The sequence below is a fragment of the Brachionichthys hirsutus genome, unplaced genomic scaffold, assembly GCF_040956055.1.
Source record: "Brachionichthys hirsutus isolate HB-005 unplaced genomic scaffold, CSIRO-AGI_Bhir_v1 contig_992, whole genome shotgun sequence".
In the NCBI taxonomy this organism is placed as follows: Eukaryota; Metazoa; Chordata; class Actinopteri; order Lophiiformes; family Brachionichthyidae; genus Brachionichthys; species Brachionichthys hirsutus.
The window spans coordinates 6584-78672 of record NW_027180484.1 but is presented as its reverse complement, the minus strand read 5'-3'; the positions used below and the strand labels follow the sequence as shown (position 1 = coordinate 78672).

General features: G+C 43.3%; 2 protein-coding genes across 2 annotated transcripts; both read right to left on the bottom strand.

Annotated features, from left to right (window-relative positions):
• Window positions 1-13550: 13550 nt before the first annotated feature.
• Window positions 13551-26915, bottom strand: LOC137915382 (rho GTPase-activating protein 32-like). The gene is made up of 21 exons (XM_068758719.1): window positions 26827-26915; window positions 25909-26002; window positions 25295-25377; window positions 24993-25077; window positions 22540-22626; window positions 22305-22442; window positions 22087-22179; window positions 21590-21712; window positions 21428-21505; window positions 20601-20682; window positions 20324-20473; window positions 19562-19664; window positions 19092-19236; window positions 18683-18765; window positions 18398-18505; window positions 18079-18224; window positions 17777-17990; window positions 17065-17210; window positions 16827-16901; window positions 16086-16742; window positions 13551-15916 (listed from the first exon to the last, which is right to left on the bottom strand). The coding sequence occupies exons 1-21, from the start codon at window positions 26913-26915 to the stop codon at window positions 13719-13721; spliced, it is 4977 nt and encodes a 1658-aa protein (XP_068614820.1). The 3' UTR covers window positions 13551-13718.
• A 9720-nt stretch (window positions 26916-36635) lies between these two features.
• Window positions 36636-70358, bottom strand: LOC137915383 (protein turtle homolog B-like). Its single transcript, XM_068758721.1, has 21 exons — window positions 70274-70358; window positions 69719-69916; window positions 65599-65745; window positions 60300-60451; window positions 56676-56793; window positions 53733-53874; window positions 52476-52621; window positions 51336-51478; window positions 50666-50806; window positions 50466-50585; window positions 50229-50379; window positions 49305-49428; window positions 47880-48055; window positions 46454-46680; window positions 46008-46092; window positions 45733-45894; window positions 44938-44983; window positions 43235-43321; window positions 40927-42546; window positions 36933-37075; window positions 36636-36844 (listed from the first exon to the last, which is right to left on the bottom strand). The coding sequence occupies exons 1-21, from the start codon at window positions 70356-70358 to the stop codon at window positions 36636-36638; spliced, it is 4422 nt and encodes a 1473-aa protein (XP_068614822.1).
• Window positions 70359-72089: the final 1731 nt, after the last annotated feature.

Below are 72089 nucleotides of genomic sequence, written 5' to 3'. Positions count from 1 at the left end.
CGTTGCCAAGTCCAGAGAGGAGTTGTTGCTCAGTCTCCTGTCCAACCCTTCCTGGACTGCTGGTGCCGACTCTGTACAGTTTATTTTACAGACTATGTTGTGCCTTGTCCTTTATTTTATTTTTTTGTTTTTTTCCCTTTTCACATTTATTGAATTGGATTTTTATTTTTTAAGTACCCCACTGAATCCTTTGTTGCTTTTTTGCCTTTCTGAGGAGATTAAATAAGTGTGGTGTTTTTCTATGTTCGTCACAGCAAGCTTTTTAGCTCAATCTATGGAGCCCGGTCACCCACATTTTTTGAGTAATCTATAGTGTTTGGTAACTGGAACGCAGTGTCAACACATTTCTGCCTGCTGGGTCCAGCAAATTCGTCACATTTCTCACAAGCGCCAGAGGTCTGATTGGTTTCGATATTTTTAAGTGCATATTTCACTCATTCCCTTCGAGGTCAGGTTCACTGTGTTGATTGCTAAAGTAACGGTCGTTGAGTAATCTTGCTTATCATAGGGCGCTCTTGTTCTTGAAGTGAAGTAGCAGGTAACAATCATTTCACAACAAACTGTAAAGTACAACTGGTCCTTTTTTTGTGTCAAGAAAGCTGCTTTGATTAGTAGACGTGAGGTCGGTTTGGTATTTAATTAGGGTGTTGTCTAGTCCCAGCCATTCTGAGAGCTGTAATATTCCATTACTCAGAGAAAATCAGAACCTCGTGTTCTCTTTTTTTTTTATTTCCAACCCACTGCTGTCTGCAGCCTGATGATCATTCAACAGAAGTCGTTAATCACTAATCAGTGTATCTCCTAAAATATATCAAACAATGATTTTAGCAACTATTTTTGTAAGGAGCTTTCTTTTATCATCCCTGAGATGGATGGAACAAAAGCATGGCAGAAACATTGGCCTGACAACTATGAAGGCTAAAGACTTCCTATATGGTGGTAATTGGGACTGACTTTACTTTGACTACCCTGCTGTGGAACAGACAGATAAATATTTTCATCTTTTATTCACAAATACTGTACAAACTGTTATATTTACAATATAATATTTGCTTCATCAGTCTCCTTATTTTCTGCTTTGTTTCCAGATAATGAACCATCAAAACCGGTAGAAATTTCCAAGGCTCTCCATTAATTACTTTATTTGCGGCGTTCAGCCACAATATCAGCAGTGCCGTGTACTAGGTTTTATTTGTTTGTGCGTTTGTTTGTTTTTAGCTGGAATAATGTAAAAAAAAAAAACAGCATACAAAAAATAAAAACCAAAATGTATTTTAGAAAACAGATTCCAACGCATCCAGATGAGAGTTGATCTTCACCCCAAAGCACATGATGGAGTTCGTTGACTGAAGGAAGGTTTTATATTGTCTTCAATATTGTGTGGGTGCTGCACAGTCATGCCAGGCCCTTTAATGATAAAGGTCAATAATCATTCAATTGTTTTTCCCCATTAAGGTTTTGCATTATTGACCTCTGCTGTAGTCCTCATGTCTACTCGTCTAGAACAGCAACACTTCTGCATAGCATTCTGCACTCACGCGCCAACCCTCCACATTTTTGTAAATCAAAAGGTAAATCAGTGTTTTTAAAAAATGTAAAGAGTTGATGTGTATGCATCATTTGAGGACAGGAAATAAAGAGGAAAAAATGATATGATATAAAATTTAACCTGTCTGTATAGTACCTGAAGATATAATTTTTCATGCTCTTATTCCACCCACATGGTTAACAAAAGACCTAATATAATCACATATAGTTATTATACTATAGTGATATAATATGAGTTTCCAAAAATACAGCGAATACTCCTCACATATAGCAAAATAAAATGCTCCTCTCCAAGTACATGTTTTTAATCTGATATTAAAATGTATCAACCATTTCATTAAAAAGTTACAAGGACATTTGGTTTATTTTATGTCACAAGTTTTTTTACAGTGTGTTTATTTATTTGTACTATTTATACTTTATAGGGACAAATCTCATGGTTTCAAAGGCAAAGTTTGAATTGGATACACAAAAAAACGTAGAGCACCAGTAGAAAACATTACTATTTTGTTCAGGAGTAAAGGGACATTCAAACCGCTTCATCGGTTATATTTCCTCACCGTTGGTGACGATGTTTTACCTTTGTGCTGTCTTTGATAAACTTGCAAAGGCTCTCGGCCTTCAAAGCTATTAAATATTTGCTTCAGACTTGGTTTGGGAGCGATCGCTTTCTTCCCATCGTGCTTCTGAAGGAGTCCTCTCTTCTTCTGAATTATTCTCTTTTTCACTAACATTAATCAGGAGATGCTTCACTCAGACGGGAGCTTGCAGATTGTGCACGCTTCATGCCTCTTAATCTGTCACGGCAAAAGAGTGAAACCTAGTCGCTAATTAATGAGGGATTTCATTGTATTGCCTGAATGAGAAAAAAAATATCTCTAAATATATTATGAAAACGTTAACCACTGCCTTAAACCCATGTCTCATCATGAAGGAAAAGACTGAAGGACATAATTTAGTGCCTTCTTTGATTTTTGAGGCATATGGTTAGTATCATACAATATCCTCATGTACACTCTAATCGTATATCTTGTATATTTCTGTTCTTTCTGACTTACAGGGCCAATACTGATACACATTGTCTGTATTCACAAACCATAGACGTGCGCCACAGTTACAACCTGGATAATTGAAAAAACCTTGAGTGAGTTCGATGTTATAAAAAGAAGATTGTGCTCCTTTGTTATTCCGGTTGCTGCGGTGGCTTCCACTGACGACAGTGTCGTTTGCCAGGATGTAGTATTTATTGTATTGTTTACTGATCTCAAAATAATTGTAATTTGATCTTTATTATTGCTCTGCTTCATTTTTTATTATTTATTTTGATATCTTCAAGGACAAGGCTCATGTAATACAGAGGAATGACAAAAGAAGCGATAAATAGTACCATAATAAGTGTCTGTTTCTGGATATGATAGTTTTGCAATCATGAAAATGGTCACATGCATGACAGTTTCTAGTTTAAGGATTAATATCTGTCTTAAATGGTTATGAATTAGCCGCTGCTTTTAAACAGAGGGGGTCGGGGGGGGTTATTAATGGAAGAATAGTTTGGATCAAATTTCAGATTTGTTTTCAATACATTACTTTTCTATTATGTGTTCACTCTCTCAGGTTCATGAGTGTCAATGGTTGCTTTTTTGATAGAATGCAAATTTAAGGCCCCTGTTATATACCACAGTAATTCCAGAAGTGAGGAAATCGCAAGATGTACATGTTTCTTCTTATTTGTACATGTTTATGTGTTCTTAATATGGTGCACTGTTACAGTAAATGTTCACTATTATTTTCGCATAGACCTAGATCACAAAGAAAACTAGATTTGTTAAGCAGACTAAAACGATGTGCAGTCAGTGTCAACATGACCACAACTATATTGATGGAACGTCTCCTTCTTCCTGTAACACTTTGCTTATACAGTATTGGTTATTTAGTAATTATAGAATGTGGCAACACACCGTCAGTCAGGCAAATGATCATTCAATCCATTCAAGCATACGTTTTCATAGATGAAATGATGGTGTATTTACTGTGACATTTTATGAATGGTGTGTAACATGTCTTGGGTATTTGGACGAAGCCCATGTTTAAAGGGTTGGGATTAGGGTTGCTCGCTTTATCTGCCTGAAGTGGTTGTTTTTTTGTTTTTGTTTTGTTTAATCTTAAATTTTTCTGCGTACCCAGGTGACATTCTTTCTTTTGTGTAGTGAACATATGTTTCTCATATATGGCCATGCATATTTTGTATTGGTTCAATCAACATTTTTACAAAAGAAAAAAAAATATCAGAAGAGTACTTGTCTTAATAAAAATATCTTAATGTTTAAAGTGCTGTTGTGATTTGGTGGTAAACATTTTTCTTTTTTTTTTTCGCTCCTGCTCAGAGACAGCAGGATTATAACTGATATTTGTTGTTGCGTTCGCTCCGAATGTGCAACATGCTGAATACATTAGCCGGCTTGAACGTTTCATCCTGAGCTGTTGATACTTGTCAAATGCCTAAAGAAGAAGCATTCAGCAAAACACTGCATCAACATGTGTTTAATGTGGATCAGAAGCAGCAGCAGCAGCAGCAGCATCAGTCTGAGCTCCCGTCAGTGACTGACACGTCCTGAGGTACGGATGTGACTGACATCGGCAGGCACTATGGCGCCTGGTGAGGCATTTGGGGAGCAAGACCTAGTTCATAGCATAAGAACTGCTGTCATTTGATTAAATACATTTGTCAGTGCCATCAATCCCCATTGCTTAATCCCAGGTAAAGGTCAATAACATTATTCAAACTTTAATAGGAATAATGTAACCTTAGAAACCAGCCACTTTTCTCTCTTACTCAATCTATAATTAAACTACAATGTCTCCCTCCAGAAACATTAAAAACCTCCCTGTAGACCTTTTTTTTCCTCAACTTAAAATGATGTACAGACATTTTCTGTACCAGCTGCCAAGACGTTGTGAGAGCATGAAGGTAACAGGGTGATGTGTCAGTTAGTGCTACTAATCCTATTTAAAAATGTTCAATTTTAATTTGGAATGACATGGTTAAGTGTAATTAACACAATGGGGAAATTGAGAGTGAGTGAATGTCTGAGCATGGCTTGTTTAGTTGGCTAATTGATTGATTGAGATTGATGGCATGCAGCACTTGGCTTGGCTGAGGTGTAATTAAATGATGTGGGAATAAACAGTGAGCGAACAAAGGCAAACGCAACAGGGTTTGTCTGCATCTTTGTCACTCCTATAAAGCGCAAGCGCTACAGGAATTGTTTTTTTTGTACTTTCACTGCAAACACAAATTAATCCCTCTAATAGAGTGCCTTTACAACTGCAATTTTACTCCTTGTAGCTAAGCAGCGTTTTGTTATGCAGCATGATTCAACTCATCAATTAGATAATTTTAGATAAAAGCTAAAGACACCTCTACCTAAAGCCTAAAATGCACAACAACATCTTCTGGAAAAGTTGATTTCTACAGCATCTTTTTTGGCTCAATGTCCCTATGATTCTCTCTTTGACCGCAACAAATGAAAAAATGGTGATTAAATCATATCCTGCTCTGCAAAAGTAATTAGTCATTAGAGTCAATCTAGTGTACTATGTACTATAGTGCAAGCATTTGATTTGATTTAATTTAATTTAATTTAAAATCTTAGATCCAGTAAGCACCTCCGGCTATTCCTCTCGTCACTGTTTTTTCAGTAGTTGTATGTAAAATGGTTTTGAAATGCCGTGAGAGGAATTCAACATACGATATGATCATATGTGAAAGCTTTTCAATAATATTCAGGGGATCTTATTATTAGTACAAAAACACATTTCCTGTTTTGAGGGTGTGACATTCCCTCTGCTCTCCATATGTGTACTACATGTACTACATGAAAAATACACAGCCGAGAGAAAAACTAAAGAGCAAGCCCTACTAACAAGGGGCAACTGGCTGGTGCCGTAAAGAAAACGGAAACATAAGATCCAGCCACACGTGAACAATCTGATCAAAACAAAAAAACTACACACAGCCTGGCTGCGATCAACACGGGCGAAACGAGAACAGAGACGGGAAACGGCCAGCATAACCAGACAGAAACCACACAACAATCCGACGGGGAACTGCGGGCGGGGCAGAGGTTATGAGGGCTGGTGGTGATTGTGAAAATCCGTCTCAGGTGCGTCTGGAGTGACCGCAGCCAATCCGTACGCCGTAGGTCCTGGATCGATAAACAGAACAGGTGTGAGTGATCAGGACAAAGCACAACAACATAACATGACCCTCACATAAGTATTTATATTTTGAACTTATCATTTCATATATTTGGACTTGAACTCACCACAAGTTGAGTGTATGAAGCATTTTAAAAGTCTGATCATTTCAACTGTTGGTCCATTGTTTAAAGCTATTTCCCATGTATTTACTACATCGAGCGACTATTTCAAACCCCCAAACCTGTTTCGATGATGTTTACAATTTGGCAGCTGCAGAAATAAATACCCTGAAAGGTAAGCAAAAACACTTCCATTTCCATTTTGTGTACAATTATGGCTCCACAGTAAACCTTTCCTATCCATGACTGGCATACAAATACATTGCAATGATGCCCGACCTGGTAACATACAGTGTGTTAAATCCAGGGGAAATGCTTGCAAACACATGTTATGTCCACTTGGCAATGACATTAATACGTGTGCTAAAATGAGGTAAATGATGCAAAAGGACTTTGTGTGTGTGGAGACAGCAGTTTATGTTTAAAGGTGAGAACAGTATGTGAAGGAACTAATCAAAACTGACTCAAAAACTCAAGGGAGGAACAAAAAATACTTTCCATAAATTCAAGCCATGCAGAGTTAGAGAAAACATCATCTGACTTCTATCGAATGTTCAAAGTCTCTTCCATATAACTATTCATGTTGCGAGGAAAATGCCAAGTGATTATCCATGAAATAATATGAGCTAGTTTTCTCAGACAATGATGACGGACACACCTGAAGCCTGTGAGAACCACAACACAATTATCGCAGCACACTACAGCATGACCCAGAGAATTCAGCATGAATGAAAGCACACACACACACACAAGCAGTCTGCTAATCCTAATGTGAACATTTCAGGGAGAGGAGACGTGTGTTTCTGAGGTGATTAACTCTAAACTGCGATATGCTGTGAGCAACACTATAGGCTGGAATTTCAGTGATGTTGCTGCACGACGTTTAATACCTAATCAGAGATTTCTATTTAGCTGATGGAGGTTAATAGGCTCCATTTTAATGTTGGAACCTTTAGGGGTGATTCATTAGAAATACTAATGAATGAAAATATGTTTATCCTACATTTCTCCACCCCCCCCCCCCCAAAAAGAAATGACGTCTTTCACACAGGAAATGTGCAACTATCTTGAAACAGCATCCTCTGAAGTTCCCTCGACCACATCTAAAGGTGAATCCGTCCTGCAGGAGTGAAAGACAGGTTTTGCTAAATTCACATGAATGTTCCGCTTCATCGCCACCACCCACCGTCTGTTCCCCTCTTAGCTTTTATGCTGCTGCGCTGGCGTCTAATCGCCCAATCAAATTTAGCATTGTTGATACATGATTCATGTAAGTAGATTTTTTTATTTGAAACACTTTGTGATTATCTTCTGTGAGACAACTGCAAAAATGCTATTGTTGCTTCAGGAGTCTATTTAGTCGCCCATCTCAGTTCTGATACACTGGAAAGCCTTGATGGATGTTTCCTTCCACGTGTTCTGTGACTACGTTTCTGTTTTTTGCAAATGAAAGCCGTCTATTTTTGTGGGGGGGAAAAAACAACCTGTACACAAGCTGGAAGTCACAGGGAGCATTATTGAGTCCATGAGTTGCTGCAGGAACATTGCCACCTCAACGATTTATCACAGTGAGTCTATTTTCACTCATTAAATTAATCAGTTAGGTAATTAAAAGTTACATGTTTTAATTAAATTGGCACTGAATTCAAACACTAGGAAAGAAGGCATCATGGGATGAAGTTTGTCAGCTTGAATGAGCTTGAACTTAATTTCAATTAAATTTAGAAGATGTGCATGAGTTAGGAGCATTATCTTTGTCAAGCACTTTAACCGTTACGTTTGAAATAAAGCTGCCGATAGAAAGACAATGCATTTCCTTACAGAAAAAGCAACGGCTAATGAGACAGACAGGCGATTAAAGAAAAAAAGATCAGACATCTATTTGGCAGGTGTATAACTGCTGCATTTGAATTTGATCAGACCCAAAATATGTCTCTGTATACTGACAATGAATGCTAACCCTTCCCAGGATTAAGGATTTGCTCAAAGTGAAGGGATGAAACAAGAATCATTAAAATATATATATATTTAAAATAAATATGCATCCCAAAGCCAATCAGAAGCAGAATGAAGAATGAACTGTTGAGGCAACAACCCAAAGGAGAGGTTTGTTAGATCAGAAGGTAAATGAGGAGTCTGGCTAATTGTGAAGTTTCAGAGCATCAAATGTGTTATCTTTAATTCTATGAGGCAATATAACATGTAAACATGGCTAAATAAAGTTTAGCTCTATCTGTCTTGGCAATGCTGTGGTTGCAGGCTATTGTTTATTCAAGGCCCAGTTGCTGTATTTCAGCTTTATATGCCAGCACAGATGAAGAACTGTTGGATATAGAGGGCTTCAGACAAATATGAAGAACAACTTTGGTATTAAATTCATTTGCTCAGCTGTGCAAAGGATTCCGTTTCTTGCTTGGTAAAACAATGCTGAGCAGAGCTCTTCGTTTGTCAGTTAGTCTGAGTGATCCCCGCTCCACATCCACTCTGACATTTACACATCCACACAGCACAGATTGTACAAGAAGCCACACCAAGACGAGAAAGGTTGTCATCGAAAAATGATTATCACCGGTTATTAGTTTTAATACATTAATACATAATACATTGCCAGGTCATTGTGATGTGAACAAAAGAAGGCTGAGCAGCATGAGACGAGAAAAATGCGTACAAAAATGAACAAAAGAGACACGTTAAGGGCAACGAGATGGAACACACGTTCCCTACATGGTTAATTAATGTCGAGGAGCGGAAGGAGTACCAAGAGAATATCGTGTTTCTCATAGAATTTTATTTTTGACTTGAGTGCTTACAACAAATGTGAATAACTTTCTGCAAGCAACATTGAAAATCACTTTTTAAACGCATCATTTACAACAGTCACATCTTTTTTTCTGTAGGAATAGGAATGAACGTTATATTGAGTTCTATTAGACTGCATTGTTAAAAAAAGTATGTTCAAGAACATTCCCACCTCCACCTGGTGGTCTATTTGATTTTTTTTTCCAATTTAAAAAGGGGCATTTCAGAAAGATAAATGATATCTCAGCCAGTTTGTTTCTTAATGCAGAAATTAAATTGTAGTCTTAGATATATAAATTAAAAAACATGAAATTACAGAAAGCGGCGCCTTAAGCAAGAACGGCTTTCTGTTGTGGCCAGTTAAATGAGTGCATGGATTTAATTGCTTTTCTGCTACATTAAACGTGTCTCCTTTAACATATAATTTACACACGCAGACAGTCTCAGAGCTGCTTTCGTTCCAGTCTGACCAACCATATTTCTGTGCATCATGTCCACCTGTAGGCGGTGACACAACAAAATCACCCTGCGAGTCCTTACAGCAACGAACTGTGAGCTTATTAAACTCATCCCATTGCTCATGCTAGGTGACATCAAGCACGCAGTGATCCAGATAGGAGTGTTAAAACCTGCACTCTGTTCCTATTTCTTACATTAGTAATGACACATAGTTTTAAATCATTGAACTGCATTCAGTCGTGCCCCCCAAAAAAACAGATTCACACGGTGAGATTATTCAACCGGCGGCGACCCTTTGAACCAACCTGATCCCTCGGTTGATTACATTCTTGTTCTCAAGCTATTATTCATCACTTGAATGTCAACAGAATTATTTACAACAAAAGCTGGATCTTGCATTGCATGGGCCAGCAGGATGCAGCCATCTAATTCCTCTGGCACTTTGATGTGCATGTGAATGTTAAATTAAAAACATTTCTACATGAGGAGCTTGTGTCTAAAGCTGCAGCCTAATCACCTATTCAATCACTCAGCAGTGCGTTCCAGCTCTCTTCCACTGCTTCCTCTAGCAGATGTTTTTTTTTAATATATTGCAAAAGACATGGATGCACTTGAATAAAATATATTTCATGCCAATGGGCAGGGCCTCGTTATTTGTCTGAAATACTAACAAGGTTCTCTTGGATGTTGTAATTAAATCAGAACCCATTGTCATGTTAACTAGGTAATTAAGTGAGCCACAGATGATCTCTCGCTGTCTCTTATCAGAAGCAACAGCGCATCTTACAAACATGTATTGGAAAGATTAAAAAAAAACAAATCTGGAGCACACTGGTGACTGTGGCAGCGAAGGCAGCAGCTTCTAGCTCCATAATCAGAGAGGCGATGAAAAGATAACTGATAACATGTGAAGCCCGCTAGCCATCAGCATGGAGGACGATGTAGCGCGATAACAGCAGCGTCCAGACAAAACTTTACCTTTGTGACCTGGACCCCAAAAAAAAGATGCTCACTGGCAACACGGAATAAAGTCACAACAGCAAAATCCAAGAGGAAAGAAAAATAAATCAATTAGCTCCTATTAGACCCTTATCTTTTTAATGGGGGCATGTTGAAGTGGATTAATAAAATATCTATCTATCTATCTATCTATCCTTCACAGTCATGATTGATCGGGTTCGTGGAGAAAGGTTTATATTATCTAAACCTGAAGGTTCCATTAATGCATTTTAATGGAGCATTAGGCAAATAATGAACAACCAAAAATGAAGACAGAAGAGAAACACAGCTCCAAATATGCAGTAAGGTTGTTACTCCCTGAGAGTTCAATCAACAATCAACTTTGTTCTTTGGTTTAAATATTAGATATACCTTGGACGGCAGCTACAAAGGTATTCTGACAGTGAACACAATGTAAACAGTTCTAAACTCCATGTGTGCAGGGCAGCTATCATCCAGCAGATCACCTGTCCCTGGGGAGGTGGCAGTGCTTTCACCTTGCAGCTGCTTGGGGTTGGCAGCCCACAACTCACACATCTCATCTGTGGCTCCATACTGCACCAGATGCTCTTCAATAATTTCTCAGACAGGTGAAAGCTACCTGCAAGTCTGAACCTCAAACAGAGCTGCCAGTTCAGAGAAATCAAGCAATTCCAGCTTACTCAAGTCATTTTTTAAATATTTGCCACAGCGAGGCTGTGGCAAATAGCCACGCGAGTGAGACATTTACCCAGTCATTTTCACCCCCCCCGATTGAATAATAAGAATTTAACCCGATCTTGAAAGGCAGCTTGTCTAAAATGTATCACAATGTCCAAAAAAAAAAAGCAGATGGCTGTCGAGCAAGGCAACAATTCTTTCTCTGAAATTCTGAATAATACATGCACGTCTTGCTCTGATCCAGCAAATTCAATAGCCTATAGAAAAAGATTGCTCTCAACGTAAACCATTTGGCCAGAGGCCGTTGTTTTTCCCCAGGTTTCAGTCTCCTATAAATAATTTGGCTTCAACCTTCAAATGCATAAAATTGCAACTTGTTGGTTATGAAAGAGAACAGTGAGGATGCGCTTTGAATGCCAATATGGCGATGAATAAACAATAGCTCGCTGCCTCAGAAGCAATGCAGAGCTGCCAGGAGACATCGCTTTGAGTTCACAGCCTCTCTTAATGGGTTTTGCTACAGACCGAGCCTTTCAGTCAGCTGTGAATGGGAGGTTGTTTTTATCTGAGCTCCAACACTAATAATGTCAAAAAAGCAACAATCGCCAAGACAACCTCCGTTTCCTTCTGATTGTCATCCAGCTCCCTAACGTACTTTAAGCTACGATCAGGCCTGCGTCCATAATGACCAAACATTATCTGCAGAATGATCTGATCAACTGGGAGTATTTGAATCATCGTTCACGTTAGTTGCTATAGTAACCACCACTAAGAACAGAATGCAAATCAATATTTAGGATGCTCTACATTGCTATTAACAGATGCTGGTATATGAGAAGCACAGCAGGGGTCCCTCAACCCCTCTGAGCCCTAACATTTCTTCAGTGCTACAGCGCCACCCGATGGTGGATGGCGTTCTCCATTGAGCTGCAGGCAGCTGCCAACGAGTGGGGAGAGCTCAGAAGAAGTCCAGCTGGAAAATAGAGAGAGGAAAAACACTTTATTCGCTATTCATTCTTTTTTTCATGTTTCATTTTTATTTGTCATAGCGCTCTTTTTCATTTCCCCGAATGTTTTTTCTATCCACTAGAACTGCCAGAATGACCAAGTTGGAAACTATTGTCAGCTCTTGTTGTTGGGCTGTGTGTGTGTGTGTGTGTGTGTGTGTGGGGGGGGGGGGGGACGGGGACCAGTTACTCTGAAAAGAAAACGTGTCAGTGGTTCTGACATTTGAATGCTGTTCTTTGAAGAGGACGTTTCTCCTCTTCCAAAGGCTTGTTTGCTCTTCTTGTGCCTCCTGGTGCTGTAGCACAAGCTACCGGCGCTCTGCCGTTCTCAGGACTCGCCTCCGCGCGTTGGAGATGCCTCGCTGCACAGACACGAGATGCTGCATTGAAGTGTTCAAGGATCAGTGAAAGAAGGATGCAAATGACCTCCAACCAACACCCACCACCGAGTCCCAGAAGTAAAGGTTCACTGTGTTATTTTATCGACTTTTGCCAGAAATCAATAATCTAATGATCGTTGTAACGCTGATATTTGTTTTTCATATATTTGACATTTATTCGGATTACAGGGCTTGGAGTGTTAAAAGATTTGTAGAGTTGGATTCTGCTCACATGAAATGAGCTAAGGCAGACTCTTTTCCTCTAATGGCTAATGGGTTTTTTGGTTTTTGTAACACATAACAAAAATGGCAAACACCGGTTCTGCTTAGCTGTGCTTACAGGGCGAAGAGATGTGCAACAATTTAAGGGAAAAGCATGAGTAGAGCAGGGTCAGTAGCGATACCTCTTGACATGCAATCTCCAATTATCTTCCGTAAAAAAAAAAAAAGCAAGCACAAAATTATTCGACAAACTTCAATTATTGATATATCTTTATTTTTTTTAAAGGCTCACTAAAATAACTCATTTAACATATCTTAACCAAACAGCCTGGCCTACATATTTGTATTTGAAACACCTTTAATATGCGTAAAACATAATTTATGTAAAACACAACATTGTTAAAAGTTCCCTAAAAGAGGAAAAGCATCTCAATTTTGTGACAAAACCACGACGGCGTACAAAATACACTGTTTCACCTAACTCAATGAGCTCGTTTGCATTGACTGCACGGCCAGCATAGTTTGCCATGGTAGCTTTGACCTTAGAAATTATTATGTCAAGATTGAATTATACAATGTGCGATAAAGAAAATCAAGGATAAAGACAAAGACAAAAAGCAAAATTAGAAAGCATGACGTTACCGTTCACCCCCCCCCCCCCCCCCCCCCCATTTGAAAGTGCCGATATAGCATTTACTGTAAGCGATGACTCAAAGCAAGCAGCTTGTCACGGAAAAAAAATAATTGTGTATCGTCAATCACGAGGTTTCATGTACGCCATGTTAAGACAAACGGGCTTCAGACACAGTTATTCTCAAAAGTGCTTGTGGACGTCTGAACAGACCAGAATAGACATCAAATGCACAGTGCGAGTTAGCTGCGTTGTTTAGACGGACAGAACACATTAACATCAAAGCTATGTTATATACATTCCTAAACTTCATTCATAGTCATAAATCAACCTATGTTAGCTTTTAATCTCTTGCTGTTTAGGCATTAAATAAAATATAGAAGCAATATTTTTTATCAAGCATGTCTCGTACCATTACCTTTATTATTTGTTTTATATTTATTTTAACATCTGCAATCAACTCAAATTTGTTCCCTTTGAACTCCATCAAAAGCCATTAGAGAACGTGAGACTTGCAGCGATGGGTGGGGGCGCGTTGCCCAGCAGCAGCCTCACTTCTCTCTCTCTTTTTTTTAGCAGCTTCTGAAGGGTAAACTATAATCTTTCAACACAACAGTCAGTTGGTCTGGCAGAGGATAAAGTGCTGTTTCCCTTTGGCCCCGGTGTGGAATCAGATAAAAACCCGTTGCTGGAATCACTCGTAGACCCCAGCCTCAGATCTCAGTGGAGTGTGATAAAAAACCTCCTGGCCCAGAGCATTGGACAGAAGTCTGTGCCCGTGGGGAGACATACAGCCCTGGCTAGGCAAATACCCACCCCCGGCTTTGCTGGATCTTGTGGATTTAGGTTTGGGGGTTGCATAATGCCCCTCCGTGTGATCGTATAGTGTGGGCTTGACTTTAGTGCTCTGTGTCCTTCTGGTGGGCTGAGTGGAGAAATATCCCAGCTGCTCAGGCTCCAGAGAGGATTTGATGTGTTGATAATGGTGGTGGCGGTTTTCTCTGGTGCTCTGCGACCTCCCCGGCCTCCTGAGGATGCCGGGTTTCACGGCACCCGAGTAGCTGCTGCCGCTCTTGGCCGTCGTTAACCCCTCCTGGTTGTGACCTCGTGTATGGCTTCTGTTATTGTGCTCGACGTTCTTGAGGCTCGGGCAGCCTCTTTCGGGAAGTGAGGGAACTTTTCGAAGTGGTGGCTGCCGCTTGATCTGCATCTCCCCGTGTGGTCCTGGTTCGGCGCTTGACCGCTGGCCGTATTGCTGATCGGTGACCTCCAGGTCGGCTTGTTGGGACCTCGGGGAAGTCGGTGATGTAGCTAATACAGAATCTTGATTTTCCGCCCTGCTGATGGAAAGGAGGCAGGCATTTCCAGGATCTGACCTGCTCCTCGTGTGCATTACGTCTGTGCCCCTTGAGTCAACAGGTGAGCTCGGACTCTCAGTAGGTGATATGGGCAGACATGTTTTTTTAGGTCTGGATTTACCCTCGTGCTTGACTGGCCGATAAGCAAATCTTTCAAACATTTCTGCATCCCTGCTTTCCACGTGAAACTCCCTGTTCATGGGTGGGAGGCGTTTAGGAGAGTAGTTATAGTAATCGGATTGCCTGCTTTCCCTTTTGGAACGCATTGTGTTGGGCTGGCCGTGTTGGACGCCGCGTTGCTGGCCAGCCTCCACGTAATAGCAGGCGCCATCGATTGGGTTAATGTCAAAATAGGGGCTGTAACGATAGTCGGCGCGGCTGTTCTCAAACTGTGGCTGAACCGAGCTGATGCCAGTCTGAATCAGCCTCTGATAGGGCACCTCCTGGCTGGACATGTGCTCGGTATAAAACAGCGAATCAGGCGGCAGGACGTCTGCCCTCTCTGCCAGCTCATAGCGACTAAGCTGAGGAGCATGGAAGGAGCGAGCCCTCCGGATGGCCGGCTGCCAAAGCATCCTATCTTCTGATCTCTGCCATGGGCTGAGGTGGCCACTGATAAGGTGCTCATCGCAGCGTTGATGTCCGTAATGAGGCGGCCATGGGTGTCTGAACCCTAAAGTGCTGCAGTGACCCTCAGAGGACTGCCTGTACACGCCCTTTTGCCCAAACTGGTAGCGCGGTAGAGCTCCTGGCCGAAGGCAGCGACGTGCAGGCAGTCGTCCTGCTTGAATCGGCCGATGATGCTGATGGCGATGAATACTGTAGACATCCTCAGAAGGGCCTAGAGGTGGCTCCTCTGGGTTGTAGAGATGCGATGGGGGGGGCTGCAGCGAGCGCGGGAGGACCTCCTCGATGGAGGCAGGCATGGAGGTCTCTGCCAGAACTGCACGGAAATTAAATATATTGATCGAGTCGGTGTTCACGTACACAGGCGACGTTGACTGGCTGTGAGTGGAGCATGCGGGCTGAGTGGGCGTTGAAACGCCGACGCTCTGACAGGTGGGTTCTCCTCGTGTGACATCTCTGAGCTCTTTTTCCGCTCTGGAGTCGCTCCTCTCCGCGCTGCAATCCTCCAAACTCCCCCAGCCGAGCGGGCTGACATTAGGTGTTAAATTACTTATACTTTCCTGTCCGTCGGTGACCTGCAGCGGCTCAGAGTCGAGGTGAGCAGGAAGGAAATGAACGGGATGACGGCAGCAGTGGCTTCCCATGGGGTTGCGCGCTGACGTTTGCCACTGGGAGTCATTTTGGGAGGGGTCTCTCAGATTGAGGACGGAGGGCCGGGGTGGTTTTTCCTGGACGTGAGGAGCTTCCGCTCTCCGAAAACGGTGGGATGGGATGTCGCCTGTTCTCTGGGCGCCGCTGCTGGCCATATGGGCCGACTCAGCCAGAGCCAAAGCCAACTTGCGTGCGGCACTCGTCGAGGGAGGGTGAGGAAGGAGAACAGACACTGAACTCATAAGTCCAGCTGCTCCTGGGGAGGGATAAGACAAACAACGCTACAGTATGACAGGACAAACAGAGCTATGGTAAGACATGATGGGACAAAACACAAAAGCTTTCATAAGAAACTATAGAATGAGCTATGTGTGCTAAGTATAAAGAGTATAGCATGTGTAATGTTAAAGAGGAGGTGTACTGACCTGGATCAGGCAGGTTCTGTGCAGACTGACTGAGGTCCGTCAGCGCTGACGCTGGGCTGCGGTGTTGGTAGGACGGTCTCCCCACCTTTCCTTCAGCCAGCTGGCCTTCACGCTTCTCCCCTGGGGGAGGCACCGACAGGAGGAGTGGAGAAGAATCAGATGCTCGCTGAACATCTGCTTGTGTCTTAAAAGATTTCTTCCTGAGTTTAGGGGAGAGCGACTTCGGGGTAGCCTCCCTTCCTCCATTGCCGAGAATCGGGCTAATATCTGGCGACTGAGAGCTGCTGATGTTGTTGTTAGGAGAGGAGATCGGCTCCGACTCGCTGGAGCATCCCACACTCTTGCTCCCTTTGTTTCCACCTTTGGTGTGTTGCAGTCCAGGAATAGCTGAGGGTGGGCTGCACTGAAAAGACATGGGGTCAAAGTCCAAACTGGAGATGCCTGCAGCAGGTGGACAAAGATCGAGATCGTCCTCCTGTTGTGGAGGTGAAACGCACGCTGTGCTGTGGCCCCGATCAGAACCAGCGTTCCTATCAGTCAGTGGGTGTGTTCTGTGGTCGCCTTTACTTCTGGTGTGAGACTGGTCATCTCTACGGACGACAGAAATGGCCTGGCTAGTCGAACGAGGTCTGCGAGGGCGGTAATTCCGAGGGTCCCCTGAGATGGAGACAAACACGCACATCAACGCCAACAAAGCAGGGCATTGCCGTGTAGAACGTGTTTGATGTAGTGACCACGCACCTTCTACGTTATGCAAAGAGGTGAGGGACTCCTCGCTTTTGGTAGAGCGCAACGTGCCGCTATCCCCTCTTCCACCTGCAAATAATGTTTCACAATTTATTGCATTCTCACTGATTAAGAGACGGAAAATATTTGAATGCATCTAACATCTAGAGTAGTTAATTTAAAACGTGCAAAAGGAAAGGTTCTCGTGTTGGAAAAAACAACGTTGCTTGTGTAACAGTGGAAGTGGGCTGACCTGGCAGTGCAATGCTCTTTATCTCATTAGGCTCGCTGGGGTGTCGCTTCAGTTTACGTTTCGACACAGACTGGGATTTGCCCAGATGGAAAAAGGAGAGCCAGTTTCCCACAGGCGACTTCTTAGCTTTAGCAGGAGGCCGCTTGCTGCAATAGAAACAGATCAACCTCTGGATCCCTGTTTCATATGTCGTTTCCAAAGTTTCTAGTGACCTCACACAAGCATTAAAAAGATGGGGAGGGGGGGGGGGGGATGGCCAGGAAAAAAACATCCTGGTTTCAAGGTTACAGCTTCAAATGCAGTGAATTAGTACAAAAAACCATTAAAAAAAACCGAACTAATAGATTTCTGATTCAAGAAAAGCTGCAAATTGTCACACAGAAACAGATGCAACCAGAAAATAGTTGTTGTTATTTGTCAATATTCACAGAACAAATGAATGAAATGAAATTACAGTGGAACCTCGGTTCTCGAACAAAAAATGCAGTTTAAAATGCCTCGGAAGTCAAAGATTTTCGGAGTTTGAACTGACGAGTGGAGCCGAGCCGTTTTTTTTTGCAGAAGGAATTATGTTAGAGACCCGAGGTTCCTCTGTAGTTAACAGCTTTTTACAGTAATGTGTGAACTACACTGTACAGCACTACAAAATATGACCAAACACATTCCGAAGCATTGTGACGTACTCAAACAAATTAGGGTTTGAGAAATCTACCTCTCCACTGGAAGCTCGATGACTGTGTGGAACTTGCCAAGAAGAGCTCCGGGTCCCTCCCCAACCTCAATGTAGTCACTGTGGCTGACGCAGGGGGGGGTGGCCGGGGAGCCCAGCTGGGCCTGGGTGCGAGCCTGGGCCTCTTCCAGAGACAGCAACTTTGTGGATGGGGAGCAGACCAGCAGGGACTTGGGTCTGGATAAGTTGTTGTTCCCTGCGAGTAGGTGTTTGGAGATGTGTGAGAGACATAATAGAACCTCAGATTGGGCACAACACTTCACGCTGTATCCCATTTCAGCTACCTGTGCTTTCCCGTATGATGGCACTGAGTTTAGGGCTGAAGAGAGCCTCAGTGTTGTTGAGTATGAACTCCACCACCACCGACTGGATGCGCACTTCCATGAAGGCAGCCGTTCCACTAAAACAGGCCGACTCGATCTGTCTGGACCTGAAACGCAGTTAGGGGACAGCGCAGCCTATTTCAGGGCTCTGGACCGTTGAGACATGCCCCACTTCACTGTCCCTGGGACATCTGAAGCAATGAGTGACTTTGGCCTTACAGCGTCAGCTTGGCTGTTTGCATGGAGCTGCACAGAATAGGATGAATAATGTAGGAGTCACCTGAGGAGGTTAGGCGCCCAGACAATAGCCAGGTTCTTAGTGTGCATGTTAGTGACGGAGCTGAAGGTGGCCAGATGGGAGAGGTGTCTCATGAGGTGCTCCAACGTCCTGTGGATAAAGAAGGGTCAATGTTTATTATATATTTCAATTGAAAATTTAAAAAAAGACATACAAAAGGTGAATAAAAAGATAACCCCCTATTTACATAGAAATACAACAATGTAAATGTAGCAGAGGGCACACAGTACCACTTCTGGCCACCAGGGTGCAACACGGAGCTCTAACCTGTAATGTGGAGGGGGCAGCTGCTGGATGACATTGTGGATCTTGACCAGCCTCTCCTCATCTGTGGCTGCAGAAACAGCCTCCTGTTAGCACAGAGAATGAAGCAGTGCATCAACGCTGGGCTGATGCTCCCAGCAGAGTAGCCTCAGCCTTCCTGCTCTCTTCATCTGCTTTTCTTTTTGGGCTTTGTTTTTCAGAGCAGCCAGTCTCACTTAATCTGCTATTCTGTTTTAGTGTGCTCGTCCCCCCTGCTGTGCAATGACCCCTTTTTTTAGTACTTAGCCATGGGCTGAAATTTTACATTCCGTATCTAGTTCTTTGATTACCGCCAAGCAAAAGGATGTTACCCTTAAAAGGCTTTACTGGTCTAACAGCCGCACCGATTTCCATTCCCCACCATGGCCCTTACTGAGAATCTGTCATAGAGCTGGTAGGTCAGCAGAGGGTTGGGCAGCTCCCTGAAGTACAGCTTGCACAGGGAACCCACGGAGTGAATGTCCTGTCTGAAGATGTCTCTGGTCAGGTCTGGGATTTGCTCAGAGTCAAACTCGTGTCTGGATGACAGAAATGAAGAGGAAAATATAGAAGCGAGTGGGAGTCGTCCTGCTGCCCATCTGTCATGATGAAAACACAAAAACTAGGAGGACACTGTAACGCCATACGCGGCTTCTGCTGAACGAAACTGAACTGAAACAAATCCAAACATCGCTGCAACCATAAAATATACAAGAAAAATAATAGAGAAGAATGGATTCTATCTATTTGTATTTTTAAAAACAATAAATAACATACAGCGCTGCACCTGTGAGGTTCCCGTCATACAACAAACCATTTCAGGTTAAAGCTTTAATCCGTTTAATTACTGATATGGGTCCAAACCTCAGTTTCTGGATGTTGGAGGAAATCCCAGACAGTCTGTAAATTCCATCCACAACCCCGTGTTTCTCGATGAAGTCTGCGCAGCTCTTCACGACCTGAGGGACTAGAAGACACAGGCGACAGTGAGAGGCTGGAGTTTCTCTTCAGTCGGATGAAGGGGGGTGAATTGGATTCTGCAATTTTGCAAAATAAATAATTACATAAATACAAATAATAATAATAATAATTTAAGAATGCATTTATCATTTTTGCTAATACCTTCATCTTCATATGAGATATTACTTTTGTAGGGGGGTTGCAAGAACCTATTTAAAGTTTTCTAGGAGTCCATGGCATAAAAAAGGTTGGAAATCCCTTATGGGCTTATCACAGGTGTGGTTGGAGCCTATCCCAGGTGACTATGAGGCGGGGTACACCCCGGACACGTCGCCAGCGCATCGCGGGGCCACTCCCCACGTGGCTATACGAGAAACTGACACAGACTGATCTCTCCTTAAAAAATGAAGGGTAAAAAAAAACCCAGCTTTCAACAATCTGAAGATCTATGCTGTTGCTCATCCGGCTGATAAACAGGAAGTAGCCATTCACACCAACAACTCCGTTCACATCAAACAATGAACCACAAATCCGCCGCACAGGCATTGGCTTCACCGTGTTATCCCTTCTTGGGGTATTTCGAGTTTGAAACGTTCCAGTGTAACTTGCCAGCAGGTAAGAATTGCATAACAGAAACTAAAAGAGGAAATAAAAGCAATGATTTACCCTCGTGTCCCGAGTTGTGAAGATGCTCCCCGAGGTCGCAGCCAAACACGCGTTCTCTGAGGATACCTCGCTGCCGCAGCTTCTGGGGCGGCGGTCGAGACTTCATGAAAGTCCTCAGGAACGTTACCAGCTTTCCATGCTTCTTACACACTGATTAAGATGATGCACACACACACTCAGGGACTCACGTAATGCACACATGTAATCAATGCGTCTCACATCACTGCAGCAAGGATTCAATAAATCACGAGGCGGCAGCACAAACAGCGAGAAATACCTGGTTTCGGCACGGAGCTCTGAACGCTGGGAGGGATCTTGTCATTTATCAGCTCGACACAGTCGCAGGGAAAGAAACCGACCTGCACGATGACAGAAGCGTTAATAACACATCTAACGGTGTCACTGACGCACAGTGAGAGACTTAAGAAGGAAATGGTTCAGTCTGTAGAGCGGGTCGTCCAGCGGCCGGTAGGTAAGCGGTTTGAATCCCAGCTCTGTCTGTCCACGTGTCAAAGTGTCCTTGGGCAAGGACGGTGAGCGGGTGAATGCGAGGCTTAATGGTAAAGCGCTTTGGACACCGTGAAGGTGTTTAAGTGCAGTCCATTTACCATTTTAAAGTGTCGTTACACTTCCTGTTGCACCCATTGATATCCAGTCAGGTGGGATTTGTCGTAATACAATAGCAAACCTCAAATCGCACACGACTTAATTAGCTCTCAGTTAGATGAGATGTCAGCAGGTGTTTGCATTTCAGCCACCAAAAACTGTGTCCAGGTGCATTTGATCCACGTATATCATTTAAGGTTCGTGGATTTGCAACAGCCAAGCTTTTAAATCTAGTCAATCTGGATTTTAATTTGAACATGAACCAAATTGCACACACTCGTAGAAGCCAATCCACTAAAACCACCAGACTCAAATGTTCGAGCAGAAGAACCATGCATCCGCATCAAAATTAATTTGGGTCTTTCCCATCACACCAAATTTCATGGAAATCTATTTGGTAGTTTACACAGAATCCTGTTGAAAACCTAAACAAACAAACAAAAAGGCATGAAAACAACCTCCATGGAAGCATTAATGAAGTAGTTTCAGGCGCGTCACCTGAAAACCGTGTTTCCCTCGCCACCACCCTGTGTCTTCTTTTGGAGGCATGTCTATGACCGACACAATGTCTCCCACCTGGATCACAGAGGAAGAGACAGTGAGGACCAAGTCCGACACGGCTGAGCACAAGAAACGACGCTGGGCTCCGTCAGAGGTCACCTCAAAGGTCAGCTCGTCGGTGGCCTGGGCTGTGTAACGTTTGGTGACGTGGGCAGCCGCAATAGCAGGGACGTTGATGGAGGCCTCCTCAGACACCAGCAGATGGTTCCCCTTGTTGTCAATCTGGAAAGAAAATAATGAACTCATCATCGTCCAAGACTGGCACTTAAATCAATGAATATGTTAATGAGGGTGGTTTAATTAAGATAACCAATCAGTAGTTTCCTGATATTTCCTATGGTGTAGTTTAGCTGATACCAATTTAATAATTGGTGAACCAAGAATCCATTATCTCTTGTGGATCATCACCAAAATGTTGTAAACTGTTCCCAACATTTCCTGATAATTTCATCCAGATTCAGAACGTTTTGAGTTATCTTGCTAAAAGAACAAATGGACAAACAGACAGACTAACAAACCAACGCAGACGAACACATAACCTCCTCGGCGGAGGTAATAAATCGATTAAATATCTTCTCTGTTTGTTGTATTGATACCTCCATCCATGTCAGCACTGGACCACAGTTGATCTTGTTGTCAGCGATGGCTGAGAAGCGGGACAGGTAGCTGGCCAGCATCTTTGTTACTGACTGAATGGAAACAAATTGTTGTGAACATTTCCTCTAGTCTGATATTTCCCACTCAACACTGACTAAACGGACTAAATACATCATCAGATAGACCCGTGTCTAAACACGATGCTGCTCGGTGGTACCTCAGCAGTGTCCTTTAACGTGTCGTTTCTCGGCAGCTCGACGAGCTCTGAGTAACGGCGGTCATAAATGCACAAGTGCAGGTGTTTGTCGAGAACGCGGAAGTCTTCGTACGATCTCTTGACCAGCCAGCTTCGGCCCTGACACAGAGAAGTGAGGGGGGGGGGGGGGTTACAAAGTAATTTAAGATATTATTCTACTTCATATTTTCTGGATGTGATGAATGAGTGATGTTACCTGGCAACCAATCTGGATCAGAAAGACCAGCTCTTTGGAGTCTAGACCAGTCTTGGGTCCTTCGTTCTGGCCCTCTGCAAACGTCAGCTATTAAAGAAAAAGACAAGGATTCCCTGAAAAAGAAATCTGTCAAAATGTTTTCTAAGGATTTTCAATGCAAAAAAAAAAACCACACTTCTTTAAAAAATCTGCGTCAGAATCCGTTTATTCGCCGGAGAAACCTGCAGAAACAAGATCTAAAAATCTGAGATTAAGATTTCTCTGAAATAAAAGTACATTTTAGGAAAGCTTCACTATAATTCCCACAATATGGATGAATAATACATAAACTGGTACGATATTAGGGCTCGTAGTTTTAGCATATATCCGGTTTCATTCTTTCCCCACAACAGAGGAAAATCAAAGCTGGAGTTTAGGAGTACCTTGACAGACAAAGGCCCAGAAGGGAAGTTCTGGTTATTTATAACTGTAAGCAACTCATCCACATTATACTGCTGCACAAGACAACGACCTAGTTTCTGAAGGCGCAATGAAAGATTGTTCTTCAATAAGTCATGGAGGAGGATCTGCTTGAAATACGCTCCGATACTAACTGTCTGAATCAAGTACAGTAAGGGTGGAGGATGAAGACACATTCGTACAGAGAATTAAAGATCAACCAAGATAAATAAAATATATATAAAAAAAAAAACAAAGTCTTGCATTACATAAACGGAGCAAGGAAACAGACAAATTAAATCTAGATTTCCAGTCATGCTTAAGCATCACTTCCTGTATGATGCTCACATCTTTGATGCCCACTCTGCGTCGGTGCACAATCACAACACATATTCAGTTTACCTGCCTCTAAGGCATCTCAGACATCCATCTGCAGCTGCAGGAAGAGGGACTCTCTTTGTGTGACGCGGTCCTGGACCTGAGTAAGATCCTCCAACAAGCCAATCCCTGTTTTAAAAGCTGCTCTGGACTCGACTGCGGCCTGACATAAAATACTCAATCAGGAGGTTCGGGACTGCCTCGCTATCACTGCTGTATTCAGAGCAGAAAATATATTAAAAAAGGATGCTCCCCCCCCCTGTGTTGCTCACCCCTTTCCTGCTAGCCGCTTTCCATCCTTTCCCCCTCCCCCCGCTCCTGTACTTTGCATCCATCGCCCTCCCCCCCCATCTCCCTTTCCGTTGCTCTCTCGATTGCTCTCCTTACTTTGGTAACAAAGGGCGGTGTTTGAGTGGCTCAACACAGATTCACATAATCATCCATCATACAGAAATGAAGCTGTGCAAGGTATAAGGGCGAGCCCTCAAAAAGAAGTCTCCTTCGTGTCACCCTCTAGGCGGCGACTGATGCTAATCGGCAGAGGGATCAGGGAGACTGACTGCAGACAGAGGCAGTCTGCTGTCCTTCTGCTGCTCTGCCATTAGGATACATGACACCTGATCAGTAGCTTCCCTTCCTGCTGCCACCGTCTGAATATAGGAGCAGACAAATTGTGGATAAACAAGGAGAAAAGCTGGTCTTTTAGACGATGACATGCAGAACTAAGAGCAAACCTCAACTGATTTCAGAGTGGCACTGAATGTGCACGGGTGTGTGTGTGCAGAAATTCTCTCTTTTGTTGACCATGTGAAGCTTTTCAAGGTGACCAAGGTCACGATGGTGCTGTTTCACTTTACTGATGAAGCCGTCCTGGAAACAGATGTAAGGTAGGCTGGCTTCATGCATGCACGAGTCATGCACTGCATTGGCAGCTTCTTGTTGTAGATAGAAGTCTGTACTGCCCTCTGTTGGCCAGCAGCCTGAACTGCACTGAGATTCACCAGATGTTAAAAGTCATTTAAAGTGACTGAGCGTCGTCCTCCATTAATACCTCTTCAAACATGCTCACTCTTAAACATATGAATAATTAAATACATTCAAATGTTTGTTTTTTCAACTGATGAGAGTCAATCTGTGCAAAATAATTGCATCAAACCCATGATGACAGGATATTTAAAGACAGTCTGCAGTCATGCTTCTGGTATAATAGGGCTATGCTCTGAGCTCAATGCTAGCATGCTCACGATGACAATGCAGGCAGGAAAAAAAAAATCTACTTTCACCTACTTAATATCATGTTAGCACGTTTGTCAATGCTCACCCTAATAGGAACACAAACACCTGCACCAAACTTCATGGTGATCATCAAATATATATTTGGGCATTTTACCATGAACACCATCATTTCAACATGATGGTGGACAAACACATATTATGTGGCTCCTCCTGGTAAAATGATACCCTTATAGATTAAATGTGAGAAGAAGAAGAAGAGCAAGAAGTTCCAGAAGAACAAAGTATTGATTTCTCTCCCATGCTGCATTTCATGACGGATGCATTTCTTGCACATTTAAAAAAAGGCAAACGTGAAACGTAGTGCATGACTGCTGCCGAAGGCAAGTATTTCCAGGACTCACCTGAACGTTGCCAAAGTCGACATTCTCATAGTGGAAATGGGCGCACTCTGCCAGCCTGGGGAAATGACCTTTAGGGAATGTAAGCCTAAAAAAACGGAGCAGCATTCAAAAAAACAAAGCAAAATGGATGGAGGTAAAAGCACAGAGAAAAAAGAAAGACAAATACATTAGGCCTGTATGTGTAGGAGTAGGAGACGAGATGGAGGCTGCTCCTTCTGTCTGTGCCATTTCATAGCTCCTTGTTTCACTAGCCTGGATAACAGCCCTGTTTCAGCTACAGCACAGTCACTGACAGCACCTACTTCTTCATGTTCTTGACCTTCATGCTGGCCGTGCTAACGCAGGAGCGCAGCAGGGGCTCGGCTGTGATGTCATCACTCCTGACCTGCAAAAAGGATGGAGTAGACATGAAAAGATCGCCAGTGATGCACAGGAAGACTGCGAAAGCCATTTATTTGGTAATAAAAGGATGTTATAAAGGGTTAGGGTTAGGCACCCCCCCCCCACATGACTTTATGTGACCGCTGTTACACCAAAAAGCGATGATACTGTGCTGCCCACTACTCAAAGCAATTCAGTAAGGCTTAAGCAAGGCTTAAAAATCTGTTAGAGGCTATTTAAACAACAAATTGCACCCCAAAATGTTTAATTATAGGAAAAAACAAGAGAAAAATCCAGATGGACTGAAAACTCTATTCCGTTTTTGAACTCTTTACCGCACCGCTATTGTAATCCCATTCTGTAATGCTGTTGTAACCCTGCCGACCGCTGTTCATGCATGTCATGTCTTCTAATCTGTGTGCATCAATCAGAAAACAACAAATTCCTAGTTTGCTGAAAAAATGGCCCAGTATGTGTTTTTCTTTTCTTTTTTTTTCCACATCAATGAGTCAGAGTTTTGAGTGTGGGAGTGAACCATGGCAGTGGACGTCTGCTGTTGCTGTTTCTCTTCTGGAAGGTTGTTGGTTCTGCCTTCATCTTCACCCAGGTCAGTAAATGGTGGAAAATGGCTGCAGAAACAGACAGGAAAATCACATGCAAAAGTTAAAACACCTGAAAGGTGATTTCATAATGTTGACATCCGTGCAGTATCGGTGCCCAAATAAGATTTGCAGCTTTTTCAAAAATACACCAGAGGGAGCAAGTGAGACGTAAATTTACAATAGTGGGCCTTGGCTCTCAGTGTGGCCCAAAAAGAGATTCAGAGGGGAATAAAACCAGAGAAAATCTCATTTGAACTGATTTTAATGTGAACAAATACTTGAAGCAGATGAATAACTTCTGAGAATAGCATCTCACACAATAGCAGTGTCAACAAAAAGCCACGGCGTCTTTTGTGCGAGTTAAGGAAAGCAAAGCTCATCTATTCAGAGGACCACAAAGGCAATCCTCCCAGAAGGGGAGTGCTTCAAGAAAAACACACAAAAAAACTCGGCTTGAAAAGTGACTCAATGCATTTGGGAAAGGAGGGCGAGGTTAATTCAGCTCAAGCATTATGAGCAACAAAGAGAGGCAGACGGGCCTTGGATCTGTCACAGTGATTCAGCCTGATGAGATCAGGTCATGAGGTGAAGAACAATGACACAGTGTAATTCATGTGCTCCACAGCGACAGCGCTAATTACATGCACACAGTGTAAAATTACTGGAAATATCATGAGCTCTGGAGCTGATGGACCTTTAAGCGGGATTCGTTTCCCCCCCTCTGGACTCAGCAGTACATTTAAGCTCCGCCCTCCACGACATTTATTCATGCGTCATGTCATCATGTCTCCCGGTGAGCATCTACGTAGCTCCGCGCGATCGTCATCAGCTGACAAAGGAGAGTAGCTCACCGCTGAAGGACGTCACAACTTCCTGGTTCATCCTGGGGTCCTGAGGCAGCATGCTCAATCAACGCGGCAACGACACAGCCAGCCTCCATGATTCCTCCCGACTGCAGCACTCCGCTGTAGAGAAGCACGAGTGGGAGGGAAAGGGAGCGAGTGAGGGTGGGTGGGTGGACGGGCAGTCGAGGAGAAGATGGCAGGAAGAGCTCGCTGAAGTAGCGCTGCGGCCGGACGTCGAGGCAAAGCAGCTCGCACGACTCTCAAAGCTGCAATCCACAGAGCCCAGACTGTTATCTGCGATGACATCATGCCCCGAGTCGACAGCTGCTTCACTGATAATACATGTGAGGCTGAGAATTCATGGTATGTTTATCACTAAAACATCAGCTTCCTTTCAGCGTAGCGCCGACGGGACACAAAAACACCCCCTCGAGAAATGTGATGTCTATCAGAGCAGGTTCAGAGCAAGTCATTGGAGACCAGGCCGGGGGTTAGGGTTCCAGTTTAGTGCTGTTAATACTAACAAATTCATTTCATCTTCTTTTTTCTTCATAATTTGAACAATTAAAACTTGCAATTTTTTCTATTTATATATCAATGAAGGATTTTAAGGAGATTCCACTCAGAAATGAGAAACCTGAGGTCATATTTTCACCATGTGACCTGGTGACTATTAGTGACACACTGCCCCGTAGACAATTCAACCTTTCTTCCATATTTGCTCTTATATTCAAACATCTTCATGTTTTTGAACACAAATAACCTAAAAATGTGTAAAAACTAAATAAATACAAGCTCTGTGTCGTTTTGCTTTTGCAACGACAGCACAGCAACATCAACAACGGTGAACCCTGCACGGTGAAGACTTTGACCTGGTTGCACATTGGACCAGTTGTCGGTTTGTCACTACGGTAACACGCACGCACACACACAGATTCATCAACCAGTCATGTCTTTAGACTTTGTACACAGAGGAATCTTGTGCAAGCGGAGTAAGAGGACGGAAACGACAGCGTCTCGGTTCAACACAGTCGAGCCTGCGAGTCAACGCAGCTCATGACTTCACCGACTGACACCACCCACAGATTATATTTTAATCTAGTCTTTTTGTCTTGAGTTTTCACATTCACCATTCTATTTTTGTACTTTTAATATATCAATGCAAAAAAAATAGCTTCACACAACCCTGCATTTCAAAGAAAATGTCATGTTATATATATACACCAGTAATATATATATATATATATATATATATGACAAGAGTCAGATATGCACTGGTTTTATAACCACACAGTACATGAAAGACACCAAACTCAGAAAATCAGATTACACGTGATTCCCACGGTAATAAAAAAATGAATGTAAGAGCAAATTGAAACAAATAGATTTGACCTGTAGTTTGAAAATAAGGGATCATGAAACACTCCATAATCTGAAATACAAGCAATGCGGATAAGATAGAAAAAAACAAAACAATTTATTGTTAATTTATTTAAATGTCCATATGTATTATTTATAATGCTACAAAAAAATTCCACAGTATTAAAATTACTTCTAATAGCAGCCCTTCTTCTTTTTTAGGAATATGTTTCATCATGTGCCCTGACGAGTTTCAATCCATCCTGACTCCACACTCCAATACTCCTCCTCACTTTATGTAGTATAAACAAACAGAAGGAACGTAGAAATGTCCTGATAAACTGAAACTTGACCCGTACAGATTTTTTCCACAACAACACTCCCATTTTTCCAGCTCCGGCATTTAAAATAAATTGCTGTTATGAACCTGAGGTGGTTTTACTTCTTCCTCAAGCGGGCCTGCTCATCAGCCCTGGTACCCGCTGTTGTAGCAGTTTCCCACCAGCCTCCCACCAGCCCACTGAGCTGCTGTTGACTGACTTCCACAAAACCTCATGACTCAGCAGAATGTGAGCCGGCGGACAGGAATACAGACCAGATCGAGCTCCGCTCTACCCCGTCTCTCCCCACTAGGTACCGTAACCTTGCCAGAGGAGAGCAAAATGCATTATACGGACAACAAGTTCATTCATTGTTGAGAGCTGCATTAAGTTTCATACGGGCCGCATGGGAAGTGTGTGGGAAGTCATATGGATGAGTTAGTTTATGTAGAACAACGCGAAAACCAATCTCTGCTGCTGTAGCCATAATACGGCGAACATCTTATGTTTCGGCTATGAAGCTGAAGGAAGGCAGGGATTCTTTGCAGCTGCATGCATTCCATGAAATGCTGCATGCACGCAGGGCAACGCCTGACCTTGCTGGTTGTGCAACATCAGACTGGGATTCTATTCAGTTGTAGGAACATGTTGCACTTCACAAAGCATCAGAGTCTGGCTAATGGCTCACTTCAACTCTGATCTATGCTGCAAGATGTGGGCAAAGACAACTGAGAGCAAAAAACAAGTGTTACAGCGAGCACAATACATCAAAGGTGACTATTTCGGAAACGGCTAAAAGAGCTTGAGCTATAAAAAGACACTGGTTTAATATGGGAAACATTGGAAACGACACCAACACCAATGGTCTCTATAAACAAGGCAAATAGGATGTGTCGGTCAAGCAGACAACTCCAGATGCAACGCTGTGGACGGCGTGGGTCGCCCTCGAAGGGAGCGGCGCAGAGGGGCTATGCTTACAGGGCAGCCTATAGGGCAGCCTACAGAATCGTGCTCACCGTTTATGAAATTGGAATCTGAGTGCTGACGAATGGCTGCCTACACATCTGCGGCTGTGAGGTGCACAGCAGATGTGCATCTGTGACTCACAGCTACTGTTTGGCATGTGAGAAGGATGGGAGGGAGGCTGCTGGGGAGGCACAGGATTATTAAAAACTGCATCTGCATCTGGTTACGGATGCGTCTGTAGCTCATATGTCATATACGGATATGCAGGGGTGCGATTAGGATCTCTAAAGATCAAGACTCTGGGCTGTATGCTACAAAATCAAGGCGCACACACATGATCTGAATTCTGGATAAACCACTGAAGATGAATGAATGAATAGCTGCTTTGTTATTATATTAGAATTCATCTTTTATAACACAGCTGCAAAATGCCATAATGTGGAGGGAGAGACTCTTGTGTTTCCCAACAAGCGATCTATTTCAATTACAACCGCCAATCTGACTCCTAGGCCTTACAGTGGAGTGCAGGCCTTTGTGTTCAGCACCAATCAGATTTAGAGGAAAAGGACAGGTGATAATAAAACATAGGACTAAGATGCCAGGAATGCAGCCGTGCTCTTGTTTAACCAACACGATATTGCTTCTCTATGCAGATGATGTGGTTCTGTTGGTGTCATCAGGCGCTGATCTCAGTGCACGTCGGAGCATTTGATGTAACGAGTAAAGCAGCCGGAATAAGAATCAGAACTTCCATATCTGAGGCCTGGATCTCTGCCACAAACATGGTGGCTTTCTCCCTGGGTTGGGGGGGAAGTTGCTGCCTCAAGCGGAATCTTGCTCATGAGGGACGGGGACATGGAGGACGAGATGGACAAGGCAGTTGGGTGTGGCATCAGCAATGCTGCATTGTATTGGAAATTATATGTTCTCTGGACAGACAAGCTGACATTTATTTTCTTGAACTGTGACGTCATCAGGAACAGATTACCAGCCCTCTGAACAGAAGCGGAAACCCAACTGGGAACCAGTGGGGGGGGGGGGGGGGGGGGAGTCTACCACCAGCAGCCGGCTTCACACACGCGCACACGTGCACAGCGCAATAGCGCACATGCACATATAATGTCTGCTTGGTTTATCGTCTGGAGAAAAACAACAACAACCAGGAGTTAAGACGCTCCGCTCAATGGCAGCCGGTTAAACGTCGTGCACGTCCGCCTGTGACGCGCCTACCTGTACCCGCTCGGTCCGTTGCCTGCTTTAGGATGCGCACCGCTCAGCTTCTCGACCACGAAGCATGACGTCAGCATCGCGCTGCAAAACGTTCATCTCCGACGTCCACGCCGGCTGCAGCTGTCGATATGAGCTATTTGAGTTGAGCGTGCGCGCCGTGGCGGGGTGAGACATCTCAGTGGAAGGTTAGGACTCCTCCCGTGGGGCCGCGGCCGTGCGTCCACGCCGCGTCCGCCGTCAATCCTGCGATCGCCACCTGGAGCGCGCTCCAGCGGTGTCGTGCCTGCGCTTTCGCCTGGCTATAATGTTTCAGATCCAAGAACACTTCAAAGTTAAAGTGGGAGGTAGACGTGGGATTATTATGCGTGGAGCCCCTGCGAGGGGAAAAACGCACCAGCCCGAGGAGCCCCCATCTGGCAAATTGTCCCGTGTTAGATAATGCCTGGTACAGAATTACATAACCATCTAGTGTAGGGGGGGGGGGGGGGGGACACTGAGAGGAGTGCAGCAAATCACTTCATCCTCATAGAGCACTGAATATATATTCAGAAATTATTTTGGTCGTGAAATTTAATGTCGGTCACTCCAATAATAAATGCATCAATCAGTCAATTGACAGAAAATATATTCTACAACTGAATGTGGGGGCCAATCCATCAAAAAACAAAAAAAAATAGTATCACAATCTGCACTCAAAGGTAAAATAATTGTAATAATTTTATAAACTTTACAAATAATAAAAACAAGCCTGAAACTCCCTCTTGTATTTCTCAGTCGATACAAGTGGAGAATGCGACATTGTACACAATAATAACTAATAGTGGATCGCCCTGTCAGCTTTGACCCCAGCAGGAATCCTCCTGCATGCAGTAACGCGACCTCCAGATGACGTCATCCTGTGGGATGGAAGCCCGTGAAGCAGATACTCTACATATCAATCTATTTACTTTATAATTTGCAGCTATCTATTTTGCAGAATTTTTTGTCATGTTTTAATTTTCTTAACTGCTTTATGACATCTTAAACAACAAGTATTAAATGGCTAGCAAACTATTTAAGCAAGAGAATAATGGTGAATTGCCATGCTGGTCATGTGCCATGAAATTCAATTATAACAATATCAAATTCAACATTTTGAAGGGGCTCAGCCTTTAAGGAGTGTCTGATGATCTCTTTGGTTCCACGTCATGCTCCTCAGCGATTAACTGATGGCTTCTCATTTGTTTGTTTCCCAATTCACCAGGAGGAATTTTTAAAAAGCACAACTCAAAGGCCATTCTGACAGACCTCATCCTCTCTCAAGTCATTTATTATCCTCATTCCGGCTCAGCCTACACACAATTCATTATTTAAATTTTTTAAATATGAATCCTTTAAACACACGCATGCATCTAAATACAGCTTTAGGTCCTAATTTCTGTTTTGTTGATATAAATTAAGACAAAAATCCAGGGATATTTTTGATTCAGTTTTTGCGGAAGAAAAAAATAAACCTGGTGCTTTAAGTATGTCTTACAAAAAAAACAGAAAACACTGACCTGATAAAGCTGCTATTAGTATAGTCCACTGTCCTTATCTAATACTTACACCCTGTGTCCAACACATGAACTACACTTCCTGTCTCAGAAATTATGAGGAAAAGAATACAGGAAAGATTATCCTCTTTTCAGTTTTTTTTTTTATTATATCAAAATACAAAAATTTGAGAGGAAAGTTTTGTATGGGACTGAGCATTGGAAATGATATGGTGACATGAGTACAACACTGCTTTCGTTTTCTCACAGACAGAGCACAGATCATGTCCTAGGCCCATGTCTACATCACGGTAAGCCACCGGGAGTGAGCCTGTGCATTTTCTCTGTGAAGGCTTTTGATGGATCTGCATCCAGGCCATGTTGGTAACAGGCCAGAGAGTTTGCACAATCATAGTTCATTAGGCTTCTGTATACTCAATAAAGAAACGAGATGCGTGGCAGTTGAACATGAAGGGTGAGAAAAATATGATCTCAGACGTGACTGAATTCGCTGGACAGCAGTGGCAAACTGGAGAAAAGTAACACAAATATTATACATAAGGCTTTGGTACAGCACCATACAGTATGAGTTAATTGCTCACAAAAAGTTAAGAGAAGCTTAATTCCTGATGTAACGACAGAACAGAATGTTGAATAAAAAAAAACAGATTATCAATTAAAACAAGAAAAATGCTTCTGCTTTGAAATATTTACATATGGACATTGCTGAACACAACTTTAAAAAAAACAATAAAGAACGTAATACAGAATGTAAACATGTGATGTACAGCACAGAGTTACGTGGATGAAAATGAAATGTTGTAATCTTTTTTTTCTTCCTTTTTAAGCACTACTTGGTTTGCTTGAATATGAGCAATAGCTAAAACAGTCAACGATGTAGCGCTTATTGTAGCCTACAATAATAATACATTCTAGTTTCTCAGTGCTGGTACACATGAAAAAACAGAGAATATAGAAAATACTACATATTTCTATTTTCTGTCCAATAACAACCAGCTCAGCTGTCCATGAATGATTGCTAAATAGGCGTATTTTTTTTTGTACTGATTCTACATGCAAGATTAATATAATAAAAAAAAAATCAAATTGGTTTCTAAGTATCATCCTATACCAGCACCTAGTGATGCGCTAAAAGCTGTAAGCTGAAAAATTGGAAAACACAAAAAAATAAGTAGCTAACAGTACGTCCAAAGCAGCCCTCTTAAACGCTGTACATGTTTCTGTTGAGTATTTTAAAAATAAAAAGTAAAAATAAAAAAAGAGCCCGGAAGACGACATCCATTAGTAAAACCCAAGAAGGGGATGTACAAGCTTTCCCAAGACCTTTCTACCAGGAGAATCAGCAATAAATACAAATGCGGCCTGATGACTACTCATGGCTATTCTGTACAGTACTAGTTGTAGTTCTACCGTCAGAACGGTGGTGAGATGATGCAACACGGTTACGCCCCTGCAGTAGTGTGCTTGAAAAACAGTGCTGTTAACAAAAGATGGCAGACCTACAGGAAGTGTGCAGAAACAAGCCCCCCCATCGTGACCTTAAGATGCTCTCAGATTTCCCTCCCAAGTGCCCAGTGGCGCATACTTCACTATAAATCAGGTGATGTTTCTCGTTTTGGGTTAATATTCTCTATGTCATCACAAATATACTTTAGAGAGGGTACCTTGGAAGCACGGACAGACGTTGCAAACACACTATAGAAAAACAGATCACCTTAGAGTTCATTTGAAGGTCACACGTCTCTATTATTTGAGGTTACACGACTATTTTCCAGTATTGTCTATCACTGTCATCACACCATGATACCGTTATGATAAGGACCTACAGTGTCTACCGGAGCTAGTTTAGTTGCTCGGACACACAAGGCAGATAGATTTTCTCGTGGAAACAGAAAAAAAAAAAATCTTTAGACCTCTATTCTACAGCACCACAAAGTTTAACATAGCACCAAGTCGTTATGTTCAAAGCGACTATGCTCTAACACGCTTTTCTTTATCAAAGTAATGTAAACACACTTTCCTCCACAGCACATATTGTACATGACTAAAGCATGTCTGTGAATCTTAGAAAAAGGTTGCCTTTAGTTTACACGCTTTGGACACCTGACGGCGGAGGATCTGGAGGGGAAACGGGAAACTACACGTGTGCTCATGAACGGGCAAAACGACAGTATTACTCGGATCCAGGAATATTGTTCTAGTGGGACACACACTTCTGCCTCTAAAGCTTTTTCCAATTGGCATTCACATGTTATGCATGAGATAAAATACTTGTGCAGCCAGCGGGCTATGGCAATAATACATTGTACGGTACTAACACAAAAGGTTTCTTTTCTTCTCAGGTAAAATAAGGTCTGCTAAAAGTATGAGAAATGAGGCACCTTAAAATGTTTTAGAAACATTATCCACTTAAAGCCGTACTGTAAGCAAATACTTTTATATATAATCTAATTTCTTTTTCCTCGGGATCCCTCCCGTCTTTTCCTACACGCTCGTACAAGAATGTCTTCCTGTAAAACACGAGTTGATTCATCTTTACAAATACAATACATACCATGTACTGTACATAACAAATATATAATTTCCCCCCCCCCCCCTCATTATCTTACACAAAACCAATTTGTTAAAGTATGCACCATGACTCTGGCTTTCAGGCAACCATCACTTCCTCACTCGGTCAGAAGAGTGGCAATTTCATCGAGTTGAGTCATTCACGCAGGACGTGTGTCTGAAAACCTCTTGACTTGGTAGCAGGCTGAAAAGCATCTGTCTCCGAATGACTGAACTATTACCAGCGATGGGAGAACAAAAGGAGCTTGATTCGGAAACCTGTGCAGAGCCCATCAGTCACCAACAGAAGGAAAGACGGCGAAGCGAAGCTTCCTGTTCCACCTGCTCATTGCACCGGTCGCAGCTGCACCAGAAACACTGACGCGTCATTCAATGCACTGTGACATTCATCTCCTGTACAGCAAAAACATACATTCATTATCGGTTAGTGTCGCAAAAAACTGAACAAACACACAGAGAAGTAAGCTAGAAAGTAATATGCAGTCCTTAAAGATAAGCATGTCAGGCTGGCTATTGTTTCTTTTCCTGTTGTCTGTTAACAGCTTTATGAATCAATCACACTTCCTTCAACAGTCGCTGTTAAACATTAGCGTCCTCGCTCCACTGGTTGGTCGGCTCTGTGTGAGAACTCATGCTCCGCTCTGTACTTTTCTTTTCTTATTTGTACGGGTGTTCTTGTGCTGCCCTATCTCCTCCGAAATATGCATGTGAAACAAAAGTTGCGCGTCTTTGAGCATCTTGTCTTGTTGTGTCCTTGGCAGAGAAAGTAAAAAAAAAAACGTAGAAAAAAACCACACACAATATCGCAGTCCCTCGCTCCCAGAGAAGGGACGGATGAGAGAAGGCGAAGGAAAAGGCAGTTTATGTTAGAATAAACAAGAGAACAGAAAAAAGGCACCTTAAGTGCCGCATCTCACAAATGATCCCTCGATAATGAAATACACACGTCACAGTTCGTGACCCTGTTCTTTACAACAAGTCCGAGCTCTCTTAAGTGTTTAAACCCCCAGCAGATGATTTACTTAGAAGGCTGGGATCGCTATTGTGAACACAGCGCTCTGGCGACGAGTGTAAAAACGCCGAGCACTAGAATTGAGACAGTCCTCTAACGGTTGGCGTTGGATCGTGGATTGAAATAAACAAAAGAGGCTTCGCCGGCAATTACTGATAAATAAAACGCTTTGAAATCAGATCACGTTAGGCCTTTTTTTGTCCGTTCAAATGAGTGTGGTGTGTGTGTGTGATATAAACCTTTGAACCATTTATTTCATACGTTAAAAAGGTTGAGCACAGACAGTATACCACAAGAATTACAGCAGTTTACTCTGAGGTATATTTTGTGATCGGAAACCCTGTGTTTAAATACTGACACTATTTGTATTGTAGGAAAGGTAGACTCTTCCTGTCAGAGGACGCACCGGGCTTCACATTGCACCGTTTCACTGAAAAACCGAAAGACATGGACCCCTCAATGACCAGTGAGTGAAAAAATCTGTAACGTGTTGTGACGTACGCAATCGACACATCATTATTACTGTAGGAGGGAGCTTAATTCCCTTGTTTTACTAGTTATATACATTATATATTTCAGAGCATTTTTCAAGTGGAATTTCTCAGAGACAAGGTGTCAAACTCAGAAAAGCCATTGTTCTTGTCTTCAAGTAAGATTCTTCAAATTCAGAGTATCCAGCCGGACATTTGTCTTTCGCTCCCCACACTTTTAGAGATGATAAGAAATGCATTAGCTTGATGCGGGGAGTAGGGACGGCTTAAGTTGTTGTTGTTGTTTTCTTCCTGGGGGCGGGTCTATCCGATGGCTTGGTGGGCTTACAGCTCAGCGTAGAGTCCCATAATTTGCGCCCTCAGAGTCTGCTCCTGCCAGAATGCCTGTCTGGTCCTCCTCAGTCTGCCTGTGGTGCAGGAAGGAGGTCAAAGAGATATAGGAGTTCTTCTTGTTCAGCTTTTTCCTCTTTCTCTGGAGGTTTAGATCCCGCCCCTCTTGGGGTGTCTGCGATTGCTGCTGGGTCTGAGAGGAACACACACCTGACAAGGGAGGCAGAGAGAAAGGCCAGGAATAACACACCGCCCCCACACACATTTGAAGATAAATCTCTTTCATCTTTTCACGCACCGTCAGAGAGAGCACTTCCCCTTCCAGAGGTTGTGTTGTTGTTGTTGTTGGCGGCCGCTCCCTTTACTTTTGTAATACAGTGGTGCAGCAGCGCTGGCAAGCTCTCAGACCTTGCAGGATCACTAGACACACCTAGAGGTTCCCTGAGGAGAGGAAAGACAGCACAGCACAGGTTTTCCAGCCGTTGTTCGCTCCCACCTCGGATGTGAAAAGACAGACCCCTGCATAGCTATTCTCGGTAGATGCTTTTGAATTGAATTCTACTCAGATCCGTCTCCACTGAGATGATACATTTACACTTTCTATTTGCATTGATGGATGATTCAAGTTGAATGCAAACAAAAAAGAAAGAGGGAAAATAAAATAATTGGGTTTGGTGAATTGATTGGCTATTACATTTCTTCTCAAACAATCTTTACATCAAAGACCCGGTCTGCAATTGAGGAATTATGATTGCACGTATTTATCCTTGAAGTGTTAATGATGCAAAAGCACCAAGTTCACTCATTTCAGGTGTTATAATTGTAAAGCTGCGAACATTAAAGGTTGTGACAACGCTCACAATCAAGGTAAGACAATATGAGATTACTGTGCTCACTGAGGGTCTTTAAATAGTGACTGTGTGAGAAGAGCAGACCCTTATTAAACTCATAAAATGAAAATAATGTCTGGAATTGCAAAATTGCCATTTATGTAACATTAAACTATTATTACAATTCTCTATGAGATTCTCCTGTTTCTAATTTCAGTTTGCACTAAATGCACCGCGACGTGTGCACTCATGAAAGCGACGTGTGCACTGATGCGGTTGAAAACTGCTCGGCTATGATTGGTTATGCTTGCAGTTATTTGTTCAATTTTAGTGCTGATGTTTCAATATCATAAAACTCTACTCTTATTAATCCTAATGCTTATTTTACATCAGTACTGCCACAGTAGCACATAAATAGCATCTTCACAACTTCGTGTTCCTGTCATTAATGGATGCTGGTCTGACCCAGGTCTAAAGGTGGGCTGCAGGAGTTGCTAAATCTGGAATCTAGAATCTAAAGCATGCACACACTATTAGACTGCACAATAATGGGGCGTCGTACATGACAGGATTTCTTTTAGAATCTCCTGCCAGAGGAGGCAGTGAATGCATCGTCTTGTGTGACTCCTTGAGATGCAACCTAGTTTGTAGAGAGACAACAAGAAAGCAGAAGAAACTAGAAAAGCACTCAGAGTGCACAGACCTCCGCTGAGCAGCTTATTCCACTCCTAATTAGATTTACACCGTCCACATGGCGATCTGGATCATCACCAAAAGGTTCTAAATTGTTCTTGGTATCTTTATACACCAACCATGGACAGTTAAAGTGAATCAGAGTTGATGTTTATTTGTAACTATTATTTGAATCCGTGAATGGGGTTTTCAATGTTAAAATGTTATATTTTTTCCTGACGTCATTCTGGGTCCGATCCGGATGGAATTCGGTGGTAGGATAGATATTAACTCATTATCAAAAGAAAAAGACTGATTATCTCAAAGATGATCGCAAGCACAACCAGGAAAAAAAATGTTTTTGAAGCCCAAACTATTTTCATTTCATGAGTGATACATGCTATATCTGATGAAAAATAATCAAATCAAAGTATCTACTTTGTCATAGTATGCAGTCTGTCTTGAACGTAGCTTTACCTCACACCAAATACTTTGGCTTTGTTGTCCATCTCTCAAAGAAAGAGGCAATAAAATTCAATTAAAATCCGAATAACCTCACAAACGCTTTCAGTTCAGCTTCTTGAGGCTCAACGGCGGCTCAATCTCAAGGAGCTGAACACATGTTTCATGTTTTCTAAGTCAAGTTGTTGTGCCAGTCATGTACTGTTTGAAAAGGCATAGGAACGCAAAGCTTTAGCGATGCTGTCCATCACTTGTCACTGTGGAGAGAGAGATTGAGAGCATTAGCAGAGAGGGGGGAGACAAATGGGAGAATTGCATCAGTCCTGGACAGACAGAGAACATTTCCATTATCACCTAAACTGTGTGTTAAAGAGAGCGCATTTCCATAGACATGAACACTGTACGGCACAATTTCATCAACATGAACACTGCGTACAGAGGCTTCACCATGCTGACGGGAGGAAATGGCAGGAAGAGGAAATGGCCGTTAAAGAACAAGTCACATGACAGGAAGAGGAAATGGCCATTAAGAACAGTCAAATGGCGGAAAAACGAAAGCACTCAGGACAACAAATGTGATAGAATTTAGTTTGAGAATTGTTGTTATTTGTTTGGTTGTAGAGAGAAGTTTAGAGAATGCATGCATGGCATTTTGCACATGGAACAAAACTTTAAAGGGGAATACTCCAGTCTATCGTTCATGTGCGTCCTCTATAGATTCAAGGCTTTTTTTTTGGTGCAGGGAAACAGGTCAGTATTCAAACAGTCCAAAAAAGATCAAAATGCTTCTCCCCAGTCCGAAACGGCTCCTCCTGCTTTCTCGCAAGCCTAATTGCTGCAGCCTGCGCCGCAGCAGGCTGACTGCGCCTTGACAGTGTATTGACAAATGTGTCCTGCAGTCAACAATAGCATTAGTTGTACTTCACTTGAATCCAGCACAGAGGCACAACCCAAAGCGATTCCCCTTTAAAGGAGAGAGTGATTAGAGCCCTCCCCCTGCTGACCCCCTCCCCTCTCAGACATGGGTCCGACCCTTACCTATTGCTGCGTGGGGGACCGGGTCACAACGCTGCCCAGATAGCTGAGATCAATCAAAAACAAATAATGTAAGACCCTTACCCTCTATGAAGCAGCAGCCCTATAAGATACCTTCCCTTACTGCCCTGTGATGCAGGGCAGTAAGCCATTGTATGAGTGTAGCTTCTAGGGTGTGGCTACTGAGGTGGGTGTGAGAGAGGGGGGGCAGGAAGGTCTACAGAAATATTCGGGATACAATGCTATATTGTCTCTTGTATAACAGTCATATAAGGCTTAATAAATATGTTTTGGTTGCCATGTTGCGGCTGTTTTAATACTCCTCTAGCAGGACAAGTGATTTTCTATTTAGAACTTAAATACTTCTTATAATTTGACCTCTGACCTTCTTGAAAAGGGCAGAAGTGCTTTTGGACATAACTATATTTATAGTTACCAAACTTGCTATTATACACATCTGCAGGCTCAAATTATTGTATGATGATTTGCTGAGGCTAAAAATTGCAAAGTAGTTTTTAATCTTAATTATTAATGACTTTATTTTGTTAATTAACAGCTATGGAGGATTTTCAAAACAGCAACCCAAAGGATATTCTAATATTAAAGTATACACCTATTAGTGCTGTTATTATGAGCAGGTTCTAATTTTCCACAACAAATTATTAAACAATGTATTAACCATTAATAATGCCATTATTTAGTGCTCCTAAATGCTTTATAATAGGTGAAACTTCTGGAATTGGCCCCTGCTGTATTATTTGTATTAGTTGTTTGTAATTAAAAAAATTGGTAATAATAGTTTATCAAATATTCAGGTTGTTTTTAAAGTTGTATAAAAATGTAAAAAGAAATTGGTAGTCTTTTGATTATTGATCCAATCCAATTTAATTTAGAGCAAGCTTTGAAAATGATATAAATAATCAGAATGCTTTTTTTTATTGTTATATGTTAATTTCAAAGTTAATAGTTTTATACAAAAATATATGTTTGATAAGATAAGATATACATTGTCAAATAAAAAGAACAATACATGATATTAAAAGCAATACTGAGGTTTCGCATGCCATCAGGTTTAGGGATTTGTTTTTTTCACCATGTGATACAATGTGTGCTAAATGCAATTACATGCCTTCTGCATATTAATTAACAATATGCATCTTATTTATGCCGAAATGAAGACATCAAGTAAAACTGCATAAGTACTGAGGAACTTTGGAATAGAGAGCAGTCGAGGAGAGAAGTCTCCACTTTGAATAAATATGTGACTATTCTCTACTGGAATGTATCACCTACCCTGAGGCTGATATCTGGCGCTGAGAGGGCTCTGAGGGAAGCATCTCCTCCTCTGTCCTTCTCTGGGATGGCCTCTGCCCGAAAACGTCCCTGCCCTCCTGAGGGGGAGAGGGGGACTGGGAGGGATAACTGGCTGCAGTGGAGGCATAGGACATGTGGGCATGGTAACTGGGGCTGGGTAGCCTGGCGCCCTGAGTGGGAGAGGCTGTCAGGGAGGACCTCCGAGAGAAACTGACAGTGGCTGAGGGCTGCAGAGTGATCTCAGACATCTCCAAAGACCGAGAGGTGCGGAGAATGCTGGGACGGGGAGGGGGGCGCACTAGAATATCTGGAGAACCTGGCTGGGTGCTGAGAGGGCTTTGGGAGAGTGGAGAAAGTCGGGAGGGCTGGAGTACTAGCGGGGGTAGGTTGGGGTCTGCCCGGCGCCCTGCCCTCGGGCTGAGCCAGGACTGAGGGCTACTACTGGGGGCTGTGCTTGGGCTCCCTGCGCGGGCTGCCGGGTCAGAGTAAGGCAACACTGGTACACCCACACCGTGGGCCGTGTGTCTGAGCTGGCCGAGACTCTGGGCCTGTTGCATAGCTAAACGCCTAACCGGAGGCCCCAGGAGCCTGTCTCTGCCTGGGGGAGCCACAGGGACTTCCAGCTGCAGGAGTCCAGGGCTTGATGGATCCTTTAGGGGAGGGAATTGCAGGCGACTTGGGGGGAGAGAGTGTGGCGGGTATGGTGGGGGGTCAGGGAGGTCCTGGGGATGGTGTAAGGATTGGTGAGGTGGATATATAAACCTTGGACCCCCTAAACCCAGGAACGGTAACTCATGAGGCTGCCAGCTTTCAGGTGAGCGAGGAGGAGGGCTCTGTGTGTGAGACAGAGAATGGCCAGAGGTAGAGTACTGATGGAGCTCCGTCTCTCCACTCTCCTCTGGGATGGAGGGGTAACCGAAGGGCCCATCGCCGGTGCCAGGGGGAGAGGACAGAGCAGAGCTACGCGGGCTGATGTCAGGCATGTAGAATGGTGGTGGAATCCCTGATTCACCGCGACTGCCTAGATACCCATAGAACGGGCCCTGGGGAAAGCCCCTGTAGCGGGAGGACGGTGCCTGCCCTGAGGCGTGAAGTGCACTGCCCTCTGCAAAGCTCATACCTTCCATGGGCCTGTGTAGGCGAGGGCTGTAGGTTGGGGGCTGCGTAGACTCCAGGCTGGAGGACGTTGGAGAGAGCTGGGGCCGCAGGGTGGGCATGATGGGCGGCAGAGGCCCAGGGTCAAAATCATTCTCCTCATCCGACTGCCGAAACTCAGGGTACATGTCGGACTCCTCTGCGAAGGGGAAGCCATGGATACGGCGGGGCGGTGGACTGGTCTCCATGACGAAACGGCCATCAGGGCCACGGCATATCAGTTCAATAGGCGTGGTGACCTCTGCCTCATACTTGGACACACTGTATTTCTTGCTAGCTATGGCACGCTTGGTTTTCTTGTAGAAGGAAAGCTCTTTCTCTCGTTCTCTCTGAGGGCTGGGCAGTTTTCTGACGTAGAGGCCGGGACCGTGGGAACCCTCTGAAGAGAGAGAGCGGGGTCGAGATGGAGGGGAGCTCTCTGGACTAATCTTCCCCGATGATAACCTGGTGGGAAATCCAGACAACGGTCCTGACTTAATAAAACACACGCCACAAGAAGTGATACAGTAAAGTCTGTTGAGTGTTTTTCCAAGTAAAATAAAGATATCTGGATGCTTTGATAAGCACATATACGCATTTTCATTCCTCGAAACAGATGACACAAAAAGTGAATGCACTCTATCGCGGCAGCCATAAATAACTGCATTGTGACAATGACTAGTTTATGGAGGCAGCAGCAGCAGAAGCACCCCGATAGGACAGTAGCTAATGACCCAAGCCAGAATGACAGAATGAGAGGAGAACTGATGACGCAATCACGACAACCATGTCACAGATCTATTGACTCGACATCTTCTGGATGGGAAGTGAGACGAATGTCCATGTACTGCACCAAATGGCAATATGAGAAGCAGTTTACTTCTAACCAGGCCTCATTTGGCCACACCAGGAGCAGCATAGTCAACACTTCCTCAGTCACTTAATGCATCAAGTGGCTATTCATTATAAAGAGTGCATATACACAGTCCGGAACTGTACATGCAGCTGAGATAATGAAATTTAAACCCTGTAGGATGCATGAAGATCTGCACATGCAAATAGCAGTGGGCTTTCGCTACAATAATTAGCTGTCAGTTGATTTGTATGCAGTGTGTTAACCATGCAGCCAAGCCAGTGCAGTGCAGGCACTCACAGGGGGCTGGCAGGCGGGGGCAAGAAACTGCTCCTGGCAGGCTCATCCCAGCAGGGCTCTACCCCTGGCAAGGGGGTGAGAGGAGGCCTGCGATGGGAGAAAAACGACACGGGCCTGGTTTATCTTTGACTATGCCACTTGCAGGAAGGACTATGTGTGAACTACCTGTTCTGCCTGCCCGGACATTTTAAAGAAGCATATCTGACAATTTGCCTCCAGTTGCAGGGAAAAAACATTTATTCTGGAATGGGATTGACACAGATTAGTGTCACAAATGATCTTGGTTGAAGACAGAAATGAAGGCACAAATACACAAAAAGTTATAGACAGACACAGACAAATGCACGTATGTCGTGAGTATTGTACATTAAATGTGTCATCACGGTGTATCACCACAGCTTGCACTGATATTGGGTCACATAAATTCCATATTATTCCACAATATCTCAGTGGACAGCAATGCTTTGCAGGTTTCATTGTTTTCTTCCAGCTGGATGCAGCACACTCTTTTCCCAGTAGCCTTGGTTGTCTGTGGCTGACATCTCCAGTTCCAGTAAAGATTACCTGCCAGGGGAATGGGGATGCAGCCAATTGTCCAGGGACTACGAGCAAGACTTGTAATAGCATGTCACCTTTATTGTTATCATTTTCCTTGAGATTACGAAGGTCATCGTAATCAAGAAAGCCTTGGCCCTTTACTGTTTACATCAAACTGCCGTTATTCTTGTTTGTGCTATAATGGAACTGATAACTATTTCCCCCCCTTTCCTCTATTTTTACACTCTTTCCTCGTTCTGGCTCGGGTCTCCTTCCATTGGCTGTCATCTCCTCCAATGGTCTTAGCTCATTTTACCTTTTTTGGTAAAGGGCTCAGTCTTTTAACTTCCTTTTTCACGCAACTATTCTTCTTTGTGTTTTAGGACGCCTTTCCCTCTTCAATTTTTCTCGATCTTATTTAAAACACGCAGTATATAAAACATCTACTTTAACATTATTGAAAACTTTACCACTTGATTATTCTTATAAGCCTAATAGTGCTGCTTAATCATTTCATTGGCGTCTTGATTTCATATGTTACTTGTGTTGTGGCATTTCATGAACCTTCCTTGTTAATTATTCTTTCTATATCCTTCTTCTTAGTTTTCTTTTAAATGTGGACATTTCAACTTTATTGATGTTGACTGAGGGGATTTCAACTTTATTGACAAGCTGAACACAGACGCCACTATTTCACTGAGAATCATGCAGAAGGCCAAAAGTGTTTGAAGTTTTAAAATACCGATGGATCAAAAATGAATACACAAATTTAAGGTACATATGTAAAAAAAAGAAATATAAAATGCTGATTTAGCCGTTTGGAACTGTGCTTTCTGCCCATGAACCACTAGAGGCTGCTGAGTTATGTATTCTGCTACACCTATAGTTTAGCCTCATCATAGAAGCAGTTTGTTGAATCATCTGTTTGGGCGTCCCCTACATGCCTATTCATTTTGCAAACTTTTATAAATATTCAATCTCTCTATCAACCAGCTACCAGCTGCTTTAAAACCAACTTAACTGCTTGATGGCCTTACTGTCTCGTGTTGTTACAAAGCATGCCTCATCAGACTGTGCATGGGTAGAGATGAAGTGAGAAGTGCATTAACGCGCACACTGGCCGCCCAGAGGCAGAGTGCAGCGGCTCTGGTTTGGGCTTTACTTACGGTGACTCAATGCTTTTCCTGAAGTGTGTCACAGACAAGGGAGGATCTGTGAGGACAAAAACACTTTGATTCAGCATTTCCCCACTGAACGCTACAAGAAGTTACACACATGGATAAGTTATGAAAGCACGGGCACGAAACATCCTGCCCTCAAGGAAGACGCCCAGAATGAAATTACACCAAGACAAGTGATTCCACATTTCGTTTGTCTCCCTTTGTGGTTGTTTTTGTATGTTATTGTAAAAAAATTTTGTGTTTCTTGGTGTGTGTCTCCACTCTTCCCCCCCTGTCTGCATTTTTTTTTTTTCTATTTGTTGCAATTATCTCTACCAAGGAGGTTATGTTTTTGCAGGGTTTGTCTGTTTTTTAGCAGGATTACAAGGAAAAAAACACTGGATGGATCTTGAAAACAAGCTGAACATCTAACTTAAATCCCATTACATTTTGAGAACAATCTAGAAGCCTGCCTGGATAGAAAACAATCTGGATTTTTCCATTTACTTATAATGGATGCTTTAAATGAAAAATAAAAAAAATCATATCTTGTAAAATATGCATTCAATTGACTCACTAAAACCATTTATTTATTTGATCCAGAATGAGGTCAGGATTTTTTTTTAAATAGTAACATTGAAAACCCCAGATTCAAAAATCTCTAATTCTCTTTCTGGTCATTTTTGATTCTCTTTATGGTAGTTGTGAGTTGCTTTATTCATTATTAATCTCCGTATAGTTTTTTCCCACACATTCAAAGCCATTCAATAATGCATCCATGTTCGGCCGTGGGAGACTGACCTGGCTTTCGCTTGAGTTTGCGTCGGTGTTGCTTATTGACAAAGCAAGCTGCTAGAGTGCTAAAAAGTACTGCTGCAGCCAGAAAACATATAGTCGCCACAACACCCGCCACCACAGGCCGCGCCAGCCCTTCATCGGGCAACTCTGCTGGGGGGAAGGGATCTGCTGGGGCACAGGTAGAAAACAGAATTTAGTGACAAATCTATCCCTTAGGAAGGCAAAGCATTTCTGTGTGTTCTTCTATAAATATAAAACGTCTTTTTCAGGAAACTGACCAGTGCTGGACACTCCCACTACGTTGCTGCTCTCACTGATCAGGTCATCCATGACAGCCATCACTCTAAACTCATACCAGGACTCCTGCCAGAGAGGAGAAGCAAACACTCTTCTCTGCATCCACTCCACTGCGTCGTACGTTATTGTGTGATTGGGTTTGGAAATTGTGGTCTTATTACAATTTCATATGAAGAATTATAGTCTGCAGCCCAAAGATTATTACAATTAAATCAAAAATCTAAAAGGCTAAAATAATAAATCTTTTGCAATTGCAGTCTTTCAGTCATTTAAAATCACATCACATATGATACATTTGTTTTGGAAAACAAGAATCGCTTTATTTTGATCATATTATTTAGAATAGAATAGAAATATTTTATTCATCTCAGATCTGGGAAATTATTTCATTACAGCAGAAAAATATAAAAATGTGTACTTATCTAACCTGAACAAGGTCTCGAGCTACGAGCTCGGTTTCAGTAGATGGGATCAAGTCATCCAGAACCTCCCACCTCTCCCCCAGGCGAAACTCCATGATGTATCGGTCGATGGGCGAGGAGTGGTTTGCTGGAGGGAGCCACGTGAGGAGGACACCGTGCTGCGTGCGATTGGCTGTGAGGCACCGTGGTGGAGTAAGAAGCACCAGTGGTTCTGGGGTACCAAGAGGAGAGCCTGCGGGCCAGAGATGGCGCCCACACAACGAACAAAGAGGAAACGCATTCAGACATGACGGAAGCATAATAAGCATGTAAGCACTTCAAAACGTTACGTAACAGCTACTTGTTACTGTATTGAAAAATCAAGGATCAGCTCTATAAACGCTTAATAACAGATAATTAATACTTTAGTTAATATGATAACCTTTGATAAATGACTATCAGGCATTTTACATACTTCCACTGACAATGACTGGAAATAAAATGAAAAAAATTCAACAGCTCAATGAGTCATTTGGTCAATGAATAGTTAATAACATTTTGAGTAGGATTTAGGTTCAGGTTTGTAGCACCTGATATTGTACATGTACTTAAATATACTGTGAAATAACATTATATGATACACATAATGTGTACATGCAGTTTAACTTCCAGCCCAACCATTCCTCTATTGCTGCTCTCTGGGTGTGAGAATTAGGTCAGAACTTTGCAGGCCTCATTTATCCTTTGTTAAGCATTGTTTGTCGGTGATGCATAGCAGAATCTGGACCAACACTGAAAAATGTAACATAGTCATCATTGTGCGGAAATAACTGCCGTCAAGTCTCCTGGTAAATCTGCTTTCAAAAGCGTTTACAGATTTGAGCTCTCCACAACTTGGGATGCGTCCATGTTCAAGGACCTACTGCGTTTCACCAGGTGCCAGAGTCAGACCCCACGGACAGATGCTGTTTTAGATGGCGCTGAACAAGATGGCGGACTGAGGTTGTGATCGGTGCATGCCTTCCTGTTTCATCATATGTTGGAAAATCTAATAAACCGTTCTCTATTCGCGCCATCTTTTGCTGAAACATCGATTTTAAACACCAGGCACCTCATTCACTTTCAATTCACACATAGTAGCACACAATGCCTGAAACGGCGACGCGTCCTTGAGCAATGAAAGCGCAGAAGAATCTGAAAGAACTCTTCATTTACTAATGCTGCGTATCTCTCTCACAGGAAATACGTTTACTTGTTCATTCAGAGAACACTATTTAGAGAGATTGTATTAAGAAACATCTCGTGCTGACGTCCCTCCTTCCATATGAAAAGGGCCCTTCCTATACATTAATTTAAACATCACCAGAGGGCAGCATCTTTCTTTACCGCTTCTCATCTTAGTCTAAAGATTCACTGCGGCTCTGTAAGCGAAGTCAAGAAGCAGCAACTCACCCGCAGTGTGGACTGTCACAACTTCGCTGAACGGACCTGTGCCCAGTTTGTTTTGTGCCAACACACTGAACTGGTACTCTGTCCCAGGCTCCAGGCCTGGCACCACCAGCCAGGTCTGAGCACCAGAAACAGGCATGGAATGCCAGTCATGAGGACCAAAGTCTGTTCTCTTTGACCTAATAACAGGAATGAGGCAGAAAAACAGAGAAATAGGTAGGAATTAAGGGTAAGCCTAAATAATACTGAATAGTGTCCTGTTGCTTGGACATAAATCAGTATTGCGCCGTACCTGGATTCTTTAAACCTCATATGTGGACATAAATTTTCTCCGAAACTACGTCACGATAAAAGATGATTCTTTGTTTTTACACTCCTCAGGTCCCACTCAGCCCAAATAGCCAAGATAAATTAAAAATACAAGACTTCGCGTCTTAGGAGGTTAAAGGTCAGGTTACTAAAATTATTTTGTTATGGCTTCAAATTAAAATCCAACTTTAGAAATGCATCCATATGATCTTTATTTATGCTACAAGGAAATGACCAATGGAAAAGCAAACTCAGAACAAGGAGGCAAACAATTTAAAAAATATTTTGGCTCAGTTTGAGAAACCTTTATCTTGAAATTCGTCAGATTTATATTGTGATAAATAACAACATAAAAACTTTGGCCCTGCTTGACTGATTTATGTGAGTCCGGTCTTTGTTCATTTTAGTGACAATGTTGTTGTTTTCTAGTTTTAAATGGTTGATAGCCTGCTTAAAAAGTGCAGTAAGGCCTGTTAGGGCAACATGACCGGTCATCACGCCACCGGCAGCTGGTCATTGGCATGTTGGAGGCAGGACAGTCCACCAGCCGAGGGGTGAACACTCACAAGTCCAACAGTTCAGCTACAGCAGCCTTATGCAAGCAGGAGGGAAAACAACAGATCACATAAAGAACCAGAACCAGAATCGATATATCCGCCTGCTGCAGTCCATGAAGCGAATTAGTGCTGTAATCACCGCTGATGGGGTTAGTAATTAGTGATTGTGATGCATTTATGGTGCTTGGGATGTTGCTGTTGTTTCTGTTCGTTTTGGTCGCTGATTAAATCAATGTAATCATTAAAAGGAACAAAATGCCGTCACTAGTTTCAGGTGACATAAAACAAAAAAAGAAAAAGAAAAATCACTGCTGCACATTTTTTAAAACCCTTGCGTGAGTGCATGCATGCTGCTTTTTGTTTTCGTGCAGCTGCCGGTTAATTCTTTCAGCTTCCACCTTTCCGGTCAATAATTTTCTAACCCTTAATTTCAAGCCTTCCTGTCATTTGCTTATTTATTTGTGCTTTCGCGCTGGTAAATTCGGCAACACTGACAGACATAAACCGAGGTGAACATCTGCAGATTGATGCCATTGATTCAGAGTTAAGTGAGAGCACTCACACTGGGCCGAACCACACAGAGAACGTCTGTTCGAAGCCTCCGTCATAGCCTGGCTCCCAGGACACATTAGCAGAGGTCGTAGAGGGCAGTACATGGATATTGCCGGGAGCGTGTGGGCTGGTGCCTAAGTGGTTTAAGGAGACAGAGAACGGGAACAGCATTTAAGAGCATGAGCACCAATTTACTTAACGGATATTAAACTACTTACAATTGTTGTTTAATATAACATACAGTCATAACATGATTTAAAAAAGATAAAATAATGCATAGATTTTATTCACATAACTGGTCCTTTTAATCCCAGCTTTATTCCGAGCGTGCAGCATCTTGTGTCTACCTGCTCTTGGTGGATAAAGTGATGCAGGATGAGGTGGTGACCAGACTCAGGTCGAGTTCAGGAGTAGCACCGCTGTCTGCAGCTCCGCTCAGCCCACCCACATAACAGCTGTGCTGTGTGGCCCGAGGCCAGTGACGCCTCGCTGGCATTAAAGTAAGACCTATGAGCACGGTCTGAGAAGCACAGCTGTCTCCACCACCCTGTGACACCTGTCAGCTGAGGGCCGGTCACATGGCGGCACTCAGCCAGCTGTGTGAGGGTATGAGGGCTCCATAGACGCCGGGGCAACGGGTGACTGGGGCTGATTTAATAATAATTATATTATGTAAAACCTAACAACAATAGCTCCCTGGTTCCTTAATTCAAGACATCAGAAGAATCCACACTGAAGCTACAGATTCCATCGTAAATGATTTTTCTTTTTTTTTTTGTAGATTAAGTCTAATTACATTTGAACAGTGATGAAAGAGAAGTTAGGCAGAAGTGAGAGGCTTGAGGTCTGGCGGAACGAAATGATCCTGAAAGGTAAATTTGGATGAAATAAAATGAGTCGAGGCGCAGCGAGCACGGGGCCCGGTTTTTGGTACCGATGACGAGGATGCGCGTGCTGGCAGTGATGCTTGTGACCACATTGGTGGCTACGCACTCCCATTCTCCGTGGTCCTCTTTGCCGAGGGACAGGAACTGTAAGCTGCCACTGGGTAGGATGTTGTGCTTACTCTTGCTTGGCTTGCCCACCTTCAATGGAGAAGTTACAGCAGCTTGGTTAAGACGTTTCAGCACAGGTGACCAGGGAAACAGGACTAGGAGTTTGACTACTGCACCTTTCTCCAGGTGATGCTTGGGATATCAGGGTCTCCAGAAGCAGCACAGGGGATAACTAGCTCTCTCCCAGCCTCCTGGCGGTACTCCCCCCCAGGCCTCACATTAAAGTAAGGGGGATCCTGCAGGGACGCCAGACAATCATCACATCATTTACTGTTATAATGTGCAGATCACGAACTCAGCACGAGCAGCGGTGCACCTTTAGCACCAAAGTGGCAGGGGGGGACATGCCCATGGTACCCAGGGCGTTGTAAGGCACGCAGGTGTATGTGCCCAGGGAGTCTTCTGTAGCCTCCGCCACACGGATACTTCCATCTGCCATCAGGCTCCAACCAGGGTACTACAGGAGAAGGGGGCAATGGAAATGCTTGACTTGGGGAAAAACACGAGAAAACAAAAATACCTCTCAGATTAACGAGAAGCAAATGAAAGCACTAATCGAAACGTTTCTGAATCAGCCATAGGTGCAGCAGTGGAAACAGAACATTTAACATAGGTAAAATAAACAATGCTGTAATGTTAAGATAATAAAAAGATCCACTTAATACTGAAGCCAGGACTTGAAGTAACAAAAGTAGAAGCACTCATTCTATAGACGCATGTGAGTGATATGTTACAGCTAACTCCAATATTAGTGATGCAGTTAGGCTAATGTAAGCAGCATTGTAGCTGGTTCCCGACCTGTGGGCCAGGCCCATCCAACGGTCACAAGACAAATCAGATCATAATGGAGTAGAAAGAAGGACATGTTTCTTTTATTCTATCATCTTTATCTTTTTGATGAAATATTAGAAACATTGACTTTACCTGTTTGTGACCAGAAAACGTGAAAGCGTGCAAGAAACTAACACAAACACAAACTGGCTAACCTTCTCCACCCTGAGAGGATAGCCGTCTTTCTCCCACTTCACTGATGTCGCAGGTGGGTTGGCGTCCACGGGGCAGCGGATGATGCCTGGCAGTTTCCGTGGAACATAAATGACCGGTGGCATGCTGATCACTCGAGCAGGGTCTGGAAGCAGAGGAAAGCTCAGTCATAGTGAAGGAGGATATAAAATCGATCAAATGCATCATATAATCAAATGTTTGCTCTGAATGTATTAACAAATGCACTTCTCAGGAACGATCACTGTCACAAACAGGATGTGTTTGCTCATTTTTAGGGCTCGAAGCAAAGGATGTTTTTCTTTTGAGAATATTAAGAGATCAATTTGAAGAAGAAAAAAAAACATTGACAGAAACATTTTTGAGACTGTTGTTTTGCAGCTTGCAGAGGCCAACACACCACAGAAACCAGCGTCATCACAATGTGAGACTTGCTGTTTTTAATTTAAATTAGCAGATTTACACCATAACATTTATTGATTCATACTTTCATGATGACTGACCGGAGAAAAAACTTTAAATATAATTTAAGTATTCATAACCTGGGAATGTGGATGAGGTTCTTGATAAATAAATAAAGGCCTGCAGTGCGTTCTGCATGCAGCATCCTGGCCACTGGATTAATCGTGGTCGGCTGTATTTGAGGCCAGAGATGAAAGCTGTGCTTGCAGAGCTGACTCCTTCAGCTCCCACACAAAGCGCAGCGCAGTAACAAATGACCAGCAGCAACTTGGGAGCAAATTAGCTCAAGGGCCGAGGAGGAAACGTCAGATGGCCAGGAGCGGCTCTTTTCTCTCTCATCGGTCCGAACTGATGAGCGAGAAGTTTGTTGTTTCATGTAGGCAGAGGCAGATTCATGAGCTCTTGTGTGCGCGCAGAGGTGGGCTTGTGTAAACAGCGTGAAACGGATGATAATTACACACAGCAGGCAAACATGAATAGATAATCATATCACTTAAAAGCACGCAGAATGTGAAAAGAGACTCTCTGCATCCTGACCATCACATCTGACCTTGACATCAAGGTTTGCGTTTCAGCTTAAGAACGCAGCAGCCTCACAGACGAGCAGCCTCCACGCCGCTGTGCCATCTCCCCCTCCACTTTGTTGCCATAGAAACACTCACACTGAACAGTCAGGTAGGCTGAGGCTGAAGGCGAGATGCCGAGGCTGTTGCTCGGACTGCAGGTGTATTTCCCGTCGTCCTCCGGCTTGACCCGGAAGATGATCAGGCTGCCATCAATGAGAATGCGAACTCGGAGCTTCAGATCACTGCAGGAAATCACAGATGTCAAATGCTCAAGCACATATATATATACACACAGTACACAGAACAGAGAGAGAGAGAGAGAGAGAGAGAGAGAGCAAGAGAGAGGGGATTTAAATGAAGTGCATCAAGGTGCCATAAGAGAGCAGCAGAGAGTCAAACAGCGCTTTATCACTGGCAAGGGATGTCTAAAATAAATACTTGCACTTTATAAAGTAGGGCTTGAAGAAATTAATGACCAGTTTTATCAATATATTAAAGTAATAGTAGATTTTATTCAGAGATAGATCTAATACAGGCCATAAAGATTCATCTGACTGGAACATAAAAACCCAATGAACCCTGCATAGGTCTTTATAGATGGACGAGTAACATTTACAGCTGAAGGATTATCAAAGAGAGCGTCGCAGAATAGCTTCAACCTGTTGTTCATATCAATGGCTTTTAACTCTCCTCTAAATCATTAAGGATTGGTGCAAAATTGATTAAATCAAATGAGATCATTTCATGAGCAGACCTCTGCCTTATTGTGTATCATTCATCCATCATTCCACCCATCCACCCATCCGTCCACCCACCCATCCATCCATCCGTCCATCCATCCACCCATCCATCCATCCATCCATCCATCCACCCATCCATCCATCTATCCATCCATCCATCCACCCACCCATCCACCCATCCATCCATCCACCCATCCATCCACCCACCCATCCACCCATCCATCCATCCATCCATCCACCCACCCTTTGCCTGCTGTAAACCCACAAAGGGCCTGGGTATGTTTGGGATCATCACTGCATGAGAGGCATGTGATGACACAAGGCCTGAGTCGAGTCATCGGAGTGAACTAACTCGCCTGGCACTGTCCAGACGGACCCCCACCAGGGTCATGTTTACTGCCTCTGGGGCCTCAGTGGGATAGGGCACCAGCACACACACACTCTGAGAGTCATACATATCACATAAGCATTGTGCGGCCTGCGTGAGGCTGCTTGAAATGACTGCGCCTCTAAACAAGGCCTTAAAGTCTGCCCCCCCCCCCCCCCCCCTCGGCTGACACTGGGTGGAGCCGTTGCAGCGACAGCACAGAGGTGAACCTGATCATAACTTTACTTCTTGAAGTAGACGTTGTCCTCCTCCCAGAACCAGGTGTAGGTCAGATTTCCAGGATACGCCTCTGCTTGGCAGGTGAAGAGTGCATTCTGGGATATGTTGACAGTGATGTTTTCCGGTGGAGAGACGATGTAGGGAGGCCCTGCGAGAAGCACAAACACATGGTTTGTGTTGGTGACAGAGCAGTCTGCTATTTCAGGGCTGAAACAACAGTATGCTTTCATCAGGATGAATGTCACACACAGCAGCACAAAGAAACACAGCGTCCAACAGCCACTCTTTACTGAGCTCTAGTTTTGGTCTCTGTTTGGAAGAAAGAAGAGGCATTAAATGTTTTTTGCGACAAAGATAGTGAAATAAAAACTTTAATGAGCGACTTCTTTAGAGTCATTTGATCAATTATTTTTACATCCTTTAGGCTGACCGCCAGTTATCCACTAATTAAATTTGAACTTCAATTACATTTTTATCTCTATTTATCTTTATTAGAGCAAAATATAGAACACTTTATGAAAACCACCTGTTTTTAGACGGGATGCTTCAAACTAGTGAATAAAATATTTACATAAGACTTTTGAAAGATCGATCTGTGAATTCACCTCAACCTGGACTCACATTTACTATCAATAGTGTGTATTATCAATATCACATCACATCACCTCACTTTGTATCACTGGACTGACCTCATCTAGCTCTCGTTTAAAATATTTACAATGTTACAAACATTTATATAATGTAAAATGAAAATCTGACAAACAATAAAAAAAACATTAATTATAATAATAATATAAAAATAAATTATAATTTATGCATAATTTAACCAGTTGGGTGAAATACACAAAAAGTACACTTTAAACATGAGGTATCACTTGACGAGCAGGAAATTAAAGGTACGAACTCATACATCCTTAAAGACACGGGTTTGAGGAAGAGCATTCCCATTAGTTTACAATAAATCGCCGCCATCTGATGTACGATGAGGGAAAGCAGGCAGCTCCTGCATCACGCCCTTAACAGCGGGGAGAGGCGGAGCTTATGCGTGCTTCACACTGTAAACTTCTCATCCCCTGTAGTACTCTATTTGCTCCCAAAGCAGCAGAGGCCATGAAAGGTAAGCTGTCTTTTATGAGAGGATCCAGATACAAGCCCCCCCCCTGGTTCTTCTCCCGTCGGCGTGCACCGCTCCAAGCATCAGGTGGGACCGCTGACGGCCTTGTGTGTAGGTGTCTCACAAAACAATTAAAAACCGATCACCGCAGTGAGAATTAGGACTCCTAGGATATCTGCGTGCTACTTCTACTCATGCCCTCTGCTTTGGTCACCAGATTTTAGTCACTCTTCAACCTTTACTTTGGTGTTTCTTGCATTGCAAAGCATCATTATGGTGTTAATATGATAGAAGATAATAAAGTTTGTGCCGCAGCAACGGAGACGCAAACAGCAGCCTGACTATGCAAACAGCGGAGGATAAAAATAGCAACATGCTCTCATCACATTGATCTACAGTGAGTATAACACTTTATTATAGCACAAGCCTATAATCATTTCACACACAACAAATGTTATGTTGGGATAAATAGCTCAATCAGTCAAACATGATGCAATAAATCTGCAAATTAAATCCCTAACAAATCAGCAATAATGAAATTTAAGAAATAACTTGAAATTGATTGTGCCAAAAAAAAAATTATACTTCAACTGTTTGCTGATTTTATTCATCCTGTAAGACAAAACGTCAAAAGCAGCACTTTTATCATCTTGAAAATAGCACGGACGTTTCTGTGTTTCTGTTCCTCAGTGATGATCTTTGGGTTTGTTGACCAGACAAGACAAGGAATTTAAACATAGAACTCCGACCTCTGGGAAGATCGAATGGGGTGATTCCAATTCCTGAGACTTTACTTAAATATTATTACGACAATCAGAAAACAAATGTTCAAGAATAATGTTGAAATGTATTCTTGCAATTTATTATAATTAACATAAAAGACACTGTGTCTCATCAGCCTGCTGCATATTTAATGCCAGCTAATGTGCTATGGCTGCATCTCTGAGGTGATTTAGAAATCTATCAAATGATTTAACACGAGGTTTGGCTTGGGCTTTGATCACAAACCCAAACCCACATAATTTTAAGTGCAGCGATCTCTCAGCTGCTTCACAATTTTAGGCGCCCCCGTCAGCCGAAGCTGAATGTCCACAGCTGACCTGTCACTACGACAGCGTGCTGTAGCATGAGCAGGTCCACTGGAGGCTGCAGCCTTAATGCAGTGGCATCACATGCACGACTGGCTACACTATTCACTAGGTTACAACGCAATGATTTTTTAATGTGTATTAGGATTGAGAGTGCATGCATATTCACTAGACTACAAAGAGAGGAGCAATTCCCCTGCTCCGTTTGCCCCCAACATAAGTCAGCCATTACAATAGACCCAACTCCAGCATAAAAGCAAGAGGCCTTTGCTTTCTTGTTAAACACGGAGCCTGCTTCTCTCCCTCCAGCCAGCAGCATCAGCAGACTGAGAGAAAGTGGAGGCTGGCATCACATCCGTCGATCTGATCTGTGTCTCGCAGAGAGCCGAGTTAATGGAGCGGAGACAGACAGTGACGTTCTCCTAGACAGAGCCTGTCTTGCACGCATGCCTCTGCAGAAGAGCGCACACACAAACGCACACAGAGAGGGCCCCAGACGGCGCTGTTGACTGACTCACAAGGTGTGTTACATACACACATCAGCCCAGCAGAGGCGTGCATGGCTCTGCTTTTCATCGCAGTCACTTCCTTCAAGCAGAAGGAACGTTTTGCCATTTTAGCGTTGTAAACGCAGTCATTTGACCAAAAAAGCAACAAGTTTCCATTCGAAGATCTGGGGCAGATATATTTGTCAGCAACACAGGAAAACGCTCTGGAGAGGTCCTGTTGGATTGGTGCAGACAGTACCTTGAACCAGCAGACGGGTCGTGTGGAGCACCTCGCCCTGGTCACTGTAGGCTCGACACGTGTACGCGCCTCTGTCATCTCTAGTGATGCCGAGGATGGTTAGGCTGCCGTCATGTACCTGTGGTCGCAGGCAGGACAAACAGATGAACGTCAACCCTGTGGCACTGTAAAAGCATCCAAACCTCACTGCTTTCAGAGTCTTAAATACATGCTGAAAGAAAATATTCAGTTCTGATGGTCAGATAAAAAGAGGGCATGAAGACACCCCCCCCCCCCCCCCCGAGGAACTCAGGTAATCTGTATCGGATATTTTTCAGTACTCTTTATAACAGCTACATTCAAATAATCAATTTGTGAATTAATTGAAAGGTTGAACTGGGAGGTTACGCCCCTAAATGTAAAACAGTTTTTTTTATTTTGGCGTGTGTGAGTTTTATTCTGGGGTTGTAGCTCTTTAAATTCTGCACACCTGCATTTAATACTTATTAGCAATACTGATTCAACCAACAGACGAAATGTATGAAGTTTTGTCCTTAGAGCTGGAGCCTAATGCAGGTGATGTAAGTAAGGAGGGGGGGGGGGACAGGACGCCCATTCATCACACGGAAGACACACGGACTGAAATTATCACGGCACCTATTACATTACACGGTTTCAGACTGAAGGGGGATGCCGCAGGATCGTGCACGGCATGATAGCATGCGCTGACTTCAGTCACACATCTATATCAGGAGCAGATATAGAGTGACATACAATAGTGGCTCGAATTTGTACACAAACGCAGTATTTTTATGAATATACTTCATAACATTCCACCGTTGCATGATGGGATGCATAGATATGTAGCATCCTCTGTGTTGTAAGAAACACTTCTGCTTCATAAACGGCATCAGATGCATCATGAGTGGCTTTAATAATGTGCAGGGCCGACTCTCTTGGCGACCTTGGCGAGGTGGAAGTTGCTGCGTGTCCCAGTGTGCAGCCAATGATGAGAACTAATAAGAGGTGAAGAAACACGCTCATAAATTATGCAACATGTTGTGAGAGCCTCTGTCCATTCAAGTCACACACAGCTGTAGTCTGACCATTCATGCATCTGAGGGGGGGGGGGCTGCAGAATTATTCCTATTCATCTGTCTTTCAAACGGTTTACAGGCCAACAGATGAGACTAGTCGACCAACCCGGAGCGACATTTCACATTTAAGGCAAATAATCAGCACTCAGATTGGGTTTTGGTTTTGGTTTTCCTCTGCCGCCCATACGAGGCGTGAGTTATGACATCATGTCAGTACTGTGAACTTGGAAAGCCTTCAGAGATGCGGAGTGCTGCAAGCCGTCTTTTGCTCGCTGCTAAACGCCCACTAGACATGAACAGATCAAATGTCGATGGACCAGCCCTCACAAGCTACCGAGACGCTTGTCTGTCCGGGGCGGTCAAACGAGGACGGGTTGATCAAACACTTATCAAGTCCATCGCTGCATCACTCGGAGCTGGTCACACTGAATTTGTTTGCGTTTTTTCAGGCTCTCTTCTCCTCTCATCTATGTAGGTTTGCAAGGTCTCAACTCCCATTGATTCAACTTTGCTTGCTAAGTTTTTTACTACAATGACATCTTTAAAGTGGACCTCAACCTAAATCAATCACAATAGAATGTGCAACGGATCAAATGAATGCAAGTCTTACAGTTAGGGACATGCAGCGATGAGCTCGGTGGCCTCGTAAGACATGAAACACAAAAGGCTCTGATATGTCACGGTCATCTGTCCGATCCAATACGTTCTGTGCCAGAGCTGCACATCCGCAGTAAATGAGCCGAAGAAGAAGAAGAAGAAGCCGTCGAGAATGCGAGAGAAGACGGAATCTCAACGTCACTTCACAGACACCTCCAGAGAGACTGACGGCGGGCTCTGAGACAGCAGGACACTGCTGCTCTATTCCTGTTTGCTTTATTGCGCTTCTGATTTGAGTGCACTTTGGGGAAGACCCTTGTCCTCCCACGCAGCCTTCAGGCATGTTGTTCACAACTGTTTTGTTCCGTGTCTTTGTTTTATGGTTCTTCCCCCCCCCCCCCCCCCCGTGCAAATAAACAAAGCAATAAAGAACAGTAAAGAGAGGAGGCGGAGGATTCCTCCTCTGAAAACATCTCTGTGACATTCCTGCCTTTTTCCATGACGTCTCCATGGATCGGAGCTTGTGGGTGGACAAATATAGCCCCCCGCTGTCTTCCCACTGCTACAAGGAGCCCCCCCCCCCCCCCCCCCCAGTTTGAACTTCTCCTTACTTGAACATAGACTGGAAGCAGGAAGCTGGATGAGGAAAACGCAATGCTCTAAAATCGGTGTCAATCAGCAAAGCTGGCGAGACACGGCTTTTGATCCTGGCTGGTGATTTTCATTTTTTGTGTGACATATAGAGAGAAGAGGGAGATTAGCAATGCATCTCAATGCTATCTAATCATGTAAGAAGGGCTGAGCGATCAAAGAGGAGAGTGGAAGAAGAGATGGTGGAGCAAAAGGGATACGAGGACGAGGAAGCAGCCTTCAGTTTACTCTTCTGCTTGTTCCTTTCACTTCAGTCAGCACATGAAGGCAATGCATAGAAAAAAAACATCCATGTTTCAAAGAATTCCAAAAACTATTCTAAGCAGTTTAAAAGTGCTCCTGAAGTGTTCCTGCACTTGCTTGGCCCAAGAGTTCCTTCAGAACTGTTTATAATAAGCTGCTGTGATTCCATTTGCTGCTTACCTTGACCTGCCCTACTTCAGATTCCTTCTTTTGGGAGAACGATTCCTGACGATGACGACAGTGAAGATGTTGCATTTGAAGCGCTCGCTCCAGTTTCACTAGATGAGCAGGTGGCGATGACGCTTTGTGGTAGCAAAGGTCTCTGTGCATTATCATCCGTCGATGCTCTCAGTGTCTGTGAGTCATCCGTAACGCAGCGGCGTGTTAAATGTCTCGTATTCTGTGCAGCTAACGCCGCGAACCTTTACAGCTGATTGTGTATGTGAGTGTAAGTGAGACATTTCGCTGCCATTACATCATGCTGAGGTGGTGCCAGAAATAATCGTGTCGTCCGTCTACTTTGGGAGTTTATCCACAGGAACACAAATGATGCATCGACAGAGAATAACTGCTCAGAGACGTGAGCTGTGATGCCAGCGGCTGTTTTTAGCATTGTCTAAGTGATTCAAGATGAACAGTCTTTTCATCAAGGGACTACACGGGTGTCGTCGGTGCGTTTAATGCCTCACGCTCGGCTGTGACTGGTTACAGGGCTGGTTGATTGAGTGGATTTTGTAGATTGTTCCAGGACCTGATGGGTCACACTGTTCAAAGCACTGAGTTTAAGCTTGGTCTCTAACCTGGCCCCCTTGGCTTTTTCCTTTCTCCACTTCAAATGCGGACACAGACAACTGGATATGGAAGTGTCTTGGAAAAGTGTTTTGAAGATCACGGATACGGAAGAAGGAATCAGTAAAAAGTGAAGCGGTGATGAGGCACAACACGAGATATATTGTCCTTGTACTGTTTTCATTTGAAATCAGATTCTGTTTCCATAGTGGTTTGCAGAGTGCATCTTACATATTGAGGGTTGTAAAACCAGCACTGCCGTTCTTACCGAGTATTTTGCGTTGGTTGCAAGCTCCTCCCCTTCCCGCAGCCAGCTGATGGTTGGTTTTGGATTTCCCTGGGCAGAGCAGCTAAGCAGAGTGCTTCCCCCTTCCTTTGCTTCCACATATTGTGGTGGCGTCGCTGTGAAGGAAGGCGGGGCTGTGAAGGAGAGCAAAACGAAACATTTGGACACATGTCATTTCCACTGTCCTCAGAAATGTCCACTTCAGTTTGAACGGCTGGGTTCACATTTGTATTTGCAGCCATGATAGCAGCTCTGTGATGAGCAACGTCAGAGGAGAGGGAATAGGGTGAAGGCTCCGCCATGATCGGCGCACCCGGAGCAGTTGGGGGGGGGGGGGGGTCAAGGGCACCTCGGCAGAATTTGGTAAAGTTTTTCATAAATCTCCACACTTTGAAAATACAAATTTGCAAACTGATGGGCAGGAGGAAAGTGCTTTTAAAGTCCCAGAGGGTTCTTTTGTTGCAGCACCATCCTTGATCAAAGGGACAAAAAAAAACAGCTAACTGGCACTTTTCAACTCTTCAAATCCATGGTTCTGGCCCATTCCTACAATGCATGGAACAATTGTGCGTTTGACAAATGAGGCAGGATGGTCTCTTGGGAAAAGAACAGTCTTGGAGAAAAAAAAAAAAAAGAAAGTGGTGTTGCCACATTTTCCTGAAGCTGCCAGACTCTAGAAAAGCTTAAGAAACCACTTAGCAACATCACTGCGCCTCCACCTGATGCTTCTGAGCCTCGCCAGGAGCCACGAGGGAGCTCTTCACCATCTACTGCAGGCCAATCTGCTGCAGCTTCCTCAGACAGCTGCTTCCAGCGTTTCAACATGATATTTTGATTATAAATAGAGGCAGTGTGTTTAAAGGCCCGCCACACAAGTGGGTCACCGCTCGCCGCTGGGAGTGCTGCCATGCTTCCGACTGCACACAAGCACCTGGCATGGAGTAAACAAATCACCTCATTAGCACATTTAGGCGTCTGCCTGTCCACGCCGGCCTCTCCGTCTCCGACGCTCACTGCATTGTATCCTGCAGTGGATTAATCGAGGCCCCGACATCATGCACGACTGGTTTGCTTATGTCACGCTCGTATCGTGTGTTCACGACACTAAATGGATCGCTGGACATGATTTTATTTATGAAGGGGAAACCGTCTGCAGTTCAGTGTGGGCTTGAGCGGCAGAATGAGATGTCTGGTTCTCAGCGATCTGACTGGTTTGGTACTGTACCTTACTGTATTTAAGGGGAGTTTACAGGTACCTTAACTTGAGAGTTAATTTTTCTGCTTGCGCGCTACATTTTTAACAGAAATGTCTTTATATTTGCATTTTCGAAGGTCTTGTCAATTGAGTCGATCCTTTTTATTTTGCACCATTAAATGCTTTCCTGAAGATTATCTACCTAAATGATGACGATCCACTTTGTTTTTCTCTGCTTAAGTTCTACATTGACATTCCAACTGAATACATCATTGAATGGCAGTAATCGTTTAATTAGGTATTCCAACTTTACTGTTATACAAACACTTCATGATGCTCACCTTTTGCACAAAAAAGACAGTATCCACGAGATAGCTATCGGTAGCTATTTTACACAGGTAATTGTGTCTGCTTGAGCAAACAATGTGTGTAATTCTAATTTTGCTTCTACTCTACTGGAGTATTTCTGTGTTCTGCCACATTAAGAACAGCAAACATCTGTCTGACAACTTTAGTTACAAGCTAATTGCAACTTTGAATAGACGAAACCATCTCATCAAATCCACGTTGGCTTGTCTGGCCTAATAAAGGAAATAAAGGAAGCCAATAAATAAATATCAATCAGTATATAATTTCCTTTAATCCTCTATATGCATTTAGCTGATTTAGGAATTCTCAGCATTGAAGTTCACTTGTAATTAGGGACTTTACATTGTGGTGCCGGCGTCTTCATTTTGACAACACAAACTCCTTCTCAGGGGACCAATCATAGATTGACAGGAAGTAGGTGGAACACATGGCGGCGAGAACGGCTGCTATGTTAGGAGCTGTTTCACACCATCGGGTACAGCTCATCATGGTGGAAGCGTCACTGCAGCTCGGAAGACAGGGAGTTACTCCACCAAGAAGCATCGCTGTGTCGCCCTATACTTACTCTAACTTTGCATCATAAAAAACATTTGAAGATCCTGTTCTGCTGCCGCTTTCCTTTGTAGACCGTACAGCTGATCAACAGACGGCCTGGATGCATTCGCTGTAATTTGTTCTCCAACTGTGAGCATCTGCATCATTGTATTCCCTCAATTTAGTCTTTTCTTGTCTCTGCTCCTGGGAGAATAAAACTACATAAAGTACGCGTTCTTCATTAGTCTCGAATGTGTAACTCATGTTTGAGTAGAAACTGTTCAGGAGAGATGAAAAACAGGAGACTGATGTTTATTGCAATTAATAAAACGACACTGACTTCCTGTGCGGCTGTGGCTCAGTTGGTAGAGCGCGACGTCCAATGACCAATAGGTCAGCGGTTCGGATCTCGCCTCCGATTGTCCACATGTCGAAGTGTCGGTGGGTTAATCGCTCCCAGTGGGCCTGGCAGTGCCTTTGACGGAAGCAGTCGCAGTGTTTGAATGGGTGAATGCGAGGCTTTGTAAAGCGCTATATACGTGCAGTTCATTAACCATTTCCTCACTGAGCCACAATTCTATTATGGTCAGATTAGAATAACCCATAAAGCCTTTATATAAAAAAGAAGGAAAAAAAACATGTTTAGTATTTTCTCACATCCTTCCTATGGTTCAATGAACCATAACACATCAGAGACTGACATAAGACCTCCTCAACCAGTACAAAACCATCAGTACATGATCATCCACTGGTTAAATGGGCAGTTCATGTTATTTTGGATATATGCTATGGGGAAGATCAGTTTACAAATGGAAAAACACAACAAAAAATCAAAACATATAAAAAGGAAAAACTAATTATCATCATTGAATTTAAATGTACAGTTTGGTAAAGAAAAGTCATGACCTGAACATTACACTGATTACATGCATGCTGAATGTATGTCTCTTTTTATGCTGTCATTTCAAAATAAGCTTTTTCACATATGGCAGGATGAGTTCCGTTGTGCTTCGTGTAGACGTTTAACAAAGAGACGAGTGAAAGTGCATGTCCACTGGTGTTTTTTTGATCTCTATAGAACCTCACCAAAGATGAAGGGCGAAGAGAGGGGAACGACAGGAGAGAACAGATGAGCGAGAGGAGAGGATGGGACGGCGGCACACAGAGAGAGAGTGTCCTTAGTGTCTTTTTTTGGGGCAGGAGGCCTTGCCATCTGACACCTGCCACTGAGTGGGCACAAATTCCCCTGTCCGCTTGGCAGGAAATGAAGGCCAATAAACAGGAACTCAAAGGAGTAATGTATGCAAATACCAACAGCCAAAGGAAATGGGTGCCTGTGGTGTCTGTGCGGAGGCCAGACAAAAATGGCACCTGCTTCCCTCACAGACACCCATTTAGAGGACAGCAGTAGTATAAAGTCTTCATAGGAATTCCCTTTTTAGATATCTAGACCCTGGAACAACTGCTGCTTTTGTTTTCCATGAACGTCTGTCTATAAATTCAAATAGCCACCCAAGGAAAACGACTGGCTGTACCACTACACCTCCCAGGCTCTCTGTATCTCTGAATGTCGACTGGCATGAGGTTGCATAGAATGCCATCACTTAATATGCAAAATACACATGACATTCAGGGATATTATTAGTTCTGCTGCAGCCCTAGGAGCTCAGCTTCGGTTCCAAGGACTGATAGGAGGGGAGGGCTGCAGAACAGTGAGGGAGGGAGGGAGGAATGAAGAAGTTGACTTTAAGAAGACTACAGAGGGGCGGCATGCATACGCAACAAAACGCACACGATTCCCTCAGATGCTCTAACAAGCAGCACGAGAGGCGTGCAGGTGAGGTTGACCTATTCACACTGCAGCGGAGGCTTCAGCCAGCAGACGGAGATCTCACTCATTCATGTGCAAACGCAGAGTTGATGTAAGTGTGGTGGATGAGGAAGAAGAAGAAGAGAACTGTTCTCCTTAAACACCTGCTGATATTAACCAGGAACAAAACACCTGCTGATATTAACCAGTTGCAGAGAATTAAATTAAAGTTGTGTTGCAGAAAGAATATACTTGATTTCTCTTTAAAAAATAATATTTTTAAAACACTTTTCTGAAAACAGATAGAGGGGCTAAATACACATAGGCATGATTTTCTCTCTGCAACGATGCACCTCACATAGGTTTCTCTAAGCAACCGGGACATTCCTGGGAAATGCAAAGGTGCAGATTTGTTTTCTGCCCGGTCATCAGTTTTATAGGTCTCAGACTATCACAGTCAATCCCTGATGGAACCACCTTAAACAGGACAGAATCAATTCCCCGCCCCTAGCCGGCCACTCATCCCTTTATACTCAAGGCCTTTTCAAGGAGTTGCAGGAATGATCTGAAAGTAAAAGAGCGCCTAACCTTCACTTATTCATTTGTGCAGGAAGCCATCAATGGTAGACAACTAGATCAGGGAGGGACTCTGCATTTTGTTACGCAGGATCAGTAACTGATGAGATGTTTTTAGGCTGGAAACTTACAATTAGTGTCTTTATTTTTCTTTAGCACCAAATAATACATGAACCGCACAAGACAAGATCACATCATCAATTTGAGTCTATATATTAAAGTGCTCCAAGCAAGAAATGTTGTCACATTAAAATCAGTCAGAATATTGTAATATTTTCAAATATACTGTTTATATAAAATTGTAATGACAAGAAGGGGTAAAAATGACATAATTTTGCAGCAGCATTGTCTCCTCGTGTCCAACTAGCCCACATATATTTACAAAGACCTAGAAAGTAAGAGATCATTGGGAACAAAGCAGAGGCTGAAACCACAAAATAGAAATGATGAATCAATCATCTTGAATCAAGGCTTGATGATTCACTAAATTCCTTAAAACTAAATTATGGATGAGAAAAAGGAAAAAAAAGATGCTAAAGACAGAGTACATAAAGGCACCTGTCATTATAAACCGAATGCATGCAAAGATAGCTGAACGGAAATTAAAAAAACGTTTGAGAAATAAATGATGTGATCAAACTCCATGTAGAGAAGAAGCTTGTGCCTGCTTGTGCTTTTAACCGTGAGATGACTGAGACATAGTACCTAAAATGCCCTCTGGATGCATGGTTGATTTCATATTGCGCTTTCTCATCTCCATAGGCTCTAGCATCTATGCTCCAGATCAGGCAGCTCACCATTTACTGTGAGGTGCACCCAGCTGCCATTGTGGAAGGTGTCGTACTGTTGCTCCAGCATCAGGACCCTGCACTCATACCAGCCCTGGTCCTCAGAGCGCGCCGGGTTAATCTGCAGGGAGGCCTTCCCATGAAGAGTGGCTCTTCCTGGGGACAGAGGGGACAAAAAAAGAACAACACTCAATTAGTCTCTCTCATATGTGTGTGTGTCAATTAAAAACGTTGTTTTCCATTGTTATTAGTGTTGATTTGGGTGTTTATAGAGGGCCAGAACAGATTAAATTGTTTTCAGTTATTTTATAAGGGAAGAATTGATTTAACATACAAATGATTTGAGTTATGAACTCAGTCTAGGAACAAATTGTACCCGTATGTCAAGGTATTACTCTATAAAAAACTGTATATCCATCTCCTCATCTCGTCTCTGCGAGCCAGCAGGTAAACATAGTCCTGAACCCACCATCTACCGAGCTTTATTAGTTGTATCCATAAAACTACCTGGCAGCCATGTTTTCAGATGGATTAAAATTAAGTATTTAGTGTGACTGTGGAATAAAAAAAAAAAGGTCAGCCTTCTACTTCATAGAATTAATCTATTACTTATAAAACATCTCCACTGCTTTTTTTTTTTCACTCGAAGGCTGTGGATAAATTGGAATTCTAAAAGGAGGAAATCACAAGGGATGAGAGAAGTTCAGAAAACCAGGCCTGGCGAAATCTTCAGCTGCTAAGCCGTCTGTCTTGGAGCCACCAGCCCGCTGCTCACATGGCTGCCTCTGACAGACTGAAACGGTCCCTCAGACGGGGCCTTTTTACAGACTTTTATCTGCAGCTGTTCTGTAGCTCTGGTTCCTTTAACTGTAGATTGACAGTCGCTGCACTGATGCTGATTGTGGGATGAATTGCTCTAGCAGCAACGTGTATAAATGCAACAGACAGATTCCCTAATCGTTCGCTTGCTGCCGTCGTTGGGGTGGGAAAACGGACTTTTTTTTGTGTGAGCAGAAAATCAATGCAGCAAAGTGGAAGAGAGAAGAGCAGGGATTGCAGGCTTGCAGTTTAAAAAAAAAAGGTAAGTTGTCTTTGAAAAGTCAGGTCTATTTTTGCCTGGACATTGAAGTGCTGACTGAGGGGGTGGGCGTTGGCGTGAAGGGATCAACCTCTGTCTCCATTTGTCAGAGAGTGAGAGGCTGCTGCTGTAAACAGAGTTAACAGCAGCGTAGCTACATCAGCACCGGCCTCCAGGGCAGCACGCCACTTACACAGCGCAGACGTCTGTCGACTGTGAACGGAGCCGACGCCTTGCTCAGATCACATCGCGCGCTACGTCAGATGTGACAGCTTTGAAGAAGAAACACTAAAAGGGACAAAGTTGGCAGACATGGCGACAACTCCAAGCCTGAAAGAGCTGTGCTTAAAGAAGGTAAACATAAAGCTGGATATCTACGCTTTGATTACATTACCATTAATATAATTAACTCCGAACAAAGTGACTAAAAAGTAAAACTATTTTATTTTAAAACTAAGGCTTTGCCTGCTAAGCTGGCATCTCATCCAGGGTGTACCGCTCCTCTCACCCATAGTCAGCTGGGATAGGATCCAGCAAGGTGGATAAGTGGCTGTTAATGGATGGATGAAGGTCCTCCACTGCACAAATTGTTATTAAAATCAGTTATCTGGCAATCAAAGAAATAAGGAAGGAAATTAAGTGGGCAATTTTATCAACTTATTCATCTCTCAGTGGTGCGAATAATAATACATTAAAAGTTAGAAACAATTCTGTGATAAATACTATGAATTTAATGGCAACACAGTTTGGACATCAAGTCAGATCATGCTTTGACCACGGTGATTCCCATTACGAGGCAGGATACTGACAAACTGCTATCAAATGCAACCTATCCAACCTCCTGTTTGCTTTGTTTCAGATAGTCAGATGTCATTTTCTAACGGCAAAGGGGGGAGTGAAGAGGAAGAGGACAGAAAGAGTGAGAGAAGAACTACAGTAAGTGAGAGGGGGGAAAAAATGGACAGGAAGTAGGTCAAAATCAGGGATGGTTTAACTGAGAACTAAAAAGAAAGCACTTGATTCCAAAAGGAAAATGTGCATGAGAGCCAGCAGGAAGGTCTGATCTTAGATCTGAACCTGGGTCTCCTGGGCCTCCCTTTTCTAAGTTGGAGATATTGTAGCTGCTACTGCTACTACAGTCTAGAGGAATAAAGCAAATAGCAAAGCCATAAAAAGCCCTGGTTCCTCCATTATTCTGCAGGTCCACATCATGGTTTACACCTTACTCTGATAAGAAGAGCACCATAGAATCGTGTAGGACATAGGCCAGTAATGCATCACATACATATCTGCTGTATAGTATTTCTACACAGGATGTTCTCTAATAGCTTTTTACCAAGTACAATGATCTGAACTAAAAAAGAAATCCTGAGCTGCACGTCTGAATTACAAGCCTGGACAAAATGATGGCTTCACTCGAGTTAAAAGCTGCAATCTGTGTTACTGCACACACAACCAAACTATTCTCTTCACAGTGAGTACAGCATCCGTGGATTATCTGCTCTGATTTAGCAGCAGCTGTGCGATGGAATAATCTTACATTTAGAGACTTTTTTATGAATTTCATTCATAGTGAGAGAAAACAATTCATGGATTCATCCCAAATAAAGTCCAGTCCAGCATCGTGGTAATGTTCTCACCATGCACACGCAGTCCCCAGAACAAACTTTAATCTGTGCAATGAGACTGGCCATATTCCCACTGCATCTGCTCACGACCCCCCCACTGTGGATTTGACACTACACCGCAGAGGCCCACTAAAGCCCCAGTGAGCAGAGTGGAGTGTGGTGCTGTCGGAAGCACCATTCCTTTGGCCCCTGCTGCTAGTCGAGAGGTGACAGTAAACAGTGAACTGCCCCAGCAGCCTGTAGTACGACTCCACCTCCTCCCTTTGGTTTCATGATGCCGTGATGCTTTCAGTCTCTCAGCGCTGTAACATTACATGATGATTTAATGGTTTACAGAATGATTGCGGATATGCATGTGCCCGGTTTATGTGAGGCTGCTATTTCCACTGAGATAAAGGGCTGACAAAGACGCAGTGTATTAACCACAGAGACACGCTACTCTCTGTTATAGGGAAATAAGACAGATTACACACAGCAGCAGAAAATGACGAGTGTTTATGAATGTGATTGTTCCATTACAACAAGGTTATTTCCTTTCCTGTAGTTTTTCAGAGGAATAGGGCTTATGGGAGCTTTTATCTTTTACAGTATTGATTAGAAAATCAATGTCGGAATAATGAATATGAATCTAAAACCAGGACAAATCAAGCCTGGCGGTGAGGAAACATTACAAAAGCTACAGCATAACTAAAGCTCACTAATTAGCACAGACTGAACAGGTACTGATGTTAGATTAGTGCGGTTCAGAGGTGCATGCATGCAGCTGGTTCTCCCTGGTTCCAGTGCCAAGCTAATCCATCCACCCATCCATCCACCCAGGTCCTGTTTCATGCCAAGATGCTTCTAACTGATTAGCCCTTGTTGCACAGAGATCATGTGGGAGTGCAGAATTAACGGCCTCTCTCTTTACTGTCCACTTTTTTTTTTTTTGCACTGTCTGCATTAACACCGTTCCAGGGTGTGGTTTTACTAGCAAGTCGGTGTTCCGCACAGACGTCTAAAGTATAACACAAAAGCATTGGTGTATGACGTGACATTTTGGATATGGTACCGACCAGCACTTTGCAACGAAACATGGTAATAACAATCATTTACCTTCCCTGCAACACGGTTTAAGCCACCCACTGCTGGGAGGCACGGGAGCTCCTGGGCCATGCAGCTAAATCCACATTTTCTTTCCTGATTTAGCTGTCTACTAGCACAAGCTGGCTTTTTAAAGGTCCCACATTTGTGCTGCACTCATAAAGTGTCAGCTTGACTCTACTGTTAGCTTAAAGAAGACCAGTGATCGCCACTACCTTTGTAGCTCTTATGCAGAAAGGTGAGGTGAAGTGCAGCAGTCACATAAAAACTATCAATCAAACTGCATTATTTAATTTGCTGGATTAATTTGCCATATTTTGGCCACAAGCAGACATCTTACCAGTGTATTCTGGATCCACATGTGGAGGGTAGAAGCGGAAGTTGATGAAGAAGGGAATAGGCACTCCGAACTTGAACCACTCCACCACATAGGAAGGCTGCTGGCCATCCAGGGGAGGGGACGCGTCACACCCCAGGATCACGCTCTCACCTGCACGCGCCGTCACAAACCGGGGCTCCTCTCTCACTCCGTGGGCACCTGACAGGCAAGAGAAGCGGCCCATTAGTAAACGTGCAGGGCTTGTCTCAGGATGACGTGCAAGAGAACAACACACACACACGAGTCCAAATCCATGCACGACTCCAGCAGGACAAGCGGAAGAACTGCAAAGTCAACCAAGACTACTGTGTAAACATTAAAAGTAAATAATGGCAAAATGATTTAAAACTCTGTGATGCGCTGGCGACGCATTCGGGGTGTGCACCCCCCCGCCTCTCGTCCATTGCAAACTGGGATAGGCTGCAGCCACTCCCTTGACCAGCAAAGTGGAAAAATAGATGGATAGACAAATTAAAACTACATATTGCTACATGGACTACACCGCAGAAACAACACAGAGATCTTTCCTCATCCCTCCATAGAACAGCCTTTCATCATCCGCCGCCTGCATCTGTTGGCGAGCGTTGGCCGGCGGTGCCATACTGTCCTGTAAAGCTGCCTGCTGCTCAGATAGGCTTTGCTAGGAGCGCTACCAGGGCCTGGCGTTCAGCCACAAAGGGTCCAGGCATGCTGGCGAGTGTTCGCCTGTCAGATAACTGGAAGGTCGGCAGACCTGCTTCTGCAAAATGCTCACTCTGGGAATGGATTTCCTCCACCTGCCACCCCCCGCTTTTATTGAACCGGTTGCGTCTCCACTGTCAGATCAAGCATGACCACGCACCCTCGCCCCAGGGGGGGGGGGGAATCACTTCAGGGATCAGGGGACGTGCTGATGTATCACTCCAGAGAAGCACCATCTGAATAACTTAACACTTTCATTAGCAGGGCTGTTACAAAAGGGTCAAAAAGATTGGGACATCCAGGTATTATGGGCTGACGTAGCATTCATTGTTATTCGGGATGCTTTTCTGCTTCTCCTACAACTGAATGCACTGGAATTAAAACTGAAATATTTTCTAAAGGCCATATGCATGACTTTGTGGTTGTGTTTACCAGTTTAATCTGCATCATTCTGTCAGTTAATCCACTTCATTCCTTTCAAACAGCACAGATTCTGGACTTAAACAGATCACTTTTAATCAAATTAAACTTTTTAAAAATGGGGAAATTTATGGAGAGAAACTTGTTTCTTTTCATGCAATCAAACAAAAATGGATTTGCAAACACAGAAAAGATTTGCAACCAAAAATAATGATGTTGATAGATAATAATGGTCTTTGCAAATATTATCAGGCTCCATTCAAAATGTGGGTTGTTGAAGGAGAGTTGCGGTCAGTTGAGAGTTTGGATAGAGCTTGGAGAGTTCGGATACTGGAGTTTGGATAGCGTTTATATAGTTTCAGACAGACATTGCGCAACCTGCTATATTATATTACCATTTTGGAAAAATTCATGCTCACAGAATACATGGATAAATGTATTATACACATATGTGATAATTTATGTACCGAAATGTTTTTGACATACATTTTTTGTAATTCATATTCATTCCCAACAGACATTCAATGCATCACACATAATGTGGTTCAGATACAGCTGCCTGTCATTATACACTTGTGCAGTAAGTGGTTTCGTGAAGCTTTGAGAAATGAACCCATCACTACTTCTTACCATTAACTACACACAGTGACATGAATCGAGTGAACTAGAACGGGCAGCCACGTGAACCAAAATCCAGTGTCGCACACGCAATACCTCTCACAGCCAAAATCAGTCTCTCTCAAGCATTATCACAAAGAGCAGAGGCGAAGAACGACTGGAGATCGTGCGTCTTAAGCCGACTGGCTCAATCAGCTGATCCAATACAGGAGGACCAAACAACAAACCTCAAATTCTTGTTAAAAAAAAATCTGTTTGCTGCACGCCTTGATTTCAAACCCGGGACCTTCTGGACGGGAGTCAAGTGTGCTACCCACTACACCACCTAGTCAGCTTCACGACACTAGAATATGCCTATTATTAACTAACATTCAAAAGCAAATGTTATACCGTAGTTAAGATGGTATTCACTGGAAAACACCTGGTAAAGCTTTAAGTGTCCTTGTTTTGGCTTTTGGGTTCAGCCCACATGCTCAATGTTCTTCAGAAGAAAAGAGCCAGTGATCTGGCTCACAGCCATTTAAAAAAAAAAAAAAAAAAATCACAGTGGGCATATTGTTTGATTTGAGTAAGTAGATTCACATGACCTGAAGTACAGGCTCGAACCACTGCG

Coding starts and splice junctions, on each gene's coding strand:
- LOC137915382 (XM_068758719.1), bottom strand. CDS start 26,915: ATGGAGGCTGGCTGTGTCGTTGCCGCGTTGATTGAGCATGCTGCCTCA. Junction 21,506..21,589: donor CCGACGAGCTGACCTTTGAG/GTGACCTCTGAC, acceptor TCTGTGATCCAG/GTGGGAGACATTGTGTCGGT. Junction 15,917..16,085: donor ACAGAACCTGCCTGATCCAG/GTCAGTACACCT, acceptor ATCCCTCCCCAG/GAGCAGCTGGACTTATGAGT.
- LOC137915383 (XM_068758721.1), bottom strand. CDS start 70,358: ATGGCACCGCCGGCCAACGCTCGCCAACAGATGCAGGCGGCGGATGAT. Junction 69,917..70,273: donor AGGGATGAGGAAAGATCTCT/GTGTTGTTTCTG, acceptor CTTGCCTGTCAG/GTGCCCACGGAGTGAGAGAG. Junction 51,479..52,475: donor AGCCTACCTGACTGTTCAGT/GTGAGTGTTTCT, acceptor CTCTGCTTCCAG/ACCCTGCTCGAGTGATCAGC.